At 41.2% G+C, this 72,089-nt stretch overlaps 3 protein-coding genes and 1 pseudogene across 8 annotated transcripts in view; all 4 read left to right on the top strand.

Moving 5' to 3' along the window:
- The first annotated feature begins 398 nt into the window (after window positions 1-398).
- Window positions 399-13,290, top strand: LOC133137563 (splicing factor U2AF 65 kDa subunit-like; annotated as a pseudogene).
- Window positions 13,291-16,123: 2,833 nt separating this feature from the next.
- Window positions 16,124-32,989, top strand: LOC133137479 (CCR4-NOT transcription complex subunit 3-like). Of its 5 annotated transcripts, none has more exons than XM_061255781.1 (18): window positions 16,124-16,275; window positions 19,307-19,437; window positions 20,310-20,377; window positions 20,575-20,649; window positions 20,800-20,889; window positions 21,975-22,103; window positions 22,914-23,009; window positions 23,872-24,091; window positions 24,391-24,524; window positions 24,634-24,690; window positions 24,841-25,798; window positions 26,287-26,389; window positions 28,109-28,250; window positions 28,646-28,745; window positions 29,036-29,234; window positions 30,756-30,888; window positions 31,099-31,224; window positions 31,611-32,989. In XM_061255781.1, the coding sequence occupies exons 2-18, from the start codon at window positions 19,413-19,415 to the stop codon at window positions 31,707-31,709; spliced, it is 2,754 nt and encodes a 917-aa protein (XP_061111765.1). In that variant the 5' UTR covers window positions 16,124-16,275; window positions 19,307-19,412; the 3' UTR covers window positions 31,710-32,989. The 5 variants fall into 5 exon arrangements, with proteins under 5 accessions (XP_061111765.1, XP_061111764.1, XP_061111767.1 ...); XM_061255780.1 differs by having other exon boundaries at window positions 19,377-19,437; XM_061255783.1 differs by having other exon boundaries at window positions 16,126-16,222; window positions 19,377-19,437.
- A 13,878-nt stretch (window positions 32,990-46,867) lies between these two features.
- Window positions 46,868-66,640, top strand: LOC133137564 (protein shisa-7-like). Its single transcript, XM_061255897.1, has 6 exons — window positions 46,868-47,717; window positions 49,556-49,704; window positions 50,181-50,360; window positions 50,790-51,560; window positions 66,157-66,221; window positions 66,518-66,640. Exons 1-6 carry the CDS (start codon window positions 47,026-47,028, stop codon window positions 66,638-66,640), a joined length of 1,980 nt encoding a protein of 659 aa, XP_061111881.1. The 5' UTR covers window positions 46,868-47,025.
- Window positions 61,056-72,089, top strand: part of LOC133137768 (uncharacterized) — an 11,764-nt gene continuing 730 nt past the window's right edge. Inside the window, exons 1-3 of one of the 2 annotated variants that reach the window (XM_061256103.1) lie at window positions 61,056-61,947; window positions 66,157-66,232; window positions 67,300-72,089. The exon at window positions 67,300-72,089 is cut by the window's right edge and continues 730 nt beyond it. In XM_061256103.1, coding sequence (XP_061112087.1) covers window positions 67,837-72,089 — 4,253 coding nt within the window. In that variant the 5' untranslated portion in view covers window positions 61,056-61,947; window positions 66,157-66,232; window positions 67,300-67,836. The remainder of the gene's footprint in view (window positions 61,948-66,156; window positions 66,233-67,299) is intronic. The other variant, XM_061256101.1, reaches the window with a different exon arrangement.

The raw sequence follows: 72,089 nt of genomic DNA on the forward strand, positions 1-72,089 counted from the left end.
CTGATGCGTACTCAACACACCTCAGAGCCTCAGTATCATTCGTAACACTAATTTACTGCACATTAGATACAGGGCCAGAATGATAACATCTGAGCAGAAATTCTAGTTAATTTCCAGTTAACAGCTTTTCAGATTTAATTTAACGACAGATTTATCCAATCGTAATTTCTTTGCCCACGTTTTCCTAATAGTTTAGCTGGGTTTGTTTTCAGTTGATGGATGTGTGGTGTTGGCTGGCTGGTTAGCATGCTAGCTAGCTAGCTAATACCTAAATTACCTAGTCTACATTTAGACTAATATGTCTTCAAACTATTTTATAAACTGGCTACTTACTGGCAACACCCCTCCACGACGACCGCCCATTCATCCACTAGTGAATGGATAGTTCATCCACTAAAATGTCGGATTTTGATGAATTCAAGAGGCAGTTGACCGAAAACAAGCTAGGTAACATAGGTGATTGCATTTACCAATTGTGCTTATTACCAACTAAGCTATATTAGTTGATTAGTTGAGTATATTTGAATCATATTACTAATCTAGGTTTGTTACAAAAAATAACCCTGGATTGCATTGGATAACTGTAAGTAATTTCTGTGTAGTTAACGCTGTACGGTGTATTTTAATTATAGATTAAGTTACTTAGCTAGTCTTAACAAATTGTCTTGCAACGTTGTTTAGCCAGCTAGCTAGGTAGCTAACGGATGGGGTCACTGCAGTGGCATAACAAAAGCATAACGTTCGTTAGCTCGATATTTAGGTTGCTAGTTGGTGCTGAAATGACTAGCCTGCCTAATTAATAACGTTAGCTAGTTGCCGTTATTTTCATGTTGATTTGCATCTGTTCACAACGTTGCCTGTTTATAGGGCCGAATTTACGATGAGAAGTGGAATGACACCGTCAAAATTTTGTTCAAAAATTACATGCAATGAATACCTCGAGGTGTAAAATGTTTTTTTAAATAAATAAATTTGGGATACAGCTTCTACAGATCTTGTACAAGCTGTTTGAGTCGTAATCAAGTTCAGTTGTTGATTGTAGAATATACTATATACAGTCCCCTCTGAAAGTATTGGAACAGCAAGGTCAATTTCTTTATTTTTGCTATACACTGAAGACATTTTTTATTTATTTGTCAAAGGATGTACATGAGATGACAGATCCAAATTTTATTTAATGGTAATTTTATCTAGATTTGTTAAACAACTTAGAACATACAACCTTTTGTATTAAACCACCCAATTTTTAGGTGTTTTCTGTGGCCCAGATGTGATTGGTTAAACAATAAATAGTTCTGAATGTTGACTATTGGTTTTAGCCTTGTGTGTTGCCTGTGAAGACAAAACACATTTGTGTTAGAAAAGATATACCTATATGAAGACCAGAGAACTGTTTGGATGTTGGGAGAAAAGCAAGCCCCAAAACATCAGACAGTGACATTTCAAACAATCTCCACAGGGTAGGGGTGAAGGTATCTCAATTAATCGTTCGAAGAAGACTTAGAGTAGCAATATAGAGGCTATGCTACAAGATGCAAACCACTCATCAGTCGTAAGAATCGGAAGGAGAGATTACAATTTGCAAAGAAATAGAGAGATGAGCCACAAAAGTTCTGGAACAAAGTTTTATGGACTGATGAGACCAAGATTAATATCTACCAAAGTGATGGAAAGGCCACAGTGTAGAGGAAGAAGGCATCGGTTCATGATCCAAACTAATTGGGAGAAACTTCATGCAGCAAGACAATGCCCCAAAATACACTTTCATCAAAAAGTGGAAGGTTTTAGGCTGGAAGGTTTATCACCAGACCTTAACCCTATTGAGTATGCAATTTACCTCCTGAAGAGGAGATTGAAGGGAAAGGCCCCCCCGAAAACAAACAACTGAAAGAGGCTGCAGTAAAAGCCTGGAAAAGCATCACAAAAGAAGATGGCTACCTTTTGGTGATGGGTCGAAGGATTGATGCAGTTATTGCAAGCAAGGGATATGCTACCAAATATTAAGTGTTATTTACTTTCATTTACAAATACTCTCTGTTCCAATACTTTTGCACGCCTAAAAATTGGGTGGTCTGACACCAAAGGTGCTATGTTCTAAGTAGTTTAACACATGTAGGTGTAAATACCAGGACATAAAAGCTGAAATTCTGAACGCTTGTCTGGTGTTCATGTTTTTATTACAACTTACATTGTTTTGGTTGCAGTTGTGTTGAGCTCACTCTGTCTCCCTCCCTCTGTTCCGCTCAGTTGAAGAGGCCACCCAGGCAATGGCCTTCGATGGAATCATCTTCCAGGGCCAGAGCCTGAAGATCCGCCATCCTCATGACTACCAGCCACTACCGTGCATGAGTGAAAACCCCAGTGACTTTGTGTGTATGTCAGTGTTGCAAAATATGTTAAAATCTACCTGCATTTTGTATCTACTGTCTTTGACACACTTCTCCTTGTTTCCCCCATGTTTCCACACAGCTCTCAGAGAAAGGTTTGTTTATGCACTTGTAAAGACAAGCAATTGTACAGCCAATTGACAGTCAAAATATGTATACTTTATTCACCATTTTGTAACTGGATTAATATTTAAGAAATGTGACTTAGCAAGTTAATGAATAGCATTTTATATTCCTTGAATACATGGATACCCACTCACTAATTGATTGGCTGAGGAAGGGTTTGTCAGTATATTGAGTGGGTGGGAGAGTGATTTTTCTGCTCCACTTGAATTACAAAACTGCAATGTACTCTTATTAGACAAGATGTAATTCTACTTCCTTTGAAAACTGCACATTTTCACATAAGCCTAGAATATTCAGGAAAATTCTGCATTACAGAATTACTAGAATGTTCTGTGACAAAATCCCAGATGGGGACTTGCTTTCATACCTCAAAGCAAAGTACTTGGCCTGATTTGCTTTACTAATTTTTCAGCTGTTTAAACGTTTGTGTGAAGGCTGTGTAATTTGCCCTAGATGTTGGTATTAGCTATGTAGTTCTGTAGTAATGGTAATCCAAATGTGAAATATTCCCTCAGTATTTAGCTCAGCATTATAGTTACATGTCTGTGTGTGCTGTCTGTGTGTGCTGCATTACTCCTTTCTCTCACTCCCTTTGTGTAGGTGTGGTGTCCACAGTGGTGCCAGACTCAAACCCACAAGCTCTTCATTGGTGGCCAGTCTAGTTATCTCAGTGATAACCAGGTCAGTCCCAGGATATCATTTTGTTTGGCAAATGCACTGTAAAAACATGAATCAGTTGGATTTTTAATTGTCTTTCTGTTTTTGATTGTCCTCCATGGTCATCTTAATCTCAGATTGCTGTTAGACCGTAAAACAACACAGCCCTGCTGAGTTTAATGAACTCTTACCTGGTTGCTGGCTCCATGCCCAAATTGGCCAAATCGATTTTGAGGTCAGGTCTGTCGAGGGATATATTCTCAAAATAATTTTATTTAATTAGTGTGTCAAAGAAGAAATTGTCTTTCTTAATTCTGTGATTTATTTTAATGGGTTTACAGTGTAGACGAAGACTGCAGGGAAGACTGTGGGTTTGTGTCGCAGGATGGACTTCAGTAATGAGGTTGGAGGCAAAGGTGCCCGAAGTGAGTGACTGGACACTTCAGATCTGCACATTAATAGGCAAACCTAACAAAACAAAAAGGTAAAGATGTATTTCAGTCTGCTGTCTTCCGTCAGCCATATGTCTAGAGTCACAAGTAACAATATGCATGGGCACAAGGCTGTTTAATACAGATTTCAGGATTGGGGTCAGTTCAGTTTAAATTGAAGCCATGGGACAATTCACCTTCAGATCCTCACAAGTTTGATCATCCAATTTGAATGCTTAAATTTATGAATTTTAATTACTACTATTTGAATTGGAATTGAATTGGCATTATGAATGCTTCATTCTAATTTTTAATTGACTTGGAGTTTAATGATTAACTTTCAGTGTCTTGTATGGAATTCTCAGTATCTGTTATGTAAGAACTGCATTTGAAAATGTTCAGTTCATAGAAAGCGCTACTGGTATTTTTGATTAATTGTTCTTTTAGCGTTATGCAGATACTCTGCATAAATCTGATTGATGTCTGCATGCATTAGCTTTGACCAGATATCAGCCTGACATAAAAATGTGTGATGTAATACAAACCATCCCCTATATCACTATAAATGCAATGGATTTCAAAATGTTTTGCCCTAGAATTAATGGATGGATTGACTGAAAGGGCACAATTTCAGCAAGAAGTTAAGAAATTGTGATTCAGGATTGGGTAAATTTAGGTAATAGCCTACATTGAATTGTGACTTGAATTGCAGTTCAATTCCTCAACTGATTAAATGGAATTGACTCGTAAATTGAATTTAATTAGTGAATATGTGTAGGAGAAATATTGAACTGGAATTGATTTTGTCGAATCTATAGACATTTTGAATTGAGATTGGATAAATTGAAAAATAATTTAGCTAATTGTTTTGGAAAATTAACTGAATTGATAGGGTAAGGAATTGTAATTGAGTTACTGGAGTTGGACCCAGCCCTGATAGAGTTATGTACATAAATGTTGCCACAACATTTTACATTAAAGGTAAAAATAGGAACCACATGTAAATGCTTTTAAACTGTGTGAATTATTATATTACATGATCTACATTCCTGTTAGTACGCAAGGTCATGTTAATGTGTTTCTACTCATTCCTTCATGTCTTTCCTGTTCCAGGTGAAAGAACTGCTCACATCCTTTGGTCCTCTGAAAGCTTTTAATCTTGTAAAAGACTGCGCCACGGAGCTCTCTAAAGGATACGTCTTCTGTGAATATGTTGATTTGAACGATCAGGTAATTAATGCTTTGGTGGTATTATACCAAGTTGTCCTATTATATTCTACCCTGCACTCTATAGAGACAACCTTTATAACTGCCTCATGTTTTTTGTGCCTCGATATAAAGTAATTCAGAAACCGGATACCCATTTTATGAGCTTGAGGATTACTCATACATACAGACACACTATCTGCTATACAGGAAAATATGACTGAGGCATACTTTTCCTGTATTTTCATTTGACATTTGCATTTTAGTAATTTAGCTGATGCTTTAAATCCAAAGCGACTTAAAAGTGCAAGTTCCTCAAGTGAAAAGTGCATCAAATCCATAAATGGCAAAACACACATGTAGAGCACTCAATGCTTTTAATGCTGAAGAAAAATTTGCTTCCATCTGACAGTTCAGAGATTGGATTCTTGGAAGAGAGGGGTACATTTTGAAATCAATCTGGCATTGAAAGGAGCACACACTTGACTGTGCCAGCCAGTGCCAACTGCGGCCTGTAGCTCCATAGGGCAATGTGCTATCAGCAACCTAGTGGCCCCTGCTGGTCGAGCGCCCGTGTGCTGCATGTGAAAGCTGCATATGAATGGTCTTCCTCCGACTCCGCTCTGTGCAAGCTGAGCTGTAGTATGCGGTGTGAAAAGAAGTAGATGGCGACAACACATGTTTCGGAGAACTGTGGATGTCTACTCTCTCCCAAATTGGCAGCGGGGCTCGCCGAATGAAGTGGTTAAGGTACATGAATGGGACCCGCAAGGTCAGTGGTTTGATTCCCGGTGTAGCCGCTGTAAGATCCGCTCAGCCGTTGGGCTTGAGCAAGGCCCTTAACCCTGCATTGCTCCAGGGGAGGATTGTCTCCTGCTTAGTCTAATCAAGTGTTTGTTGCTTTGGATAAAAGGATCAGCCAAATTACATGTAATGTAATGTCTCTGTTTGAAGATGATTGGCCCGTCCAAATTCTGGTGGGTAACTGGATGTCCAGCCCTACGCTGGGCACCAAAAAAAGGACACCTGGGTATGTGATTACATTATTGTTGTTGCTTTGTCTTTGCATGTTATGTGACATACTTCAGTCCTTTACCAACAAGATGTTGGTAGCCTTTTTGTCAACCCACGTGTCACAATTATTCCCATTGCACCACCCAGTCGTCTGTGTTGATAATTACCAATAATTAAGTGGTTGATGATTGACAGCAGTTAGACTTTCCTGGTGATGGTTGACAGCAATGCAGAGGCTACATGTAGAATTCAGTCTGATTATTTAGGACCTCATATTTTAGAATTAATACTATAAATAAAAAGTGTTAGTAATAAAATATTATGCAGGAGAAGTTAGTGTTGCACAATACACCTATACTGGAAAAGTATTGCAATACCTAGCCGTTAAGAACGGTCCAATAATTTTATTAGTATCGATACTTTTAGAACAATAGTGCCTGGATGCGACCGGAGCTGTGTATGTGTGTGTGTGCACGCTTTGCGTAGTGGACTTGTCAACAGTGTCAGCTGAACACGCACCACGGCATTTTCAACTCGCCGTGCAACATTTGAGAGCGAGATTGAGAAGCCAGTACAAGTTCACTTGCAGACCATCCCAGTTTTATGGACAAAACAGACGCAAGCAGTGAGATATTTGGCATTATTTCTGTTAAAGGGCCGACGGACACCCAAAATCCAATCTGCAAAAGATGTTTCAAACTGATGCAGATAAATGGAGGCAACACATCCAACCTAGCAAAACATATTGCCGACCTGTTTAAAGAATGACAGGTTTGCGAATGTGATAAATAGGCTACTGTAATCAGTTGTTTGACAATTTCACTGTCATTGATCCCCGGTTGGCGAAAATATCCATATGAAGAGATGCATCTTACTTGCTTTGGATCAAAAATCCTGCCAGCCTTAAGAAGCTCTACAGCCGGTTGGCAGAAATACATCTGACATTCTTTGACCGTGGAATGACTGTTGGTGGCAGACAGGGTGGTTTGAGTATCTCAGAAACTGCTGGGTCTCCTGGGATTTTCATGCACACTAGAGTTTGCAAAGAATGGTGCAAAAATCAAAAGAAATCCAGTGAACAGCAGTTCTGCCGACAGAAACGCCTTGTTAATGAGAGACGTCAGAGGAGAATCGCCCACACTGGGGGAAGGGGGCGGGTGACAACGGGGGCGAACCTTTTTCATGGTGTATAACTTTTTTTCCTTGAAGAACAAACAACATAAAACATAGGATAGCAACAATTGGATTTCCTCAAGATCACAGACATGCTCGGTTGTTTTGATCTGTATTTTTTCTTTTCTTTTTCTTTTTGTCTTTCATTCATTTCAATCTGTGGCACAAAGTTGTACAATTATTTACCATTTATTTCATGCTTGCTTAAAATATACATGTTATTTGAAATGGTCCATTTTTTCCAATGGATTATATATTCCATCCATGTTCATGTTTCTTCCTTTCACTCTCTCTTTTCCGTCAACCTAAAAAAATCCTCCTCACCCCCACATTTTGATTGACATGCAATAACATTCCCTGTGTACGGTTTGGTTCCCTGTTGCAGGCCATTGCTGGGCTCAAGTGGATGCAGCTGGGTGGCAAGAAGCTCCTGGTGCAGAGGGCCAGCTTGGGAGCAAAGAACACTGCTCTGGTAAGTGGGGGGGGGGGGGGGGGGGCTAGAAATGCAGAAAGGGGGCAGTCAGGAATGCTGCTCAGTGCCAGCAATGTCTGTGGTGATTGAAGGGGCCAGGAGTGTGGGGGGGCGGGGAGGCAAGGCAACAATGGTAATGTAAAGAGAGAAGGCCCCTTATGTTTCAGCTAGAGGGGAGCCCCTTACAATCTCCTTTTATAATTTATTTTTGCCAATATAGTTTAGTTTTTTTCTTTGTCTGAATATAAATACATTTTTCCTCAAGTTGAGTAATGGGAGATCCCAAGCCAGTGGCGGCATAAACGTGATCATAAAATGTCTCTAAATCTGTAATTCTATCAGGCGAATCTATATTTATCTATATAGCTATATGATCTATATAACCTTTCCTCCAATAGTTACAGATACCTTGGTGTCCCATGGGTATTGTAGTTCAGAAGAGCAGTGTACAACAGCACCCCTTTTTCTGAACACAAGCTTGAAAATGTCATACCAAAAAATAAAATGTTTACTGTTCTTGAACCCTTTTGACTACATACATAATCCTGGTCACTTCTAAAAGGGAACCATTGGGGGTTTGTATTTCCAAGAGTCAGAATTACTCAATGTGACAGATGCTCAAAACAGTGGAAGTGGAAGCTTTTTCTCTCACCAAAATAAATGTTTTGTTTGAGTGGATATCAATGCTTGTGGCTGTGCTTGGTGTGCTTCGAACACAATGGAGCCACAGCCAGAGCGCTGAACAAATTCACTTTCAAATTTGATGACCATGTCACCATAAATGAGCATTCTCCATTGGTTTTTCTAAGCTATGTCTAGGCGGTTTTCCAAAAATGCCATTTGGAGCCTCCAAAAGGACACATGGAAACGATATTATATTATGAGTTTGATGAGGTGTAATATATATATATATATATTGTCTTTGGTATTGTGAGTTGGCTGCTAGAGTGTTGCTTCATGGTTGCTTCATGGTTGCTTGGTGGTTGCTATGGTGTTGCTAGGTTTTTGCTAGGTGTTGCTAGGTGGTTGTTAGGGTGTTGCTAGGGTGTTGCTAGGGATTTGCTAGGGAGTTGCTAGGTGATTGCTTGGGTGTTACTAGGTGGTTGCTAAGATGCTGCTTGGTAGTTGCTAAGCTGTTGCTAGGTGTTTGCTTTAGTGTTGCTAGGTTATTCCTTATGTGCTGGGTGGTTGCTACAGTGTTACTTGTTTGTTGCTAACGTGTTGCTAGGCGGTTGCTTGATGTTTGCTAGGTTGTTGTTAGGTGCTGCCCGGAGGTTGCTAAACTGTTGCTCGGTGGTCTTTTGGGTGTTGCTAGTTTATTGCTAGGTGGTTGCTAAGGTGTTGCTTGGTGTTTGCTAGATGATTGCTAAGGGGTTGCTAGGTTGGTATTTGGTGGTTGCCAGGGTGTTTCTAGGTGGTTGGTAAGGTGCTGTTTGATTGTTGCTAGGTGGTTCCTAAAGTGTTGCTAGGTGGTTGGTAGGGTGTTGCTAGGTGGTTGTTAGGTGGTTGCTTGGATGTTGTTAGTTTGTTGCTAGGTGGTTGCTAAGGTGTTGCTTATTGTTTGCTAGATGATTGCTAAGGAGTTTCTAGGTTGTTACTTGGTGGTTGCCAGGGTGTTGTTAGGTGGTTGCTAAGGTGTTGCGAGGTGGTTGCTAGGTGATTTCCTAGGTGTTTCTAGGTGGTGGCTTGGGTGTTGCGAGGTGGATGTTGTTAGGTGGTTGCTAAAGTCTTGCTAGGTGGTTGGTAGGGTGTTGCTATGGCATTGCTAGGTGGTTGTTTGATGGTTGCTCAGGTGGTTGCTAGGGTGTTGCTCGGGTATTTATAAGGTGTTGCTATAGTGTTGCTAAGGTGTTGCTAGCTGGTTGCTAGGGTATTGCTAAGGCGACAGACCGAAGGTGCGATTGAACTGTTAACCCTCCAACTGCTCTTACCTCCTGAGTCAATGTATGAGTCTGTATATGTTGCTAGGATATTGGAAAACCTTCAATATCTCGCAAATTAATGGGAATATCAAAAAGCTGTGAACAAGCACACCATTCCGGATTATGCCCTTTTATGAAGTTTTCCAGTTGGTTTGGTGTCGATATCTTGAAAACTGTGGGACATTGGCGTAAAAAAATGGGAATAATAATAATAATAATAATAATAATAAATAAGGTCCTGGGTTTGAATCCCTGTTGGCTGGGTTTGGCTGTGCAGAGTTTGCATGTTCTCCCTGTGTCTGCGTGGGTTTCCTCTGGGTACTCTGGTTTCCACCCACAGTCCAAAGACATGCAAGTTAGGCTGATTGGAGAGTCTAAATTGCCCATAGGTATGAGTGTGTGAGTGAATGGTGTGTGTGCCCTGCGATGGACTGGCGACCTGTCCAGGGTGTCTTCCTGCCTTTCGCCCAATGTATACTAGGATAGGCTCCAGGCCCCCTGCGACCCTGATCAGGATAAGCACATTAGGATAATGAATGAATGAGTAGTGTGTTCAATCACGTCAATAAAAAACTTGACTTTTGAATAACAATAGTGTTGTGAAGCAACACATGACTGTTATTCTTTAGCTTTATGTGTGTGGCTGTCTGATACAAAAGGTGATATGCTCAAAGTTAACAAATCTAGATACAAATAACAAGAAATAAAACCTGAAATTCAGATCTGTCTCATGTATATCTTCCCACCTCAAACTCAATTGTCTTCACTGTATGGCAAAAATGAAGGAATTGCCCTTACCGTTCCAGTACATTTGGAGGGGTCTTTATCGATATTATTATGTTTGGTAACCATTTTATTGAAGCAATAACTCACTCCTCCGCTGTGTGTCAGGCTGAACAATGCCCCTTAGCTGTGATAAAATGTGTATATACCACTGCCTGTTATTGCTTAAGTAGATACTTGTTGAATGATGTGATGGGAAATGTGCAATGTGCTGTTGGAGGTGCTATGTACTTGGGGTGGAGTGTATGAGTGGATTTGCATGTGGAGTGTATGAAATAGGGTACCCTTTCTGGGAAAGATTTGAGTATCCCTGTTAAGTAAACAATGAACTTGTAAGCAATGTTTCTCTGAATAAGCACATTTTTGGAATTATATTATGGATTTGGTTTGCTGGACCCTTGCTATGAAAAAAATAGGTTACCGCACAGATACCGCACAGGCTCTGTAGCCATGCCAACCCCTCCCCACACAGAAAATGGCACCACACCCACTACCACCCAAACACATTTTAGAAGAAGAAATGCAGGCAGAGGAGCAATGAGTCTGAAAATGTACGCAACAACAGATATTGCCAGTGCATCACAGATGTGAGCTTGGTTGCAGCATAGTATGCCTGTAAATTCAAAGCAAAAAACATGTTCTGTCTTTCCATGATGGACCAAATTATGCAATTAAATGCACCATCATATCAATGTATTTTACTTGCATGCTAGAATGTTAGAAGTTAGAACTGAACCATCTAATACTGTTGTAGCCATCACTACTGGTAATTGAAACAATGGAGTTCTAAAGAACCTACTCTTCAAAGGGATAAAGGGACCTGTAACCTCTCTTCAATACCCGTCACCTCTCTCCCTCCGTCCCCTTTACCCATTCAGACGGGTATAAACCAGACCCCGCTGACGCTGCAGGTCCCGGGGCTGATGAACAGTTCTGTGGTGCGGATGGGCGGCCTGCCCAGCGAGGTGCTCTGCCTCATGAACACGTTGACGCCCGAGGAGCTGCTCCATGATGAGGGGTATGAGGAGATTGTGGGAGGACGTGTGGGAGGAGTGCAGCAAGTATGGCCAGGTGACGAGCATCGAGGTTCCCCGTCCCATTGATGAGTTGGAGGTCCCCCGGCACTGGCAAGGTGAGGCTCTGTTTGCTGCTGCTTTTCCAACTGTCCCAAATTCCCAATCCAGGCAGTCCCCATACTTCAGCTTCAAGGAAGCGTCATTGAAGGCCCCACAGTGGATTTATCCATATAAATAAACAGTGAAGAGGTTCTCCCACTACGAACAAGCAGCCATCTTTTCTGACATTTGAACCAGACCTCTTATGCCACTGAAATCCTGCCAAGGTTGGAGTATATTTGAGTACCCTTGCCAAGCTGCCACTATAACTTCATTGAACGTAACCACTTCATTCTACTCACTATATTCACAGGACCCAAGTGTTCCGTTTTGTTTTTCTGTTGCTATTTTTTGGCTGCAAATGACCCCTACTCTTACTCTCTTCCCTCCAGATCGTTGTGGAATTTATGTCAGTGTTTGACTCCCAGAAGGTCATGCAAGGGCTGACAGGAAGTTTGTCAACAGGGTTGTGGTCACCAAGTACTGCGACCCCGACGCCTACCACCGACGAGACTTCTGGTAGATTCAGAACGAAGGGAGGGAGGAGGGTGGGGATTGGGCTGCTGGCCAGAAATGCAAGAGAAGAGAACTCGTGGAGATGGTCTAGGGATGGAGACAGGAAGGGAGAGCTTGAGGAGCAATCTTTATTTTTGTAAAAATAGATGTGGAGAAGGGGTGGGAAACGTTTTTCACGAGTGACGTCATTTTCCACCCCGTCATTGTCCGAATTGCTCCAAGTCGTCTTGTTTGTTTGTGCTGCGTTTGTGTTGATTTGTTGTTGTAGTGCCGTTATGTTTATTTAGATATGTTGCATTTTATCATTTGCCATGACGTCATCTTCCACCCCAGTATGCTCCGAATCGGCCCAAAGTAGTGTCATTCATTTGTGCTGGGTTTGTGCTAATTTGTGCTGTGACAATTATTGTTTGTGTCGGTATTCTTTTTGAGATAGCAGCCTAAACCTTTTAACTTGTGAATAATCATCCAGCCTCTCAGCTAGGTCTACCTACCTCCGAGTCTGCATATCATTTGTGCTGCGTAGCTATTATCATCTGGCAGCATTCATATAAGCCAGAACTACACAGATTCTGCACAAATTAGCTAATCATTATATTATGGTTTCCTTTTTTTCCTATCACAAACCTTTTAAAATGTTCTGAAGATCAGCTTGCTTGTGCACAATCTCTGAATATCTGGTTTATATGAACATGCCTTCAAAATGTCTGAACCCATGGTGGTATGAATTTAATTATGCATCAAAGGTTGTTAGCGAGGAAGCAGTTAAAGCTGCAAGCTACCTGAGCTAATGCTGAGCAACCTAAAATAGCTAGTTTGCTGGTTAGCGTTTTGGAAGTGTTTAATGAAAATGATATAGATGATTAACCTCAATTAATCATATGATTATAATAAATAGTCGTACAATATTGATATGATAGTCAATTTTGTTTCATTCCAGTATCTCCGATTGTGGTGACATACTTTTTTTTTTTTTTATGTAAGGTGCGTGTGTGTACGCGCCCACGCGTGTGTACATATGTGCACTTTAATGCACGCTTAAATAATGCATGTGTGTGCAATATGCAATATTTTTGCATATTGATAATCATGTACTACTCTTGCACTTAAGTCAACCTAGCCTTTGCATATTTATCATCCTGTCTAAGATACTTTCAATAGTCATTCAATTATTCACAATTTTTAAGTCGTTCACAGATATGGTAACTGAGTCAGTAGAGAAGGTAAGAAGAGCTATCCTCACTGTTCAACCAGTACAACCACCTGATTTCATTAGCCTCGTTTTCTTTACCTCGAGCTCTCTTTGGCCCTACTTAGCTGTAGCTTTTCTGTCATACAACAAACCCTTTCAGTTATTATAATCAGGGAGTCTTCGAAGACCGAGCGGATCGAAAAGAGATGTTGAACACAGAATTTGTGTTCAGATCTAGCTGATTACTCAGGGGAGGCAGTAATCTCCTGTACAGCAAATCTCCAGGATGAAGTGGACTAGGCAATCGAAATTAATAAATAAAATATATAAATATATATATATATATATATATATATATATATATATATATATATATATATATATATATATATATATATATATATTTTACACTGAAAGGAGCACTTACTTGTTCTTAGTGTTTGGACAATGATGGGGTGGAAAATGAAGTAACACTTCATTTCTAAAGTGTTCTTTCAACGGCACAAATGAGCACAGACATAGAACAAACTAGCGAGACTACTTTGGAGCGATTTGGAGTGACTTGGGGTAGAAAGTTACGTCATAGCTCATAAAATATAATGTGAAATATATCAAAAGCCAAATTATGATTTTTATTCCACAAATCGGCATAAATGCAGCAAAAATGAAGACAATATTTGTATTCATTTTCTGATCACATGGGGTGGAAACTTCACAGAGGTCTCCTGGTGGTGGCCAGTTTCGTTCTGTAGCTGCACGACCATAACATCATAAACTTCACCATGGAACTGCATCCATCATCCTCTACTGTAAACTGATCAGTTAATTTGAGGTGAAAGTTTTGCTTTAGTCTATGTCAATGCCAAAACATTTGATGTACACCCCAAATAACGGCCTGTCCGTTCCCCCACACTATGATGACTGAAAGATGTATTTATCACATTTTATTTTACTTTCTCTAAGAGTCTTCTGTAATTTGGAAGAATTTTTCATCTGGCTCAGATCTCTAAATGTATACCACCCCACATATTTTCATAGAATCTGGTTATTTTCTTTTAAAATAACTGACCAGCTCCTTTCCTACAGAATGTGAGAGTTTACACTTCACGCAAGTACAGTCTTCTCTGTATTTATTGTGAAATTGATTCAGGTATTTAAATATATAAAGCAGAGCTGCCCAACCCTGTTCCTGGAGATCAGGATTTCATTTCAACCCTAATTTGGCAAACCTGATTCTGCTTATAAGCAGCTCAGTAAAATCTGTAAAAGAAATGTAGGTGTGCTTTGTTGGGGTTGGAGAGAAAACATGTCCAAAGATGTCCAGGAACAGGGTTGGGCAGCCCTGATCTAAAGGGTCTTGTCTGACTATCAGTTTGTGCTGAATTGGCTTTCATTTTTGTGCACCAAGATAATTAAGTACTTGGTTGGTAAAATAAGGGTTTGTGGAAAAAGCTGTGAACTGTGAGGAAAAAAATAATTATTGAAATGACAAAAGACCATACATTGTGTGTTGGACTGCTCTGTATGGAACAAGGGTGCAACTATGTCCACAGTTATTTTATTTCTGACAAGGACCAGAAATTGTCAATGTTAGACTGTATTTTTTAGATTTATTTATTTGGTGTACAAAGTCAAATTTAGTAATCAGGTTTTAATCTTTAGCTTTTTAACTTATGTTGCTCTTTTAAAAACAAAAAAGCTTTTTGTTGATGAACATCTGGTTTATTTATTTATTTATTTTCTCACTCCTGTTTTGTACACATTTCATGCTTACACAGAAGGGGTAAACGCGTATGCTGATTTCATGGAATGGACATTGCAGTACACATGCCAAATCAATGTTGAAAATGTGCATCTTCAGCTTAATTGGTGACTGAGTTGGTTTGTCCCTGTCTTTTATTAGTTCTTGATATTGTGTGTTTAGTCTTCAAAATTCAGGAAATGACTTTCTCCCTGTGTTGTACTCTCATTAAAACGGATTTGAGATGTGATGTATATCATTGTTTATCCCGCTCTTTTGTCCTTTTTTGATCTTATTGTAAATATACTTTCTCCCAATTACAACTTTTTCTATAATGTCCTTAAGCACTAGGTGTTTTCTATATACAATACAATAAGCTGTCAATACAAATTCTCTGTACGCTTCACATGTTTGTATGCGAGGTGCAGTAAAACATGGTTTAATTGAGGATGTTTTCAGCTCTGGTTTTCCCTACAGTTTTTGCATCCAGGAAGTTCCATTGACACATAACAGTCAGCTAGGATGATTTGTACAGCCATATTTTTATTTATTTATTTAAATGTTAGTTAACAGGTTACACCAGGACTGGGATATGCTTAGTGAACAGTAGTTGTTCTATTGTAGCCTCATTACACCATCACTGCAGTATATGCCACTTGGCTTTCCTGCAGACTCATTGCATTGTGGCAATATTCTGAACGACCCATCCTCATATTGCACACACATCTTAAGATGGTTGTATGTACATAAATAGAGCTACGACAATTTCATTCTAATGCAGCCTAACTTTGTATCTCAATCAATAAAATTTGAGTCTGGAATTATTTATTTTTCTCTTTGTATTCCCAGCTGTTGTGAGATCATGGCCCACCATTGAGAGAGTGACTTGTACTCTTTCCAGGTAAGAAGCTGCTGGTTGGGATCATTTGGGATGTTCCTCTCAACCTTCATGATAATCCTGGCGCATTGGTCCTGTAATCTAATTTAAAATTAAGCGATTGGCTTTCATCTGATGTTTAATTGTATTGGCTATATTCTGGATTAGCCTTCTTGCGTTATCATGTTATAATGCAGTGTGCAGATTTGTGAAGATCCTCTGTCAGATTTTATTATCTTTATATCCAAAATCACTTGACTAATTCAGATGCTAAATTAATGTTTACGTGTCTGCCATTTAACCTGACGTCATGGACGCTCGTAAAACTGACATATCACCGCAACCTTTTGCTTTCCATTTTGAGCCAATCGCAAGGAATAGTGAGCGGAAGTAGTAATATACTGCACCCTGAACGACAGAAAATCTTGACCAACGATAGTTCAAATATGTGATTAAAGGTCCAATGGCTCGCCGCCGAGGCGGGGAGGTTGGTCATCTGCGTAACAGGGGAGGTGGTGTTCCTGGTGGCCATCTTGGATTCACTGAGTGATTGTTTGGCATAAAGAAATAATAAAAATAAAAATAAAGCTTGAAGGCTTAGGATATTAAGGTAGGCTAAAATATAAAAGGGTAAAGAGGCGAAGCGATATCGAGGAAAATCAGGTAGCTAATCATATTTTACTTCTGGAGAACAACATTGATTTGTGTAGGTTGTCACAGCTAGCTATCCTTTACCCATTTTAAGTAGCTAGCTAGCTAGCCAGCCAGCCAGCAAATACAATATAAAAACATTTGCCAGCCCAGCTAGCTAGATAATTCTCCAGCGTTGCTGGACAGGTTGTTGTGAGATGCTCAACGTTCATTTAAAAAATATTTTTATTTGCTGAACGTCTCAAAACACGCATTATATTTATGCTAGCTTGTTAGCTAGGTAAGATCCGGGTAGTTTTGACATTCGCTAAGCCAGTAGCCAGTTAACACCAGCTAGCTTACGATATGTGCTTTTGTGTTGTATTTTACTAGCCAACGAGACTGTCGATATTTTGTTATCTAACGTGTGTTAACTTTTATGTAAGGCGCATGTTGCATTATCAAAAGCATCTGCAACATTGCGACGTAGACACGACTTCAAAGCATAGGACTTGTGATTACACCTCATTCTTATGGAAACGAACAGATAAAGTTACTTGCTCGTTATTTAGCTAGCGAGCTAGTCTGTAGCTGGCTACTCTAGCCAGTTAACTGAACTAATCGCACGAGTTCTGTTTTTGATTTGACTGATTATGAAAGTTCAGTCCGAGTGTTCGAGTAAGCTAGAACAAACGATGGTCATTTCACATCTGTGGTGCACTCCTGTTGCAATGTGCACGCTACCTATCGGAACGCTTTCCCATCGCGTGGAAGTAACGGGCCTCATTTGTAGTTGTAGCAAGCTGGGTCTAGCCACGCTGTAATGTAACAATGTTGCGCTTTACGAATGTTGCCAGTATCCGCGGGTTTTCCCATGGTTCTAGTTCAGTTTTTTCATTGTGTTTCAATGAATGATACTATCGTGTCATTCTTTAATATAAGATTTTAATGACACGTTAGTATTCATTTCTCACTGCCAGTGAATTTCAACCTGGTTGTCGGGGATGAACACGATATAAAAATGATAATTCTGTAATTTTCTTTCTCCCGTCAGTACAGTTTATTGAAATTGAATGCAAGGTTGCAGTGCTCTCTTGGTGGCAGTCCATGTGAAAGTAATGATCAAGTTGAGCATATCCCTTCCGGATACATAAACCTGATGTTTTGGGGAAAACTGAATGCCGTAATACATTTTCAAAGAAACTTAAAAGGTGTTTCTTTGTGTTTGTTACAGATTGTGAAAAGCAGTGTTCTTATGAAGCTTTGCCTAGTTCACAATGGGAATTTAAGGGGGCGGCTGCAGTTAGCTTTGTAACTATTACTATAGTAAATAAAGGCATTCGTAAAAGTTATTCCCAAAATGTTTAAACCATTCAGGCATGGTGCCTTCACCCAGTAGTTCTGCTGCCAGTCTTTGTCTACCATGGTTTTAAAATGTCATCACACGTTAGCAGTGGGCTGTCAGTGCTTCTGTGTTAATTATGCATATTAATTGGTTTCTGACTCATGGTCCCAATTCTGATGTGAAAAATATTTTTCAAATTGGTGTTGAAATTTTTATACATTTCTAAATGTGCAGATGTTTTATTTTCCAGTGCTACTTGATTTGAAATGGAGTTGTTTCACTAACCCACATGACCCCTGAAAGTTAAAATGATTGGTTCAGTAATTTCTTTGAGTGAGGACTAAATCGATGGTTCCTGTTGGTTCAGTTGTATTCATGTATTGTGTTTTAAAGCAAGAACACGGGTTCCAAGTACTTTGTAAAGCAGCTTGTGTGAATGTTATGTCTCCAGAGGTTGTACATACATGCATTTTTTTTATAGTAGCCTAATTATTTACAATTGTAATTATAAATGGCAGTTTCATATTGTACAGGTGCTTCTTAACTTTTCACTTCAAGTGGCACAAGCTATTCACTCCCAATTTTGATCTAGTAAGCCGTGGCACAGTTCTTTAATGCAATGATGCCAGAATACATGTCCAGTGGGAAATGATTACAACCAGAAATTACAACTTTTTTGAAGAATTGTGGTGTACACAGTCTTGTATAACCTCTGGTGTGGAGACATCTGCTGCTTTGAAGTTCCTTGAAACTAATTTTCTTGCTTTAAAGGGCAATGTCTTAATGCCCCCACACCTATCATTGTAAAGCCCACTGGTTGTCAGAAACGTACATAAATATCTGAAACATTCATCAAAAAAAGAACTGTGTGGGCCATACCCTACAATTGAAATAAGACCAAAAACCCCATGAAGTGACCTATCCTGTTAAGGCTGATGTTGATGCCGTTTTCATACATGACACTTCAGGGATTCAGAGTTATGGGTGAAATATGATAGAAATGTGAACCCCGAATAAAACGCTTGTCTTCACTGATAGATGGCACTCCTCCATTATGGATGGCCCTTAATGTCACGCGTACCCATACATTAAGAGATGGATATCTCAAGCTTTTCACTGCCAATAGCTGGATTCTGCCCACATTTATGCAAATCCAGCATTATCATTCTAGCAGTGATTTCAATTACCTCTGCTTTACTCATAAATGTATATTCCAGTGGGCTTTTTGAGAGGAGCTAAATCAATGAAACCTCTGTCCTAATGCATTGGTAGGTAAGGGGAATCTTAAAAATTAGTTGTAATATGTCTGGGTTCCTTTCAGTCTGCCCTGGCTAGTTTGCCTGTGAGATACATTTGCTTTAAAACATTGCTGCCTGTGTTTATTGCTCATCATCCATAGTGAATTTAGGCATATATATTATAATTACTGCTATTACATTACATCCTCCCATGCAAGTGAACTATTCAATCCTGAATTCCCACATTTTAAAATGATTATAGTGCTTTCTGTTTGCTTATTCAAGTCATATTAGTCACACTTAGTCAAATGATTTCTGAAAATTTCCCTTAGGTTTATGAAGGTCCCTTTTAGGTTAGTTGAATATGATTATCCAATTAGTTATGCATATCCTCATCTCTCTAAGTGAAATGTGATAATGATGTCATCTAGTCAGCCAGTGTTCCACTAACATAAGCATTTCCTCTCTTTCTCTGATCTAGGAGTTCAAATGTACCATTTATTTACTTGTCGATGAGTGCTATTCAGGAATCGGCCCTTATTTCCTTACAGTGAGAGACGGTATGAAGAAAGCATCCTAGTCAAGCCATGGCTGATAAAAGAAAACTACAAGGTATGTTTCCCTGCTTTTTCCTCAAACATTCACATTTTTCTTGGATAAATTAGGGTCCAGTCCAGTCTTTCTAACTTGCAGCACACAGACTGTCATTGCCTAAAATGACGTAATTTGGCAAGAATGGACATGTGGATTCGAGAGCATTGCAGCCATCTAAAATGGCAAAAAAAGGATTTAGATGCTTCTCACAAAACACTTACCTTCCAGTGTTCATCCATTTGAGTTTAAGTGGTTGGTACTACTGCTCATGTAAAAGTGGGTCATATTGAATACTCTTGATTCGTTGTCTACTTCTGGCAAGCTGGTGCAGCAAACAGATGCCCTCATGAAAGCATTTATGGTAGGAAGCAGTGCATTGCCCTTTGCCTTCTATATTACCTTACTGTTACAATATTTTTACTGTCTTATGGTATTCAGTAGTTTTATGGCACCATTTCCCAGGCCCACACATATGGAGTGAAGCATGCAAACTGCATGGCTTTGGCTACAGTTCCTCTTGTTTTGAGCTCTGCCAATTCTTGGTCCAATTTTAAGCGTGTGAAAAATTCATTTATTTAACCCTGTTTTGCATTTCCTGAATGCAACACATGGGATGGGAATAGGCTAGACATCTAATGTGGAAGAGCTCTTAGTTTGTTCAAACAAGGCTTTATCTGTGCAGTGCAGTGTCGGTCCAGGGCACTGAACAGGTGAACAAGGTACAAGCCTTAATTCAATATATGCTTTTTAAAATGTGTGGGTTTTAAAACAAAACAAATTTATACACGAGTGCTTTTCTGAGACCACCAGATGGGGACTCGCATGTCCCGTTGTTTTTGCCACTGTTTTAAGTGCATCGATATGAACACCCCTTCCTCTCCCTTCAATAGGTGAAATAGATCGATGTTTGAAAAAAGTAGCAGAGGGTGTGGAACAGTTTGAAGACATTTGGCAAAAGGTGAGAATTATTGGGAAGCAAGTTAATATTGTGTTTTTTAGTGTTTGCACATTTAACAAAAATCACAGGATACTGAAATAAAGGTCATTCTGAATGGATTAGAGAAAGCATGCTGATATTTTTTTTACATCATATTCCCAGTATATTTCCATAGAAAATGTTTCTATAATGGCCATTTGCCTTTGTTCATTCTGCAGCTTCATAATGCCGCCAATGCAAACCAGAAGGAAAAATATGAGGCAGACCTCAAAAAAGAAATTAAGAAATTACAGGTGGGAGCCATGAACATTGAAACATTTCCCTGGTAGACTTTGTAGATTAATTCATCTCAAACTGGAATTCAACATTTAAGATCTTTCAGTGCCCGATTGAGCTTTTGTATGTAGTGAAATGATGCAACTTTCAACCCCTTCCCCCCCCAGCGTCTTCGAGACCAGATAAAGACATGGGTGGCCTCCAATGAGATCAAAGACAAAAGGCAGCTAGTTGAGAATCGCAAACTCATAGAAACGGTAAGAGAGGAACGCACACACTTCAACATTTATTTTATAATAATATTTTATTCATAAACCATTTTGACCAACCAACTGTTTGAAGTACACAAGCCTTCCTGTTGACTAGTAGTTTAGCAGATAAGATTAACATGTATGTAATTCAGAAAAAAATGCTACTTTTCATCTTCTGCTGTTTTTAGAAAACGTTTTGCGTTTTGTATAGTACATACCCATCTCTTACCAAAAATTCATTGTTTGTCCAGTTAAGTCCACACCATTTCATCACCCAGAGCAAGAAATCAAACAGATTATTACTTGTAAATATTAATTAATGATTGTAGCCAAATAATTAAGACTGGGTGTTTGTCACAGAAAATATTGACAAAATAATTTATTAGATTAACCAATATCACATGCGAAGCAGTGGAACGGGATGGGAACGTTGCGAAAAGAGCCGATCTGGGGAAAGGTTTTTGTTTTAGCCCAATACTATAACACCTGATTCAGCTAATTAACTAATCAAGGTCTCAATCAAGACCTTGATAAGTAGAACCAGGTGTCTTGAGTGCTGGGCAAAAACAAAAACCTGGACCCACATCACCCCTGCATTACATGATTGGCTTTTTACCAATTTATAGATTTCTTTTGTAATTGTTTAGTTGTAATAATCAGGTGTCCACAATTTCTGCAATTAGGTCCCCAGTGGATTTCACTTGTCATTCTGCAATTTAATCAACCGCAAAATGTGACCTGTTTGTAAAGGATTTGGTAATTAAAGAAAATGTGAGCATTCATTGTTCTAGTTTATTAAAAGTTCCAGAATGTGAATGTGAGCATTTTTTGTTCACTTTATGCACTTTGAGTATAAATTGTCCCTCAACAGAAATGGAAACTATCTAAGATCATTAAACAGCTCGTTACCATTCAGGGGCTGCAGTTGTGGTTGGACAAAAAACAGCATGCACAGGGTAGCTCCAGGGCAGACTTCTAGAAGCCCTGCATTGAACTGATGGCTACCTTTTGTGCATCGGCAGTTTTTGAAATATCTGTGGACCAATCTGTGGATTCTTGTATTAATAATATTGACTAAACTCTTTCTGAAGCAAATGGAGCGGTTCAAAATAGTGGAGCGGGAGACCAAGACCAAGGCTTACTCTAAGGAGGGGCTGGGCCTGGCACAGAAGGTTGACCCAGCTCAAAGGGAAAAGGAGGAGGTGGGCCAGTGGTTGACGGTGAGTGCCCTGGACTTGCATTGCTAGGGTACTTCCTGAGGAGAAGCGTCTCATCATTAGGTGTGAACATACAGTATGACTAGAGTTGTTATCGCTGTGTGATTTCTTCAGCACACCCACGCACGTCTTTGCTTTAATGTAACATTTAGAGAGAGAAAATGTTTAAAACATTTGCCAAGAATTTTGCTGTAATGACTAATTCCACGTATGACTAAGTCTTTTGTATTGGGTATTAAAAGGTTCTCACTCAGACTTCCTAATGAAAATTTTTAGAAGCTTACTTGAGACCCTTTTATTTATTTATTTATTTAGAAGTGCGGTGTCTTATTTTGCTTGCAGATGACATTGCATTTCAAGGCATTCATTATGCCCTGTATAAATTGCATCTTATGTTGTTATTGTAACTCAGTAGTCCCCTAACTGTCCATGTGCCATGCCATTGTGATAATGTTTTACTGTAGATAACTTGCAGGTTGCCAGAGGCAATTAGCATGAATTCAGTCGCATCCATGCTGCAAACGCATATAAAGCTGTCTATTCACTTGGTTTTCATACTGAGCCTACCCAGTCCTTGAATAATATTGGCAACTCTTTCCAACTAATGTGGATGTTACTGATAAAATAACAGATGAGACTGAGAAGTCATCGCTGGCCAGTTGCCACAGCCTTGCTTCACACGCTTGCCAGAGTAAAAGTTTTTTTGGAGCAGATTTCTGAGCAACTGATTTGAACTTGAAGTAATTTGCAGACATTGCTGTGACTGTGTGATGTGTTGATTCTGATCCATCCATTTTCCCCTCTCTCCCTCAGAATACGATAGACACACTAAACATGCAGGTGGACCAGTTTGAAAGTGAAGTGGAGTCTTTGTCTGTCCAAACTCGGAAAAAGAAAGGCGACAAAGAGGTCAGTTTCCCTTTTATTTCAAATTCACCTCATTTGCGCAATAGCTGGCTGTCTCTAAATTGTTTAAGTATTAAACATTTTTCTTTTTCCAAGCCACCTGTCGTCTTGGTCTCATTCCTGTCTTTTTGTCTCACCACGATGGCCTCCATCAGTGCAGAAAAGTATACACTCTCCTCCATGGTGTATGCTTCCAGCTGCTGCTTCACGCTCCACTGCTATAAGGAATACACTTCATGTGCAGCTATACTGCCGGCCCTTAATCAGTCAGACCATCTTGAGCAAGGAGGTGCTCAGTTGAGCATTGAGACAGTTGCTTTGACACCCCTGGGAGGGGAGATGCGGCAGTTGGAGTACCGTAATTCGCTACTTGAAGGGAGCGCAAGCACACCTACACAAATAAACAAACACCCTTTGCCCTTCCACCTCACAGGTTCCGTGCAAAAATGATAAACCAACACAAGTCGAAACGAAGACAAAAGGAAAGCAAAACCCGGGGGGAGCTTTTCAGCTTGATGCTGGTCTCAGCTCACTATTCAGTTTCCAGCTTCACTGCTTTTCAGTGGCCTTTCCTTTCACTTTGTCTTTGGTGCTTCAATAAACAAACTCCAAAACTGACTCACTCTCTTGCCGTGTGCTCCCAGTCTCAGCCCAGCACTGTGCAGAGGACCATTGAGCACCTGAGTTGATTAGTTAAGACAATCCAGGTGCGTGTGCTCGCACTACCAGTCGGCGTGGCTGAGACAGAACTGCTTCTCTACCACACAAGTGTTTAAGCAGTCCCGGTCTCTTGATACCTGCACAACCATAACCACATTGTCCCACGATTCCCAGAATGCTTATGGTCTCTTATTCCCCTCCACAGAAACAGGACCGGATAGAGGAGCTGAAGCACTTCATTGAAAAGCACAGGTACCACATCCGCATGCTGGAGACCATCCTGCGCATGCTGGACAACGACTCGGTGCAGGTGGAGTCGATCCGAAAGATCAAGGACGACGTGGAGTACTACCTCGACTCTTCACAGGACCCGGACTTTGAGGAGAACGAGTTCCTGTACGACGATCTGGACCTTGAGGATATCCGTAAGTACTTGAATGATTTCACAGTCTTGGTGCGTCTGAACCCATCTGTTGCTATTGCCAACTGTCACAATAATATGATAAGCTATGATAAGGAGTGTTACAGACATATTTTAGTATTGAATTGGAAGAAGGAGGTTGCATTGATATAATTGTATACCGACAGATCAAATGCATGTACTTGGTTGTACGCAGAGCTGTATGCTGGCTCTGAGTGAAGCCGTTGAGCAGATTGTGCTCCGCCTCCATCTTGTAACGCCGCGCTCTTGGATTGGTTGAGCTTCTCGTCTGTGTATCTCCAGCTCAAGCCCTGGTGGCAACGTCTCCGCCTGGCCACTCTCACATGGAGGATGAGATCTTCCACCACTCCAGCAGTACCCCCACCTCCACCACCTCCTCCTCCCCAATACCCCCCTCACCTGCCACTTGCACTACGGTAAGCATTTTCACACTGTATAAGAATGAGGTTTTACGTGTTGTCATCACTTCTTTGTGCTTTTGTCACTTCTTTGTGCTTGTGCTCATATTTATTTATTTTTTTCCAGGAGAACTCGGAGGATGATAAGAAGAGGGGGCGTTCTACAGACAGTGAAGTCAGTCAGGTGAGTAGAGCGCCTGTCCATTACACTTTGTTACATTGCCTTGGCCAATAAATGCTGTAGTATGCTTGCATTTGTTAGTACAAATTGTACTGCTATGTTCTATGCTGACACCATCTACTTGCATCTGAGCAGTAATGCCTTCTCTTTCAGTCACCTGTAAAGAATGGAAATCCCTCCTCTTCGTTATCTTCCTCATCCTCCTCGTCGTCCTCCTCTTCCTCATCCTCTTCTGGAGCCTCTTCATCCTCTCTGGTCTCCATGGCTACCATTGCGGGGGGCGGTGGAGCCATCACAGGGGGCAACAGTCTCTTGGGTAGCATGGGGGGCCTCCTCCCAAACTCTGGCAGCTACAGCACGGTGACCCAACAGCCGCAGCAATCGCAGCAGCAGAACCAGCAGCAGCACCCGCCCCAGGCGAAACACTCTCCCTCCAACAGCAACCCCAGCCCCTCCAACCTCCTCTTGCTGCCCGCCTCCACAGCCTCTTCGCCCCCCAACACCAGCACGCCTGGCCCCCTGGCCACAAACTCCCAACCTCAGGGCACCTCGGGCCCGACGTCCACCTCCGCCCTGGGGCTGGGGCTGGGCCTCGGCCTGGGAAAAGGCGGGGTGACGGGGGCCAGCAGCGCCAACCAGATGTCGGGCCTGGGCCTGTCGGGGATGCCGGCATCCCTCAACACCATGGCGGGGCTCCTGTCGAGCTCCACGCCCGCGCCTTACGCCCAGGCGGCGGCCTCGGGGGCCGTGGGCAGTGGGCTGGGAGGGCCCATCGGGGGCAGCGCTGGCAGCGGCAGCTCGTCAGGGGTCGGCGGCGGGAACAGCAGCAACGGGGGCGGGGTGTCGGCAGGCCTGCTGGGCTCCGGCAGCGGGGTGGGTGTGGGGGTCGGCGGGGGGATTCTGGGACTCGGCTCCGGACAGACGGCCATCCAGGGGCCCCCTCAGATGGCCCTCAGTCCTGTCAGCGGATTGGCTCCTGGCAGCGCCGTCGGAGTTATCGGGGGTAACGGAGGTGGTTCGGGGGCAGGCGGAGGCGGAGGAATTGGTGCGGGAGGAGGAAGCGGTGCACTCGCAAGGCCCCCCAGTGGACAAAAGCAGAATGGCAATACCAGTGAGTATAGAGCAAGGGTGCCCTATCGTGTGCTGAGAGTATGCCGCATTTCAATCCAACGAATCACCACACCAGCTGACTTCACTAATTAGTTCCCTGCTCTCTGGTTGAATGTGTGTTAATGAAATAGTGAAATCAGCTGGTGTAGTGATTGGTTTGAATGAACCTGCATATTCTTGGCCCTCCACAGCTCATGATTGGGCACCCCTGGTATAGAGTGTCTCCTACCTGACTACCTCTGTGTGTTTGACATTGTTTAGTGTGCTTACTGTATGTAATCTGTACTTGTCTATTTGTCAGATTATGATTGTTTCTGGATTGTGGTTTGCATGACACTCTTTTTGTCTGCCTGTATTCATGTAGAAGCTGTACAGTAACTGAACAGCCTATATGTGTGCTGTTTGTTGTGTGGTTCTTGACTATACTTTGCCCCTAACCTGCTCGTTTATATGTATTCTTCTAAAACCTTTCCTCACATTGTCCCACAGGTTACAGTGCTGTAGTTGCAGACAGTACACCAGACTCTGCCCTCAGTAGTGCCAGCCAATCACAAAGCCAACCCTCTTCCTTAGGACCCACGTCCAATCCACCGTGAGTTATTTATTTCTTGTATCCATGTGGCTGCATAAGCAATTGTTTCATACTTGTAACAAATAACCCTTCTAAGTTACATTTTAAAATCCATCATGTTGAGCTGTGATGATGGGTACAATTATTAGGGAGGTTAAGCAGGTTTTAAATAAAGATAAAGATGAAAATTTTGAGTTAATAGAAAGTAGATGGACATTATGTGATACAGCTGGGTCTGTAGGCTTAAAACAAATCCAGGACAATTGAATAGTAAATTCTCGTGATTAGCATAATGGAAAAGAATGTTTTTAATTTTCTGAGCACTTGTACAATCACTAAGTACTACCTGACTTTGTGATAAGGTTACAGAATTAAACCGTTCATGTGGTATGGTATTTATTAACATGAAGTTTTATTTACTGTCCTTCTGAATTTACCGCCAATTAATCCTGAGACCCAAGCCTTTCATAATAACCACTACAGGGCTGTCAATTGACCAACCGTCTGATGTTATACATACTGTTCACTCAGATAAAATCATCAGGAACCAACATAAACTGTGGCTTTAAATGGGACAAGACCGTCAAATGCAAACCCTTAAGCCTATAAATCCTGAAAATGTAAGCATCTGCCTTGGAATGGCAGTTTATTCCTGTATACATGCCATGCTATTTGGTCTATATTGGTAAATGCTCAGTGATGCTCAAATGCATGGACTATATACTGTAGATATATTGAAATAAAATGTGTTGTCAAGATATTTCTGCAATATCCGGGCAAATATTAAAATTATTTCCATAGTTTTAAGCACACTTCTGTGAAATATGCATTAAATTAAAAAATTATATTATATTCCAAGAGGTAAAATGCCATTGGATGTTCTGCAAGTTGAGTGCAAAGACAGGTCTCAAGAATTCTTCAGAAATTCGAGGCTACCGTTTGATCGTATGTCAAGGGGCCGATACTGTCGGTGGGTGACGATCATTAAGAGAGGTGGAAAACATGCAGTAGAGTCTTGCACGACAAGCTAAAAAGTCTGTCCCTGGAATATAAATCCAGTCAGAACACCTCTTGTTACATTCAGGCAGTGTTATAAGTTTGCTTTTAAATTCACTGCCTGATGAATAGATTTTTATATTCTTGCGAACAATATGTTGCTTGGCTCATTAGTTTCTATTGATCATTGGACAAGAACCTTATTATGCTTCCTGGATATGTCACTTCAATGTGCGTCAGACCGTCACGACATTGGTTCGGGTGAAGAAAAAAATGAAGGCCATTACATCAGAGAAAATGAATTAATTTTATTCCTTTTTAATGCAAAAAGTAGTTTCAGTTTACATCAAAGGGCCGAAAAAAGGGAAGTTTATAGTTTTTTTTTTACTAAGAAAACCACAAACGGTCCACCTGATCATCTAAAAATGGTGTTTATACACAGAGTAAAAAATAGTTTGTGATGGTTTCAATGATGGTTGTGTCTAGTGTTATGAATGTTAAGTGTTGAGTGGGCAGGAATCTCTACAAAATACCAGAACTTTCTCTTAGGAAAAGTCCTCTATTTCTTGAAGTGTATATAGCAACATTAATATGGAATATGCTTGCACTTTTTTAGGTCATGGGCTATCCGATACAACAAGGCCGCTGCGTGGTGTTTATAATGTAATGCTGTCTAATGGTGTTGTGCTCTTGTTTGTGTGCATGAGAAATGAACAGAAATGTTGTTTTTTGTTCCTCTCGCAGTAAGGACAGCGGCTGCAGCCTCCTGAGCTCGATGACTCTGGCCCCCAGCTCGCCGTCGCCGTCCTACAGCGAGAGCAAGCCGGCGGGCGGGAGCCTGCTGAACGGGCCGCACTCCTACAGCCAGGCGTCTGAGGGCATGAAGGTGAGCAGCACCACGGAGGTGAGAGCCGCGTTTCCCACGCGCGCCTCTGCCGCGTTCCTTCCCGTCCAAAGCCGTAATTAACACCTGCACATCGCCCGCCGCGGCCGCCTCGGATCTGTTCTTCTGAAGGTTACGGTATAAAAAGCCTCCCACACAGAATAATTATCCCGCCTCTTAGCGCCGATGACTAGCTGGAGAGCCTGAGATGAGGGAGGCCGAGCGGAGAAGGTGCCGCGGTTCAACAGCCGGAAAAAGAGGGAGGCTTTTCCTCGGCGAATCTGAACACGAGCGAACGCGCCTCCATTTTAACTCTGCTGCAGCAGCAGCCTGCGCATTAATGATGTTAACTGCTGCAGCAGCCAGTGAAGTGACCTCCCTGTACCCCCCCCACACAGGCTCCAGAGCCCCTCAGCTCTCTGAAGTCCATGGCAGAGAGAGCAGCCCTTGGCTCGGGGCTGGATGGAGAGATGCCATCCCTGCACCTGGCAGACAGAGGTGAGCGTGAGCACCAACACCCCCCCCCACACTGTAACTGTGTTCAGCCACGTCGCGTGTCTGAGAACATGACGCTGAACTGGATCCTCCTAGCCTGTGCCCATTTGTATGGAGTGTAACCGATGGCCACAAGAGACGATGGCAAATGCCTGAGAGAACTTTCACATTATTATGAGTTGTCAGGCGTTGCTTGCCCAGATTTGTCCTGAACGTATGCCCAGGGTTTAGTCGTAGGTGGTTCGGGAGGAATTGCTCACTGACTGGTGTTTGGCTGGCTTCCTGTGCCCCAGACATCTTCTCCGGGACGACGGCCCCACCGGGGCCTCCCACGGCGCCCCAGCCCTCGCTGTCTGAGGTCAGCATCCCCCCGTCGCTGGGTGTGTGCCCCCTCGGGCCTGTCCCGCTCTCCAAAGACCAGATGTACCAGCAGGCCATGCAGGAGTCGGCCTGGACGCACATGCCCCACCCCTCCGACTCGGAGAGGATCAGGTACAGCGGGGCGGTGCCGTGGACGTGTCGAGCTGTGCTGCATGTCTGTGCTGCTTTTTCATAGGCTCGTCTGGGCTGTCTTATCGTATGAGCCCTTTCTGTTCTTTGGGGAGATGATGTTTTGTTCTGGAGAGTCCTAATTTAATTATTTGGAACTCCTCAGAGTTAAAGATGCAGCACCGTTAAGACCCAGCACTCCAAATATTGCCTGTCAAAGGCATTATATTGTCAGGTGCAAAATTTTGTGAACAGTGTTGCATAAAGTACATGAAATCAACAACTTGTGCTCAATTCAATCTTTTTATTTGATTTGTTTTCCTTTTTTTTTTTCTCCCAATTTTGGTGGCCAATTGTAACCTGTTTATTTAAATCGCCCATGAACACTCAGTGAGCACTTTATTATGGATTTTTTTTCTTTTTTAGACTTACTGATCTTCTGCTACTGTAGCCTATCCACTTAGGGGTTTGACACGTTGTGTGTTCAGAGATGCTCTTCTGCATACAGTTTTAATGTATGGTTATTTGCATTACTGTCACCTTCCTGTCAGCTTTGACCAGTCTGGACCTTCTCCTATGACCTCTCTCATTAACATGTTTTTGCCCACAGAACTGCTGCTCGCTGGATGCGTTTTGTTTTCCCCACGATTCTCTAGAATCCCAGTAGATCAGCAGTTTCAGAGATGCTCAAACCACCCTTAGCACCAACACTCCGCGGTCAAAATCACTTGGATCACATTTCTTCCCCATTCTGACATTGGTCTGACAAACAGCTGAACCTCTTGCTGCATGCTCTTATGCATTCAGTTGCTTGCTTATGATTGGCTGATTTTAAATATTTGCATTTACAAGGTCTACCTAATGTGAAGTGGTCACTCTGTGTATATTGAGGAAACAGTGCTCCAGCTCTGCCCCCACAGTGGCCAAAAACAGATTGACACGCCTTTTTCAAGCCGCATGGTCTCGAGCTCCGGACCGTGATTCCGGGACAATCGGAGGCGCTCGTACACAGCAAACCTCCCCGCCGAGTCCCTTCCCCCACCCTCAGAGTGGCAGCCCAATTTTGCTGCTCCCTCACGTGGCCAGCCATACTCGGATCATAACCGCGTCGAACGAAACGCACCGTGGCGCTTCGTGCACCATATAAATTTGCAGAACTAACATTACGACAATTACACAAACAAAATAACGAGCCTCTAAAGTGCTCTAAAGTTTCCTGCACACACAAAATGGTGTTTTTTATTTAATGATCTGCACAGCACACCGCAAGCCACAATAGCCCAAAAATAGCCCAGCACAACCCAACTTCCCACAGGATTTTCTTAGTCAGCTTCCGTTGTTTTCAAACTTTTTTGCACCTGTCTGAAAAGCAGTCATTTTAACCTTCATATAATCCAGTGTTTTTTTTTTTTTTTTTTTTGTCAGCATCCTGCTTCTCTTCATTGCTTTAAGCGTAAAGTCAAAATGAATGCGATGTAATGTGTGGACCTTAATGGCTTTGGCTCTGTTCTCATCTCCTCGCAGGCAGTACTTGATGAGGAACCCGTGCCCCACCTTGCCTTTTCACCACCAGGTGCCCCCTCCTCACTCTGACTCCGTGGAGTTCTACCAGCGGCTATCCACAGAGACTCTCTTCTTCATTTTCTACTATCTGGAGGTAAGCCAATCTGCCCTGTTTGTGTGTGTGTGTGTGTGTGTGTGTGTGTGTTTGTGTGTGTGTTTGTGTGTGTGTTTGTGTGTGTGTGTGTGTGTGTGTGTGTGTGTGTGTGTGTGTGTGTGTGTGTGTGTGTGTGTGGGATGGGACTCGCCTGAGGTCTGGGGTGGCTGCGGTTTGAGGGAACCCATCTCTCCCTCATTTCTTTTGCAGGGCACCAAGGCACAATATCTCGCGGCCAAGGCACTGAAGAAGCAATCATGGCGATTCCACACCAAGTACATGATGTGGTTTCAGAGACACGAGGAGCCCAAAACCATCACTGATGAGTTTGAACAGGTACACCCCCTCCCCTGTAAAGCCGTGATTAAATAATTATGGTAATAATGGACAATTCTGGATTGCCACCAGCATTCATTGGAGGTACACCAGCCAGTTATCTGAAGATTTTTTATTAATTATTTTATTTTATTTTCTTTATCCCAAGAGTCTTGAAGGATATTTCCTTGAGGAATGTGGGTGAAGGTCTCCCGTGAAAGCAGCAGTGTCATACTGCCTTTAACTCGCCACTCTTTTTGCATGTTTACGTTGAAGTTCCTATGCTAACGTTTTTACAGGTAATGGAAATTATTGCAAAGGTACTGGTGAAAGCTCTGATGTATGATGTATAGATTTGAGTGGCCACTTTTCTGATGTAGTCGTCTGATGAGCGCATTCTCTTACAGGGGACATACATTTACTTTGACTATGAGAAGTGGGGCCAGAGGAAAAAGGAAGGATTCACATTTGAGTACAGGTACCTTGAAGACCGAGACCTCCAGTGACTGACCGTTGGGGTGCGAGATGGAGAGATGGAGAAAAAGCAGGGTGTACTACTGTTGACATTCCTGGATTGAATTTCAACACAGTGGGATGAGACTGATGCAAAGATGACTCTTCATGTCTGTTTGTGCAAATGCATTTGGGTCACCTTCCTTGCCCTGGAGAAAAAGCCTACATCCCCCTACTGCGCCCCCCCTCCCACACACACCCGTCATTTATTTGACTGATGCTTTTAAATCACCTTGCTGAACTGAAGGTGTTTGGCCAAATGTTTATTTGATTACAGGTTATTTGTTTTCCTTTCAACATTTTAAATCACGACTCACTCGAGAACCAAAGAAAATGAGCGGACCCCCAGTAACCCTTAAGGAATGGGGTCGGGCAAAATGAGCCAGAGGGAAATTGTCAGACCGTACCAGGGCGTGGGGGAAGGGGGTCAGGGTTGAAGGTCAGGGGCCTGAACATTTCACCATTTCACAGCAGTTTGTGCTGCTGCCTGTTTTCCCCAAAGTGCAGCCAAGTGTGTTCCAGCCCACCCTCCTCGCACTTGTCGCTTTTGCAACGGGAGCGATCGTATGAACCCCGTAACCCCGGCACCTGCTTCAGGAGCCGTCTCTTCCTTCGCCAAACCTGCCACGGATCAAACTGCTGTGCGACGACGGTCCTCTCTCCATCCTCTACGAAATCATCCATCGGTTGGCTGTGGGCCGTGGCAAATCCCACCACCACCACGGACACCCAGACCTTGTCCGCGTAGTACATGTTTACAAGAGAAAAACGAAAGCCAAAAGTGAGACAAGCTAATCAGTTACACCAACGAAGCAACAAAGCTTTTTATCAATTTGATAAATTTATATAAATTCATAAATCATTCACGATTGCACTTCCAAGCTTGGGAGAAGACAAAATAAATCTTTTAGATTAACTTGTATATATCTATATTTTGTGGGCGGGATGGAAGGCCATTGTGTCAAAAAATGTGTGATTTGGAATTTGTACAGCATAACATAAATTAGGAAGACATGAGCTTCTCTTCCTCCCCAGCTTTGTAGTGCAGAAATAGAACTGACTCAAATGAAAAGCACATCATGCGATTCAAGTGCTTTTATTCCCCTCGATTTCCATTGCCGTGTTTCCATTTCATAATTATTTTTTAAACCTCTTTCAGTTTTGGAGTGCAACTATGAATGATTTTGTTTTCCATGCACGTAAATTTATCGACGTTGAAAGCATTTCAAAGAAATTGAGAAGTAAAAAAAATAAATGAATGGTAAATTTTTAATTCATTTTGGGGGACTGGCAGGGAGAGGGGGGGGGGGTTCTACTTTGAAGACCACAAAGCAGCATTTATATTGAGTCCTGTTTTAATGTTTGACTTGTTTACTTTGGGCTATAGAAGGGACGTGAAGGGTCACTGAGAGATGAAATGTGAATTTCTCCCAAAAAAACTGTTGTATAGACTTTTTCATCCTTTATTTTTTGTTGTCATCTGGACAGCATGGTAAATAACACGTAAAAGTGGAGCAAATAAGACATAACAGTGAAATAAAGGATTGTAAAATATTAATAAAACAATTACTTTTCAGAAAGGTGTAGGCTGATTTTCATGTGCAAGTCGTCACTGAGTAGTGAGTGTTGAATTTCTCCAGGTAATTATTTTTATACATCTATCAATCATATATATATATATATAATCAAAAGTGTTGCGTTCCCTTCTTGGGTCCAATGTCAGAGGTGTACTTGTAGACTGATGAAAGTAATGTTGCTTTTATAAATTGTATCTTTTAAAAAATGTCCCTGAAAAAAACAAGGTTAAAGCTAAAAGAAAATGTAGCAGTATGTGGCAAGTCTGGGTGAAACTTTTCCAGCCACAGATTGCCCACACCAGAACAGTGTGTATTGCTTGTGACCTGACAGAAGGGAACTCAACCATTTCTGCCAGGAGACTATTCCCATCCCCCCGGCAATGGCAAAACACAGGGGAAAGGCAAGCCAAATGATGTATTCAAATGCATATATCCAACAGTTGTCTTTGGACAAGGGCATCCGATCTGATTTAAATGCAGCTAAAGCCATGTATTTTCCCTGCATATCAGTGTTCAAAATGCTCCTGCCGTAGCTTTCTAATCCTGTGAAGGAAATCTAATTTTGTGTCGTGACAGGAATTCTGTGCTTATATTCTCTGATAATGGACACAGATGATTAGATTAACACCCCCACGCATCTGCACAGTGCCTGTACCCAGCATTGCCTTTCAGTGCTTTGAATCTTGTGCATACTGTAACTGCAGTTTGATGGTCATGTTATTTCACAAAATCCAAAGATGGGAGACTATCTATCATTGGATTCAAATTGTTGTATACTAGATGTGGGAGGAAACTCGCACTGTGCAGTCTAGGAAGTTTAGATGAGATTGTAGTTTATTATCCACTGACAGAAATTTGTTTTGCCGCCAGTGCCAAAAACAACATCCACTAGGTTAAAGAAAAAATAGTGCCTACATATAAATCCATCATCCATATACTCCTATACAACACCTAAGCATATTCCTGAGTATATATATGTTGTATACAAATGCTAGAAATATACATATTACACAATCTGTCAAATCCAGTATAATTACATTCCAAAACTTTTCATTTCCTAATCGACATAAACCACAATTAACCATGGCAATCCCCATCCAAATGATAGGGGATGAATGGGCTCCAGGGTGAACTGGTGTCTGGTGCATACACCCACCTTCCCTTGCAGTACTGTACATACAGATGTAATGTGTGTTGTTTCTGTGCATGTCAGTGTGTGTTTGTACATATGTATGTGGGGGGTCGTCTACTTGAATCCAGTGATGGTTTAGCATCCTCAGAGAGAGTGAGACAAAATTGTTCCTGTATTTGTTTTTATTACACTCCAGCACCCTAAAATGCCTTACAGAAGGCAGGAGCTAATACTCCTTTTGAAGGAGATGAGAATAATTAATAATGCCTTCTATTTACATAGCACTTCACATTCACACAACTCTTAAGAATCTTACAGTAATGAGGGGGAAACTTGCCTCAACCACTTCCAATGTGTAGCATCACCCACCATTTTCCAGCAGATCACTCACCCCATATCAGCAGAAATGGAGTGTGAAATGACTATTTACAGTTAATTAATCTGGGGGATAATTAGTTGGCATGAATTTAGAGAGAATTTACCCAGAACACCAGGATACCGCCCTACTCTTAGCTATAAGTGTTCGATCTTTGATGGCCACTGGAAGGTAGGACCTTCGTTTAATATCTACATCCTAGGTCTCTCCTCCAGTACCCAAGCCCATACCTGCTTAGCATCAGCAGGAGCAGGATAAATGGTGGCCATGTCCAAAACAGTTTCCTAACTACTATGTCCTCAAAATATGTACTATCTACTAAACATTCTGCTTACTTATATTTGTGGTCCTGATGTACCGTCCATGTACTGTACTTTAATATACATACAGTACTTCTGGGGTTTTGTTGGCTGTTTGTGAGCAGACTTTTCAGGAAGTAAACCATACTTTTAGGGAGGTCAAGCAGAGCATGAGGTGGGCCCATCTTTGGGTCCAATCACAGTGAAATAGATCATAGAGGATGGGCGGGCGTCTTATGAAGGGCGGGCGTCTTACGGAAAATAGCATGGGGATATATCGCGCTGTCTGAATTATGTTTCGTAGGCACTAGATATTTTGAGGACACAGTAGGCTTTGGGCACGCCGGCACTTAAAGGAAATTCAAGGAAAAACCAGAATAAATAAGTGAGTGGAGAGACAATGAATGCAGAGACTTCCATACAAGTGTACTGCATGATACTATTAAGCAGTTAACATCCCCTCATGCTCTGTGGCATGTATACAAATGCCCAGCCCAGCTGACCTTGATTGTGAATCAAGTGACTTTGAAAGAATTAATTATTGTGGGCATGTACAACAGGAGCTTCAGTTACAAAGACTGTTCAACTGGCTAGTGTTTCAATTGGAACAGTGATTAAAGTGACATCGGCATTCAGATCTAGGCGAATGACATCAGTAAACAGGGTTGGAAATTCAGGTTCAGTGCACATTCGATGACTGTGATGTTTATGTGTGTTATATTAGGAAGAGCAACTCTTCTTCAGGTGACTGAAAATGTCAATGATCTGATCAGACTGTGTCAGCCAGAACAGCCTGTCCACGACTGCATATTATGGTATAGCATAAACCGCTCATTACAAGGATAAATGCACATTTCAGAGTTCAGTGGTACAAAAACCATAGGCTCTGGTCTACAGAGATGTGGAAAACCTGATATGGTCAGATGAGTCATCCTTCACTATATGCTCGACAATGTGGGGCGTACACCAAGAGAATGGTATAAGCCAGAATGGTATAAGCCAGGTGGCTGTTATGCTGTGGGAGCAATTTTTCTGCCGTGGTGTGGGTATGAAATGAAAATGATGTGAATCATATGCTATGGCCTTCGCAGTCACCAGATCTCAACCCAATTGAACACCTCTGGGAGATTCTGAACCGATGTGTTATACATTCCAATAATCAAAAAAAACAATGAGAGAATATCTTTTGGAATAATGGTGTTGCTTCCCTCTAATAGAGTACCAGCGACTTGTAGAACCCAGGTGCATTGAAGCTGTTGAGGCATGCCGATCCTCCGGAGTAAGGTTTGATTTGTCATTGACCACTGTCTGCAGAAGACTTTATGAACAGAAATACTGAGGCTACACTGCAAAATACAAACCACTGGTTAGCCGCAAAAACAGGATGGCCAGGTTACAGCTTGCCAGGAAGTACTTAAAAGAGCAAACAGTTCTGGAAAAAGGTATTTTAGACAGATGAGATAAAGATTAACTTATATCAGAGTGATGGCAAGAGAAAAGAATGGAGAGGAGCAAATGCCCAAAATCCAAAGCATACCACCTCATATGTGTAACACGGTGGTGGCGGTGTTATGACCCCCATGTATAGCTGCTGAAGGTACTACCTCACTTATCTTCATTGATGATATACCACAATCAGCCACAACATTAAAACCACTGACAGGTGAAGTGAATAACATCGATCATCTTGTTACAATGGCACCTGTCAAGGGGTGCGATATACTAGGCAGCAAGTGAACCCTCAGTTCTTGAAGTTCATGTATTGGGAGCAGGAAAAATGGGCAAGTGTAAGGATCTGAGCGACTTTGACAAGGGCCAAATTGTGATGGGTAGACACAGAGTCAGAGCATCTCCAAAACGGCAGGTCTTGTGAGGTGTTCCCAGTATGCAGTGGTTAGTACCTACCAAAAGTGGCCCAAGGAGAACCATGGAACCCGTGACAGGCGCCCAAGGCTCATTGATGCGCATGAGGAGCAAAGGCAAGCCCATCTGGTCCAATCCCACAGAGGAGCTACTGTAGCAACAAATTGACTATGATAGAAAGGTGTCAGAACACATCGCAGCTTGCTGGGTATGGGGCCGTGTAGCCACAGACTGGTCAGAGTGCCCATGCTGACTCCTGTCCACCGCTGAAAGCACCTACAATGGGCACATAATCACGTTTTCTTTTACATCATGTGGATGGCCACGTGCATGTGCATCATTTACCTGGGGAAGAGATGGCACCAGGATGCACTATGGGAAGAAGGCAAGCCGGTGGAGGCAGTGTGATGCTCTGGTAAATGTTCTGCTGGAAAAGCTTGGGTCCTGGCATTCATGTGGATGTTACTTTGACACATACCACCTACCTAAACATTGTTGCAGACCAAGTACATTCCTTCATGGCAACGGTATTCCCTGATGGCAGTGGCCTCTGCCATCAGGATAATGCGCCGTGCCACATTGCAAAAATTGTTCAGGAATGGTTTGAGGAACATGACAAAGAGTTCAAGGTGTTGACCTGGCCTCCAATTTCCCCAGATCTCAATCCGATCAAGCCTCTGTGGGATACGCTGGATAAACAAGTCTGATCAATGGAGGCCCCACTTCGCAACTTACAGGACTTAAAGACCGCCTTGGTGCCAGATACCACAGGACACCTTCAGAGGTCTTGTGAAGTCCATGCCTCGATGGGTCAGAGCTGTTTTGGCAGCACAAGGGGGACCTACACAATATTAGGCAGGTGGTTTTAATGTTGTGGCTGATTTGTGTAACTGCTGATGGTAGTAGCTAAATTAATTCTGAAGTGACATCTATAGACATATCCAATCTGCTCAAATTCAATGGAATGCCTCAAAACACAAAAATACATTATTTTAACCCAATTGAGCATTGCTGTCATATGCTGAAGAGAAAACTTTTGGGGACTAACCCCCAAAACAAGCATGAGCTAAAGATGGCTTCTATAGAGTACAAATGGCAAGGCCACGCCCTCTGGGTCATAAGAAAATGTTCCCATTCAAAAATCCCATTTACTTTTTTTTAAATCACTTAATATAAGAACTGTGTTCCAAAAATAAAAAAACTTGAGTCCAGACATTTTACCCAGATGGTTACCAAGCATAAACTAATGCCGGAAAAGTACTAATTTATCCAAAGAGGCCGAAAATACAAGCCCGCCTTCAAATCTCCTACAATTTGCATGCTTTGAAATTGAATTGAAATTATGTTTCCTCAAAGCACAGACTGTATAAAATATAACAAAATATCATAAGGATACAGAGCCACCTCCCTGACATGCCCAGACTTTTTATGTTTGGAATTATATTATAAGCGATTTAAAAAAGGTCAATGGGATTTTTGAATGGGAAAATTTCATTTTGACCGAGGGGGTGTGGTTTTGACGTCAGACTTCAATACTCAATACAGGCCTGGCAGAGCACCCAGCAAATGGTGATGTCCATGAATCGCAGACTTCAAGCAGTCATTGCATGCAAAGGATATGCAAAGAAATACTAAACATGACTACTTTCATTTACATAACATTGCTGTGTCGCAAACATTATGCTACCCTGAAATGGGGAGACTAACAATTCATAACTGACAATGTGCACTTTTACCACATTATTTTTAAAATTACAAATCTCAAATTGAGGCAAATAAATAAATGATGGGTCTTTGTCCCAAACATTATGGTGGGCACTGTAGGTTATTGCTAAAGATGTCCTCAGATGTGGTGTCAAGATCAAGCCATCAGAACTTTGCTTTGCTTTGCTTTTTTCCCCTGGAATTAAATGTTTTGCATAACAACCAATTTAATTATCTGGCTCAGTTACAGCTGCTTAAATTTTGAATCCGTTTTTAGTAAATGGGAATCCAAATTACAATTGAGAAGATTTCGATTCAAGACCAGATATAAACCTGAGTGAAAGCATGTAGGAGTGTATCTTTATGTATAGACTGTGGACCAATCAGTCAGTGGTAATTTGTTCCTGAAACCAATGACACAACAGAAACTTTGAATTGAACAAACAAAATATCTCACCGGTTGGCCAGTCCAATAGACTAATGGAATCACGCGCAAGGAGCAGTACAGGCCAATCAATGGACGAGTAGTACGTGAAGCAGACTGAATATGCAGCATTGCATTGTAGATAAGCGAGCACATTGCGATATTGAGCAACTAGCGAGGCTGCGTGATAAACACAGATTATTTTAATTCTTACAGAATCGTGCGTTTTACGAAATAATGAAATGTGCAATATCATGAAATTGTTGCTCCTGGAATACTATTAAACTATTGAATCGATAATTTATTGAATACATTGCAAAGTAAATTATTTAATGTATTATGATAATGAGACATTGTAGTACCGAACGACAGTATAGAAACGTCCAGTTAAATGTACTGTATTTTATATTTAAGTTAAAGGTTTGTAGTAGTTTTATTTTCAAAGCGGAAACAGGCAGTCTTCTACTTTTTGTGATCGCCGGCTAGGTTTAATATCACAGCGCTAGATATTCGGCTGAGACGAAAGCTAAACACCGCTGTTAAAACTGATGAATGAAAGCCATAAATAATTTGTCCTTTTCCTGTACTATTCTGCAGCACATAATGTCTACATTTTTCAAAAACCCGATAGAAACCGCGTGTGGACCCTAAAACGTTTTTTGCGCGCCTGGACATTGGCATCTTTTCACCTTTCATAAATACGATTTCAGCGAACGGTTATATTTGTAAATGAATAGCTTGCTACTGAAAGACACTGACCCTCATCAGGAAGTTAACTTCTCTTCTTGGGAATACCAAAGTGAACCTGTAGGTAAGACCTTCATTTTTTATTCTGCGCTTTGGTGGTTTAGCAGGCTTATACGCTTATTTTTGTCGTTGTGGTACGTTTTTGATTTCTCATTTACTCTTGACACCCTGCAAAGGAAGATTGAAGTAACTGAATTAACTAATACAGACTCATTCAAATGACTTGCGTTTACATGGACACAGCGTGTGAGCAGTCGTACATATGCTTATCTAAACATACCTGACATAGAACTGCACGAGTATGTAGCCTACTGAGCTGAAGTGCGTATACAGTGACAGTTACAAACACGCATATAATAATAATAATAATAATAATAATAATAATAATACATTGTATGATTATCAAGCATGTACGTTGCTGTACCGCTCCTAATCTCACATTATGGTTGATTCTCCCATTTTCTTTTTTTTTTATGGTGTATTGCCATCGTTGTATAATCACACGTCTTGCACAAACAAGTCTGCAAACAAGACAATTTGGCAAACATTTGTTCACTTGATACACTACTTGATAAGCTTATTACTACAACGGTATACAATTACTCACTATAGCTCACTGTTAAACACATATTTCACCGAGGTAATACAGTATGACAGTGCTTTACAGACATTGATTCACACTGACACTTGTGTGTATAAACTGACACAAATTTCTACTGTGGTACACTGGCACACTGAATAATGGGGGAAGTGACAGACTGATACAGTTTTGCATCACAGATGCCCCCCCTCCCACCTCTCTTTTTTGTCTTTCTGTACATCTCCCTGTTTTTTCCCTTGGAAGAAGGCATTCGATAAAATACATGCTTTTATTTTAACACGGCACCACAGTGCACTTCATCGATTTTGCTGATTTTGTTGCCAAAGATGTGTTATTAGTATGCTTACACATATCCCCCGTATTTATTGTAGTCGCTGTTCTTAAACTGCCACAATAAGTGGAGTAAAATGAGAGTAGAATGAAGAAAGGAGAGATGCAGTAATGCATACAGAATAACCGCAAAGAGAAAAAGTCTGCTGATGAGAAGTGTAATAAAGAGCAGGTGAGCTGAGATCAGAATGAAATGTGCAACATTTCAACAGAGAACCATTTAAATCTGACAGTGCTTTTTGAGGAAAAAATGAAAGATGGAGAGAGAAGATGTGGAGAATGTGGCTTTCTCAATACTGCAGTGCTATTCTGAGAGAGGTGCTTCAACCCACGCACTGACACAGAGCGAGAGAGAGTGAGAGAGAGTGAAAGAGAGAGAGTGAGTGAGTGAGTGAGAGTAAGAAGGAAGGAAAATGGGCTGTGTGTTGTGCAAACAATGACTGAATGATTGGACACTCTTTTTAAACCCCTGTGCACAAGGATTCCCCAGCAGACATATGCAGATGTACTCAGTTATAGAACAATTTGGACATGTATTCACCAATTCTGAAAATGTGTCTATATAAGAGTGTTTATATAACAATGTACCAACAACCATTTTTTCAAAAATGGTTGATTCCTACCATTCTGCCACAGTTGCCTGTCATAGTTTTACTCTTTACAGCTGTGCTGATTCTGTATCATCTGCCTCAATCTGCAATTGTTTCCATCTCTTGCCAAATATCTTCTTTCAAAGAAAATTGACTTTTTTGCTTGCTTTCAGCTGAAGCATCTTTATTTTGGTTTTTATTATCTTTCCTGTTACCTTTCATATGTTCAGCCCATATTTTTGTTATTCAGGTCCTCCTTTTTGTTGTGCCATGTGACTCTTTATGGGTTGACCGATTACCATTAATCCACTAATGGACTTTAAACTATGGACTGGAAAAATAATGGATTCTGATTTTTTTGCTAATGTCCAATAACTGCACAGCTGGAAAAATTTTAATGCACAGTTGGAAGAAGATGAGTCCAGAAAGAATGCCCTCAAAACAATTTGAAATCAATGCATGAACACAGATGTGCCAGCAGCGGTTTCTGTGGAAAATTCTGGAGTTTCTGAAGCCAGCTGTAACAAATATAAACATACAATACCAGCTCCTCGCTGAATATGCTTGCTACACTGCTTAACTATACTGTACCAACTGTAATGCTAGCTAGGCTGCAAGAGCTATTGGGTGTTTTGTTTGGTTTTTATAGGTTAAAAGGCTAGTGTAAAATGTATCTTTAAACACTCTGGCTGTTGTGTTTCTATGTTTCATTTTAGCCATTTGCTTACTTGGAAAATAAACATTCCAGATCATCCATCATACAGTGCAGTCTATTTATTTGGACAGTTGGCGCAATATCTGTTTTGAAATGAAACGATAAATGTGAGGTTAAAGTGCAGATTGTCCCCTTTAATTTGAGGAGACCATACAACCATATCAGTTGATGCAGGTAGGAATCATATCCCTTTTATATATAGCCCCCCCCCCATGTTAGGTGACCAAAAGTAATGCGTATTGTTCAGCCTATGTCTTTTCTTATTTCTCGGCCTCATGATGGCTTCTTTGACTGTCATTGGCACAACTCTTGGCTTCATGTTGACAAACGCCAATAACAGACTGTAATTGAAAGCCTAGAATCAAGACTAGTTTCTGAACGCTTTCTTATACCTGCACTACGGAAGCAATTGAATACACCTGACTATTCAGAAGCAGCTGAGAAGCCTACCTTCCAATTACTTTTGGTCCCATAAAATAAGGGTGGGGACTTTATAAAAAGGGATCACACATCACCCGATATGGATGTAAATACCCTCAAATTCAAGTACTTTATTATGTTCATTACCCTCACATTCATTGTTTCATTTCAAATCCAGTGGGCTGGACCGCAGAGCCAAAAGATCAGAAATTGTACCAACTGTCCAAGTAAATATGCACTGCACTGTATGTACAGGAATTCGTAAAATATGATCAGGACTCATGTTTCAGAAAGTGCTTTTTTGGGGCTGTCTAGTGGTGCATCCTGCTAAAGCGCATGAACAGAGATGAAGACAGTCTGGTGATTGCATTTTTCACATGTGAATAAAACATTTTAAAATGTGAACTACAGTTTTCACATGTGAAAATGAAACGTGACTGGATTTGGCATGGGTTACCCTTTTCCCATGTGTACATACTTTTTTTGTATGGTTTGTCATGCTCAAGACACTACTGTGTCAATGGGGTGCCTCCAGGTCGCTAGTGCCAGCTGTGCAGTGCTCCAGTGTAGTACATGTGCAGCTTAGTGACGGGTTGCAGGTGGTAACGAGGGTAATGCAGAGATGGGAGGAACCTACAAATACAATCAGCATTTCCAAGCTAAATCCTCCTTTAATGTTAAGATTTTATGACCGCTTTTATGTTTGGGGAATTGAGCCCAACTGTTTAAATAAACACACAATTATTGTAATAGAAATGGTTGTATATTTTGTTAATTTTATACAGTTACAGAGGGTCAAAAGAACCCCACACAACACATTTGTATGCAAAGTTGGCACAGGACTTTTTATTGCATGTTTACTATTTAATCCCACCAAATTAGAAAAATTGTACAGTATCAATATGAAACAAGGCTAACTGATTTTTAAGGGATGTCAAACACTAAATGGGGTCAAATTAACTCCAAACATAATAGGAGGGTTAAGAAAAGAAAACATAGCCTTGGGTAGATGGATAAACTACTTAGTGGTCATCTCACAGGCAGCATCACGCTAATGTGTAGCAGTGGGTTATTTCCATACAGAAACAGCATAGCTCGCAGTAGTTCATCCACAGTTTATAGGTGGTGTTCGGAGGTTTCTTGAAGTGGTCTAGATGTTAGAGGTATGCACAAACTGTGCTACCTATATCTACTCTGCCCACAAAGTTAACTGTATTTGTTTGTATTTGTATTTAGGGGGGGTCAACTAGGAGGGGGTTATCTGTGCACTACAAATTACCATTGTTTCATTTTTTATTGTATTTTTTTGAACCAGTAATGTTTTATGTCACACATTTATCTTGATAAGATGAATGTCATGGAATGTACTTGGATAGGGTACTGCAGAGATGGGATGGATCTACAAGCTTTTACATTTACATGACAATGTCTTCCTGTGTTGTGGTAATTTTGTAGTTCTGAATGTTTTCAGTAGGTTATCTCAATTGTTGAATGGTTCATCTAATTTTATTTCCTAGGATCAAGAAATCTTTTGTTCCAGTGAGGATCTTGAGTCGATTAAGAAGATTACAACGAAGGAAATCAATAGGCATTACTGAAAAGAGAAATACTCTGCCAAGAACCTCAGGCAACTGTGGGGGGTTACTATTGGGATACAACACATTTTGTAATGAAGATACAGCCCAATTCAGATTGATTCTACTTTCCCCACAGACTGTTTTTGCTTACAGGAGAATTCTTACAGCAATTTTTCAGGCTTGACAATCAACCCAATTTTTCATTGAATACTTTTACCAGTTTATTTTCAATCAAGGGAAACCAGGAACCAGGCTTTCAAAAAATACCTAATTTCATATTCCAAAAATTATAATAACCATATAAATCATTTAACTCTATCACTATCACTAAAGTTGCTTAAAACAGTCATACTCTACTTATGGGGCCTTTGTCTTACAAGTCGGTGGAAAGACAGTAATTTAAATGTAATATTTGCCGCAAAAGGCCATTAACAAATTTGTAATGGAATGGCTGCTTCTAAACATTTTCTACTTCCAGATTAGTATAATCATGATTGGTATTTTGTAGAAGCAGACATCCACTTGTGATTGCTTGCATTTATTTTTAAATAATTAAAAATATATATTTATATTAGCTGACATAACTTGTGCATTGCATCACAAACTACATTATTTTCTGAGCACAGCTCATATCCTCTAACTATTGATCCAGGCAACAGTACATTTTAGTGTTGATCCAATCTCCTTTTTTCCTGTTATTGTGCTTATATTTGTGTCTTTTCAACAATCCCTAGACTAGTAATGCCCTTATGCCTCACAATATCAAACCTCTTTTTCTGAATTGAAATCACTTGCATCACTTCTCTCGATACAAATGAAACTTGCAACTTGGAGATTTTCTACTCTCTAGTTTTCTAACCAAAACTCCATACTGTCAATGAAAATTTAATGCAAAAAATATATAATAAGAATAAAATTGTAAACCACTTTCCAATTGCACATGTAAATAGTTTCTCACACCTAATATATAATATAAATCTACAACATAGTTGTGGTGATTTATAAGTCTGTCAACTTTGTCAGCCCCACAAAAAGCAATGGTCCATATTCTTTGAAGTAATATGGTTTTGAAGAAAATAAGTCCCTTCACGTTGTCTTCAATTCCTATTTTAGTTTATTTTGATATTGCAGATAGGGACCTGAACTATACAGTTCACTGTGTAGATAGAGGGTGGTATTGTTTCCCTGAATAGTGAGACAATATGTATTCTTTCATATGTACTATGGTAATTAATTAATCCACACATTTTCATGCCTGTCCCCTGGACAGAGGATCCCTGTTCTGCAAGAACTGGAACTAATTCTGTCTTTCTTCTATTCTGTTGCACCAAGTTGAATCCAGAGTAGATGCACTACCTTAGGGGATTCAAACAGACACAAATCACTTAATCTCATCAACCCAATCGTCCCTCTCTTTTGCTCTCATTTTCTCCCAATTGTGTTTACCTTTCTTCTTTTCCTCATATTTCTGCCCACATTTGGAAATATAATTTGTTTTTCACTTGTTCTCTTGCTGTCCCTTTGTCTGCCTGCATTAGTCTTACCCTGCTGTCTGTTCTGCCTAATCAAAAATAACTTTTAAGCATGTTGTACGAACAGGTAATTGTGTTGTCAGGTCTGTTCCAAATGTATTCTGCTCTGTAATTATATTTATGTACTTGTTTTGGTTGACTTTCGTGGCCTGTATTTTGTGAGACGTCTCTAGTTTTACTTTGAATTGTTATTTGTTTAACCTCTTTTAAATGTTTATTCAAGTATAAACCCACTGCAGACCTAAATGTATTGATGGTAGTTTAATGTATCTTTTCTCTGCAAATAAAAAAGTAAATGACAAGCAATCACCAAAACATAGTAATGTATGGTCAAAGCTACAGATACATATGTGAATGGTAAATATTCTGCCTGGTATTACTACCAGCCCACTGAGAAAAGGACAAAAGCAGTTAAAAAGCTATAATCATAGTCATTTTTACAAATCATTAGAGTTAAGATATACAATGACTATATATAGATATACAATCTACAATTCTGTTAGTGTGTGTTCAGGTTTTTTTAGTAAGGCTGAAAAGTTAGGTTTTTGCTGAAAAACATTGACAGAGTATTTGTTGACAGAGATATATCAGAATATTAATGTTTGCATTAAACATAAACATATACATCCCTTAAAAACATGTTTTAGTATTGAATGGTTTTATTTTTCAAAGCATTGAAGACCTATAAAAACTTTTTTCCAAAGAGGGCAATTTTGGTGACATTGTTGTTATACTTTGTCTACAATGCACTGCACAAACAATATATAGGTGTTCTATAAGGGGTTTATGTTTATTTGTTAAAATTATAAAATACTGCAAACATTTAGTGTTGAATATATATTGTAATTATCTTCTCAAGATGTTTATATTCCCATTTTCCTTTGTGCACTTTCTGTTAGAACTTATTAACAACTTTTCACTTGTACAGCTGTAAGTCAAAACAAGTATAACAACTATAAGTATAAGTATAACAACTCAAGAACAATTTCCATTTACAACCCATTACAGACACAAAATATTTCTCGTTTAATCTTAGAAAAAAAAGTCTAAATTAGACCATTAAACTAAATTAAGTTTATACGAGGTGTTTTTGGGGTTTATAGACAAACTAAAAACAGTGTTCGGTTTACACTATATTGAACAAGTGAGAGACTGAAAATTAGACCTTGACAATACATTGATGAAACTGAACAACCGACTGGAAAAAAAAACTTAAAAAAACATTTTGAAATTAAATACAATCACAGCAGGATTTTTTTTCCCCTTCTTGTGTGGATACATTTTCCAGTTTGATTCTTCTGAAGAGGATTGGTCAGATTTTTTTTTACAGCTGCCTGCTGCAGCTCAGTCTCGGTACTTTGGACAATATAACTGAGCAGACGTAAGTGCACTTCACTGAACTGGCAACAGTTCTTTACAGAAATGAAGCCCATCGTCTCTCACAGAGCGCTGTCACTCTTCCTTATCCCCTTCTTCATGTTTCCCTCTGGGTCTGCCACAATGGCAATCCCAGCTGAGCACCGCACGGCCAATGGAAGCCGGGGAGGCATCAGCTTGCTCATGCTGACTGGCCACAGCAGCAAGCGAACGACACCGACCCTGTCCCGGACAAAAACGGCAATAAAGAGAGTTGAAGCCCTTCCGAAACCCTTGTCACAGATCATGCTTCCCAGAAATGTGACTAGAAATGCCCTCAGGCCCCCGCTTGGTGCTGCCCAGGTAGAGCCGGCGCCAAAACACATTGTGGACGTAGATATCTGCAGGGGTTACTATGACGTGATGGGGCATTATGACCTCACCTTCAACTGCACAAAAGGCACTTTCATATACTGCTGCGGGACCTGTCACTACCGTTTCTGCTGCCAGCACAGAAGCAACCGCTTGGACCAGGACGCCTGCAACAACTACCACTCCCCGCACTGGGCCAACACCCAACCTCCGGGGATATATCCAACAGGCAACTCCTTGGACCCAGACTTTGACCCTCTCAAAGGACACCGCAGCAACACAGCATTTGTGATCGGGGGAGTTATCTCCTTCACCCTGGTGGTGGCAGTGGGCATCAAGGTGGCCTTCCACAAGGTTTCACGTCGCCCCAGAAATGCTGAGGACAGGTGACTACCATGTTAAATTGATTTATGTCATACTTGAGCAACTTAGTTGTGAGTACTGTTTTCGCACATTGAAATTGCTAACTATCTTCAGTGACACTACTGCACTTGTAGATGTAGATTTTAATGTTTTATAATGTTGGGTGGTCAAAAGAATTATGGCCAATTTAATTTGGTTCTTTTGGCCCTGCTGATGAGTACTTCTGCACATTATATCCTGCACAAAATATATCCTGTATGATGTCCAGTGTATTTTAAAAAGATGCCAAATACCCACCATCCCCCAAGGGTTTCTGTATATGAAGCCCTCATAGGGAGTCCAAGAAGAGGATTTTTACCAGATATGCTTAATATAGAGTACAAGGGGCATGCTGAATTAGGAAAGACCCAGAACAACTAGTTAAAGCAAACTGCTGCAAGGCTGAGCTTTATAATCTGTCTGAACATTATGTGCATTCAGCGCTTGAGGAATTATTTCACAATTTCTTCAACGGCCATTACACAGCATTTGAGTTTGTGGATTTTATCCCCTATTGGACAATTATTAAATTGCTGTAAATACATACGTGCACACGCACGCGCGCACACACACACACATACACACACACACGCACACACACATATCACACACTGTATATATGAATTCTGCCATATTCAATCATTTCCATCATTAGTTTAGCGCCAGAGGACTTATGATTCATGAAATAAATTACAATAGATTCAAAAACAGACAAAATATATTATAATTATGTATACTGTAATGCTTGTCCATGACAAATGTCAGCATTCATTTAATTTGGATTGTTCCAGTCCAATACTGGTAATGCTACCCTTGTCCCCTTATGATTAGAGGTGTTGATTTGGGATAGACCTAACCCTAATTCCTTGAGAACCACAGATTCTGCTTAAAGTGATAGTTCTCTTCCGGGGTTTTTTGCAATGACAATATATTATTTAGGTTTTAGTGTATGTTTTCAGTTACTTGCATTGAACACATTTATTTCACAATTATAAACATAAATACTCATTTTTAATATCATGCCATTGCTTTAGATATCAGACTGGGTTTGCCATAGGAAATGGTTCAAACTAAATGTTTTTTATTTTTTATCTTATTTTAGTAATAATTGAACAATATGCTCAAACAACTTTTAATAAATTTTAGTGATTATTTGTCTCACATTTGGACATTTGTGCAGAGCTATGCTCATGCAGTTGAATGCAGACAAGCACACACTCTGAAGCACATTATATTGCCAGCTGCATCTTTTCACACCACAACACCACAAGCCAAGTTTGCACAGACATGAATTGGAAGAAGACACTTCATGTACAGCTTACGCAAGCAGACCATGGGCTTCCGATCAACCATTGGGGGTTGCTAGAGAGTGATGTGACTTGGAACCCAGGTGACAGAACCCTCCTTAGCCATTCGCCATTTATCTATTGGCCTACCAGCTAGTCAGCACTGGTATGGTTAGGATTCAATCCTGGACCATGGGGATCTAATCATGTACCAAATATGTCTTAACAGGATGAGCCAACCAGCAACCCAGAAACTTCTTGAAGTAACAATAGCCTAAAAATATCCTTCACTGCACACAGAAACTGTCTTGGATGATTGAAAACATACACTAAAACTGAAGTCAATACACAAAATACAATACACAAAAATATATCTAGACAATGAATCATTCCATTTCGTGATCAATTAATTATTTTGACATTACAGAGACCTCAGCTGGTCTCTTCAGGCTGAAGTGGTTAATGAATATTTTAATGTTAAATGAGCCCAGGACAAGAATTGGATACCTAAGTACTTTCCTCTTTATTCTCTCTAGAGCTCTGGTAGATATCCTACGCCATCAGTCCAGCCCAGTTCAGCCAGAGGAAAGGAACAACATCACGGCCGTTGGCACTGGGGGAACTGAAGGGACCACTGACCCAAAAGGCCTTTACACCCCCGTCCATCAGAGCAAAGACAATCGCAGTGAGTGGCTACATAGTCATGGAAGGAGATTCATAAGCAAATAAGATGCACCCCTGTTTTATTCACATGTTTGATTCCAGCCCAATAATTAAACACTGTTTCAGTTGCTAGACAGAAGCATTTTAGTTAATATATTCATAAAACATTTCTGGCATTATGGTCTTGCTGTGAAGAAAAAATGATGGTACGATAGGTTCACTACTCAATCACGCTCTTGTCCATCCACCAAATATAAAATGTTTGAACAACAGCTGAGTATATGGGTGCATCTGGTTACAATAATGTGCTCATTGCAGCATTTTCATTGCATTTTATCTTGTGCATCTCTACTCATTTGCATGCAGTTTGTTTGTTGTGACTCCAGTCAGTGCTCTAGTGTGTCCCAGCACATTCAAGCACCGTGTTATAATGCACTTGACAACGTGTCAAACCTTTCAGCGCTGTGGGCGGTTTAAACGTGTTCACTACCCTTTCAGTGCGCATGAATAATGCCCAGCTGGCTTCTTCTGGGACACTGATCTCCACCAAACACAAGAAGATGGCTAGCCAACAGCCTTCCTTCTATCACTCTTTCCACAACCTGGCACAGCTGCCCCCTTCCTATGAGGCTGCCACTAACTCTGAGATCAGCAGATACAGCTCCCTGAAGAGGCTGGGTAAGAAAGGGGCAGGTAGAAGGGGCTGTAGAAAGGAATATTTGGGATTTAAACAAATGTGGACAGTCAGCCAGGTGTTCAAGTAGCTATTTTGCATGCATGTTAGCTGTTTACTCAGAGATTTTAGGTAACTGGGTTAAGTTGAGTCGACAACCTTGTTCCAGGAGAGTTGTAGGGTCTTTTTATTTCCACGTTCAATTGAAAGAAACTATGTAATCGATTGCTTTAATTTATCAGTAGTACTGAGTAACAAAATATAGCAGGTCATGAGATTCTGCATTGAGGTGAAGCATGGGGCAGAGTCCATGCAATGTGCCAAGACTTGTGTTGTAGGGCATCAGCTTATGTGATCGTCACTGACTGCGTCTGTTACCATCCTAAACTCACACATTTTCTCTCGCACTTTTCCTCAAAACATTCAAAAAACAGAAAAGGCCCAACTAGGGGATTACTCGGGCTACTGCACTTCCAAACGAAGGCCCAAGAATGCCCCTCCTTCATTTCATTCTTCCCAGCACCACCTTCCCTGGGGTGGGGACTATACCATGGGGACCATGGGGACCAAGGGGACCCTCCCTCAACGTGGCACGCGACCAGCATCCGCATTACCCTCAACCCATTATCCCTTAAAAGCCCAACATAATGCAAAGTATGACACGCTGTCCAAGCCCCCACGAAGAGTGAGGTCCCAAGACCAGCTGCTTACAATGGGCGATGGAAATACGTTATCCCGACTATCCAAAAACCAGCAGCAACAGTATTACAAAGCCATGGCAGCTGCTAAGAAGCCAAACTCTCAAAACATCCGGAAGTCACAAGAAAGGATTCTTGTGTCCCCTGATCAGCTAGGGGAAAGGGCAGGAGGTGAGGCAGGGGTGGGAGATTATAGAGGGCTGGTGCAAACTCTGCCTCGACTTCCACAGCACAAAAAATCACAGTCCCAACAAAACGTCAATGCCTCCACGCTCGATCGCCACCAAATGATCAAGATGAACTCCCACCCAACCTCTGGAAAGGAGCAGGAGAGGAATGTGCCTGTGCCAAGCCAGGGGGGTGGACCTCCAATGTGGATGGACTCACCTGGGGGAGGAACAGGAACATTAACGGGTCAGAATGCCAAGAGGTTAGCCTTTGCAACCAAGCGGCAAAACAATATTGAGCAGTTCATCCCTGGTGTTGGTGCTCCAGGAGGAGGGGGGGGTAGGGGAGCAGGGGGAAGAGGAAGGGCAACAGGGGGAGGGGGAGGGGGAAGGGGAGTAGGGGGTGGGGGAGGAGGAAGGGGAGCAGGGGGAGGGACTCAAACATTGAGGACAGTCAGAACGAATGAAGTGACTGTGTGATAGGGTGGGAGGAGAGGGATAAATGACAGGATGAAAGGGAGGATAAGGTAGAGGGAAATGTGCTATGGGTTTTAAAGGGGAAGAGAGAAAAGACATTAAAAGAGAAGGCATGGAGCTGTAGGGTGGCAAGATCAACAAAGAGATGTGGACTTGGGTGGAGGTTGCCATAATAACAGGAGAAGTCTGAGTGGAGTCTTGTACGACCTCATCAATTCTGAGGAAATGGTAACTACCTCCTCAGTCTTACTTGTTAGCTTGCTAGATATTACATTTTTACTTCTACCTCTACAAATGAATTTTCTTGCTAATTTCCCAGCTTCCCAGATAATTTCCCCATCCCCTCCTTTAAGTAAACAAACATAAATCAGTAGTGTTGCAAATTGAACAATGTATAGCTAAAGTAACTGACTAGTCAACTATATATACAGGAATTTTGAGATATGGTCCAAAGGCTGCCAATTTCTTAATGGTGTAGTTAAGGTTAGATCATTGTATTTGCTCTAAAGTATGCTACTCAATAGACAGCTTCAAAATGTAGTCAGGATATCTTGATACATTGTAAGCTAACTTACGCAAAATGTTGCACAGTGGTGTGTGTGTTTGTGTGTTCATCCATCCATTTGAAAATTAATGGACAGCAACTATTTCATACAAATATGGTAATTAAATAGAAGACATTATTCTGCTAAATGTTAAAGTCCTGTGGCTTATTTTGCATTATGGAGCCAATTTTGAAGAAGAGATGGAGAGGAAGAGAAGAAGTGAACAAGATCTACAGCAATGGATGGAAATGATAAAATTAGGTATCAATTGAAGATTTTCTTGATTTTGTTTGTGTTCTTCATGTTGTTAATAAATGTGCTAGAAGTGAAAAACAATTTAGAAACAAGGGAAGGTAAGAAAGCAACAGGGACATTTTCTGTAATATGAGTACAGGAAAGGTAAAGAGTGCATAAATAAAAGATAGTTTAATGAACACCACCCATTTGACCCAGATCACTTTGTTCTGGGGAATCACTGGCATAGAGGGAAACTCATGGAGTGTCCCACTTAGGTGCCAGCTAACAGATGTTCTCTGTTGCATAATGACTGGACAGAATTGTGTTTCATTTGTACTGGAGGTACTTTTATTGATCAAAAAGCCATTAAAAACACTGAACAGGTCAGAAGGCAGCATTTGGAACATGATGGAAACATCACTTCAAAAGAAGGGAGTAGACTAGATTGAAAGCTTTTAGGCCCAGTCATGTTTCAAGGAAACAGATGTCAGCCTTTGTGTTCTCTTATTGTCTGATCGAAAATATATATATATATTTGTTTTCATTTGGACCAACCAAATTCTGCGGTCATGGCTAGACCTGCTGGCTATGAATGGTGTGGAAATGTCACAGAAAAGCTTTCCAGTTACTGACTTCTCAGGATGAGATAATTACTTTTTATACTGGTAATGCTGTGGTTATCCGACTGCATTGTTGCATGTAAATTGGGATACAAATATAATGGTAACAATTCAATGGCATTGCAGTCTTATATATGAATTTCATTTAAATGCCATTGAAGTGATGCTCACCAACAAATGCACATAATTGAGGATACAGTCAAGCACAACTTAATAAGCAGGAAAATGATGTATACAAATAGTTGCACACTGGATGATGCATCGCACAGACTTTTGACTGTTCCACCTTTGGAGCTACGACATAAAGATCTGGGCATTAAACAAAGCCATTGAGCCTGAACAATGCACCCCGACAATCGGCTTTTACTTTGGAAATGGTGGGAATGAGGAATGGCACCTTATAAAGCATATGCCAATGCATACGAACTTGCAAGGAAAAACAAAAGTGTGTCCAACATCTGTCAACCATTATTGTGGGCTTTAATGAATACGTTCATCAAGGAATTTTGCAACAACAGAAGGGACAGGATGACTGTGCCTGGAAGGTCAACCTACTCTTACAAGCTATAGTTAGCTTCACATACTCGCCATATATTTGGAGAAACATCTTGGATGATAACAAAAAAGGGCTACTCTAAATACCATGTAGGCTTTGTGTCTACAGCGTCTGTTCTCTCTGAAACTTACGATTAATGTTATGTCAGATACTGGCGTGCAATACTATAAATTGAACATACATTTCTGGTGCACAGCTCCAGAATAAATTGAGGCTGCTTAGATGTCAAGGGTGTTGAAAGTACAAGCACCATGTGTATTATTACCAAAACCAAGCCAGACATATTTATGACTGAGCCATATGGATATGACATTTTATTCTGTGAATTACATTTTACATGTTATCTCCTTTTTATTACTTTCTATAACCATGTTTGAGTAACTGCTGTCTGTAACTGCTGAAAGCTTCTGTGAAAGTGAAGAGTGGCTTTAAAGTGAAATGTTGCTATCTAGCCTACGTTCCATTGAAATGTTCAGCTATTTTCTGTTTGTATTCATTATTTCTTTAGGTTGTAAATTGTGTTTGTGCCTCCATAGTTATGCAGGAGGTCGGTTGCAGAATGCTATATTTAGGAGATGGTGACCATGTAAGGACAGGCCTGAACCTCCTCTTATATTCATTTTGCATATTGTCAGGTTAAAGGTTGTGCCAGTGTTCTATTGTATTTCTACCATCTGGCACTTATTTTTTGCAATGAAAGTCGTTGCTGCTATGTTGAGAATTTTTACATTTAGAATATTGCTAGTTTTGTACTTTGGTATACTTGTGTTGTCTTTGTACTTTAGTATAATGGAGGTAAATTTTTTAAGGTACAAAGTGTGTTTTTTTAACCTTTATGTGTGCATTAGAGGAATTGAGGACTGAGTCCCATTTTCCCATACTCAAGCCATCCCCAAATCCAGACTCATCAACTGTGCGATAATACAGGAATGTAACCACTGTGGTGGGCAAGGGACTGCAGCACATCTGCAGGCTTTTCCCCTTGACTGAGCTATGATAATTGAATGATTGATAAAATGTAAACTGATTTTTCTGACAGATAATGCTTGTACATTATACAATGTTAATGTTTGTGCTTGTGAGTGTAATTACTGTAGAATATTATGAATTACTGTTAGTCTCTTGATTGTCCCATTTATATTTTATTCTTGGTGGGTTTTAAAACTTTTCCTGGTTTTTGAATATTTGAATTTCTTATTAATTCTTAAAAAAAGATCTAAACAATGAATAGATTTCAAAAAAAAAATTCACAGCCAGTGGTGATGATGTCATAGTGCTGACTTGTGATGTCTTGGTGTATATGTGTCTGTGCACATGTCATATAAATGACTGTTACAGTAATATTAAATCTTGCACAATCTGAGTTTTGAATCTTAAGATTGAGTTCCCAAGGTTTCAAAGAATATCTTTCAAAGAATAATTTAATACTCTGAATTCCTTCCACATTGGGACCAAAACAACTAATGGGTCATCTGAATTCACAGTAAACATTTACATTTGAGGACAAATACAACTCTTGCTACACTCATATGGAATATGGCTTCACACATGTGTAACTGCTGGTGAACCCTAATTGAAACACTGTGAATGTGTATGGTTTCTCACCACAGTGACATTTATTATGTCTATGAAGCCTGCTTGGGTTAGAGTTTCACCTTACTCTGAGCAAGATTATGGATCCTGCCCTGAGTGGATTTGCTGAAAGTCACAGAGGGCAAATGTACAGTTTCTCTCCTATATGAACCATATGTCTCAACACCTGTCTGAACTCTGATGAGATTTTAAGCTTGATGGTTGAGTGAAAAGCTTTCCACAGTAGAAACAGAGAATGAATATGATGTTTTACCAGTATGGGCTCTGGTGTGTTTTTAGGCCTGACAACAGACTGAAAGTCTTCCCACACAATGTGCAGGAATAAGGCTTCAGATTTGTGTTAAGCCCCTCACAACATTGTGTGGGTGAGCTGAGAAATACAGACAAGCCATTCCCACTGTCTGACTTTGCTGTAAACACAAATCCATACATATTTAACTCCTCAGCACCTGCAGCACCTTCTGTGTAGTCAGTAGCCTTGCGACCCATGGCAGATCGTAATGCAGCTGCACAATACAAGCCACCAGTCCAGCCTCCACACAGCCTAAAAAATACATAGCAGCCCTGAGGAGAAATCAAAATTCTACTACAAATTAATCACAAAGCACAAATATGGACACACAAATAGAGAACATTTGTAAAAGATCAGACAGAAAGTGGCCATACCATTACCGAATGGCTGGAGCTAAGCAGGTGTGGGCTTGGTTAGTACTTGGATGGGAAACTTTCTAGGAACATTAAGTTGTTGGTGGGCCTGTAGGGGGTGATCTTCCCTCTGGTCAAATTATCCCCAATGCCCCAGTGCAGTGATGGGGACACTGTGCTGTAGGAGATGATGTCGTTCAGTACGGGGTTCCCTGCTGTCCTGACTAAATTCCAAACATGGCTCACTCAATCTGCCACCTAATCATCCCCTGGTTTCATTGGCAAAAAAAATTGTTCCACTTTCGCTGTTGTGTGGTGACCATTCTGGTGCAAAATGGCTGCCGTTGCATCACCCAAGTGGGTGCTACACATTGGTGGTCAGGTGAGTTTCCCCCCCACCAGTGAACAGCACTTTGAGTCACTGGCAGGTGAGAAAAGCACTATATAAATGCAAGGAATTATTGTTATTATATAAACACCCCAGATTGCCTGTATGCTGTCTTGTATATAATACATATATTTGGCTGCAAGCTTTTTTCTGTATTTACGATCTTCAACGGTCTTTAGTTGTTCCTGCAGGCCACTGCCGCCCACGTTTGTTTCAATGTTCTCTGCCTTGATAGAAATCAATCCAGAATCCTGAGTTTGGATACGACTGAAAATAATATTCTAAATTGTTCCAACAATTTAATAAGCCTGAACGTACATAATATCATATTTATTATGCTTTTATCATCCTTGCTTAAAGAAAGAGTTATCTAGATGGAAACTCCTTCTTTAGACAAAATGTGACCCTGGTAGTGGCAATTAGGAATTGTTCTTTTCCACAAAATGGTTACCAGCTTCATGGTAGGTACACTAAAGTCCAGATAACCGATTCAGCTCAGAATATTCTATGGTGAAAGTGTATGAAATGTTCACATTGTGTCTGTAACATAACATGTTCACAAGCTGTTGACTCACACTGCAAATATTCACATACCCCACACCCATTCAACAATAAACTTAGCTCCATATTAAAACGCAATATGCCTATATATAAGCCATTGCAAGAGTCGCAGATTCCCAGCAATTAATGAACGATCAACAAAAAGTGTATTTTACAGCTAAATATGATTCATTTTAGAATAATGTATATAGCGTATAGTTAGTATTTGAATTCAGTGGAGAATTTGTTCACGTTCATCAGATCAAGAGCTGCCCGGGTCCTGGAATGGAGGATTAAATTAAGGCTACCTGCCCCGCTGACCTCCCATCATCCGAGATATGCTTTCAAAAAGTTTGCTCTCAAAATGATTGAACAAAAAGAACAATTTGTATTACCCTCCAGCAGCAGAATATACATAATCAATGGTAGTGGGAATTCAACCAAGCAGTGTTGAAGGATTCCTTGACCTTGCTAACTTTTCTAGTACAGAGCAACATTAGCATGGTATTCATTATGAACTTACATTTGTTCTGAAGAAAACTAAAATTGTTTTGAAAAAATTGCAAACTGCAATACTTTGTGGAATTTTACAAATATTCTTCTGTGTGGCTCAAGAAAAAATTGGCCCCTGGAGGGTAATTTGTTCAGTGTGCAAAAAATCTTTGTATTCATAAATACTGTCCAAAATAATATTATTTTGCCATGGTAAATTCTTTGGAATTTGAATGGACTCCATCTATTCAAGTAATTTTTTGGCAGCAGAGGCTTAATAAACTGCAATACCTCCAGTGGCCACTGGTGTTGGGAGCTTCTGGTGGAATGTCAATCCCAAATCCACAGGTGTCAAACTCCAGTCCTGGAGAGTCTGCTGGTTTTTGGGATGTTCTCAACACCTGTGGTTCATTAAAGTCATTGACTGGCTAAACAATCCACACACCATGTTCTCAAGGCCTTCATTGACAGCTGATTGGAAGGAAACCCCAAAAACCTGCAGATGCTGCAGCCCCCTGGGAATTCAGTTTGACACCCCTGCCCTAGTCCATTGATTCCAGCCCTGACATTCTACCTCTCAGACCGACAAAGCTCCCGCCCCTTCCTCTCTAATTTATTGAACCAGGGATACATACTTTGAAATGTTAATTTAGTAAAACAGAAACCACTGTTGATGTAAAAAATTACACCATACCTTTTTGAATTGTTTAGGACAGTTTATTTGAAGATAAATAGCACTCTTATGGAGGAGCAGTTTACGTTCACATAGACTACATAGAGTAATGATAAGCTCTTTCATATTGTCGTAGCCATAACCCTCCAATAAGCAGAGCACCACAATAACTGAAACATCCACTCAATGAGCACCTTATTAGGTAGACCTGTACACCAGCTTGTTATTGCAAATATTTAATCATGTGGCAGCAACTAAATGCATAAAAGCATGCAGACATGGTCAAGAGGTTCAGCTGTTTTTCAGACCAAACGTCAGAATGGGGGAATAAATGTGAGTTGTCTAGAGAATGGTGCAAAAAAACAAAAAACATCCAGTGAGCAGCAGTTCTGCAGGCAAAAATACCTTGTTAATGAGAGAGATCAGAAGAGAAGGGCCAGACTGGTGAAAGCTGAGAGGAAGGTGACAGTAACGCAAATAACCACATTACAACAGTGATATGCAGAAGAGCATCTCCGAACAGACAACGCGTCAAACTTCTTAAGTGGTTAGGCTACAGCAGCAGAAGACCAATACGTAAAAAAGAACAATAATAAGTAATAAATACCCAATGAAGTGCTTACTGACTGTATATGAGGTTTACAGATACAGCCTAACGTAGACTCATCGTGATCCAAACAGTTTGCTCACGCTGTTCTGAACAGTGCAACTTCATGACTAAAAACTTCCAGATCATCTTTGCTTTTTGTGTGTGTAAATTCTAATTACTTACTTATATAGTCACATCAGCAATCGATTTCATCATACCTGCTAAAGAGAGACTACGAACCGGACAAGCTAATACGGCTCGGCAAAAGTGTTCCTTTTAAAATTGTTAACCCACATACACACGTCGTTTTATATAGACGGTATCGGTTTTTAATTAAGGTTAAGATTAAGCAGATATAGATTAAATAGAGATTTTACTGCATAACAGAGTGCACAACTGTAGTATAGGCTAGTTGTGCTTCAGGTGCTGTTCGGAACATCGTGAGCCAGATATTTGTAGTTGTCTCTATATGTATTGGTCCAATTAACATGAATCCAAGTGTTTTAGTGTCTGTGATAGTCAATAAGCAACCATAATCATAAACCACATTCCTCATTGAATATACGTTAGCCTAGCTACCTAAATGCTAAACCATCATCGAGTCTAACAATAAGCCAACTTAAATGATAATGGTTACGTTTCACAATGTGCCATATATTAATAGTTCAACGTTACCTTTTATCGGACAGAATAGTTAGCCTACATCTTTGCAACGAACGTTACACTTGCGGCTATAGCATATCCTGTGAAATTATCGATGTGCTTACTCGGGCTCTATACAAAAGCAACATAACATACAAAATATGATTTATAGGCTATCTATAAATCTACATTCACGCAGAAATATTTGTTTTTGTTAGAGCACATTACAGAAGGCACAGCATCTGCAGTGGAAACCATTCTCACTCTCACCAGAAGTGCCACTGCGAGTGAAACGGGAGACGATTTGATTGGAGGGTTGAGAATACCTTTGGTGAAGCCTCTCAGTGTCCGCCATTTTGAAGGGCACGGTTGGCGCAATGCTGTGGAGCAGCGAAGATGTAATAAAATGGCCTCAAATGGGTAATCCTCACAATTGGGTATTTTTATCCACAATTTTAGCAGAAACATTGAACTTTAAATCGCACTATCGACAGCTGTTTAAATCGCTACATTTGGTCGTTCTTATTTATTACTGGCTACAAATAAGTGTAATTTTGGAGAAATTCTGATAAGAGAACAAAGTGAATTAGCTGCGAAAATAGAAATATATTAACACAGTAACTGTGACACTCAGTAGGCACTGTGTTTTAAGAATAACACACTCGCGCGCACACAGACACACAGATTAATTTACTTTTTCGATTTGTTTTGTGTATGTGCGTATATATAATAACTACGTATTTGTTATCAGCATCATTATCATCACTACTATTTTATACTAGTCTACCTTATTTCTTATGATTTTCCATTATTATTTCTAATTCCCCTATCATAGAAAAGTTATTGTTTTCATGTGTGCTTGATGTTAATTTATTTCTTGTTATTTATATTGCTCAGTGTTAAATGCGAGAGAGCGTGAGAGAAAGAGCAAATACCTTCATGTTGAGAATTCAGTAAGAAGTGCATCGAACTACAAAACTTGAACAAAGTTACTTCTTATAATTTGAGGTACATGCTCATTTGGCAGGTTTACCCAAGTTTACCAAAATCGAATTCAATTTCAGGGTTCCTATTTTTACAGATTTAGATGCAACTCTGATAGAAAATGCGACAAAACACGCACACAAATGTGTACGTGTATACTCACAGTACCGAGTAAAATAAAAAAGAATGTATGCTGAATGAAGGTTGAGCTAACACACACAAACACCCCTTAGCATGGTATATGCCTAAACAATGAAAAAGCATATCAAATAGATGGTACACATTTCAAAACAAGGCCACCAGTGGTGAAGTTGTACACTGAATATTTTAGAACAGTGGTCTCAAGTCAGTGCCATGCAGGGCCGTATGTGCGCTGTTTTTTCATTCCAACCTCAGATCTTGATTATATAAGTAATTCAAATATTTGTTGAATTAAGTTAAAGTGGAACGCGTTAGGCTATTTGCGTTGTCTAAATAACAACTGTTGTTTACAGCAGACAAATGCATATGACTGAATGAGTAATTGGAATCAATTAAGGCAGCATTAACTGGTTGGAATGAAAACCACACGCGGCTATTCGTGGCCACGAGGATATTGTTTTAGAATGTGCGCATTCTGAACATCGCATTGGATAGAAATGGTATCCTGACAAATAGGCTTCTTTAAAAGATGAAGTAGGCATCGACAGAATAAAACGCTCCCTAAATATTAGAAAAACTCAATGTACATATTTGCTATTGGATTAAGTGACATGATTTATAAAGTCATGAGGTATGGAATTTTGTTGGACACTGGAGAAAAAAATAATCACATAACCCGGAACCAGTTACAATCCGGAAATGACTGAAATCAAGCGAACACATTCGAAGACGGGGGCACCTAAATTTTCACGGGGAAGGCAAAATATTGAGCCGACACAAATTATAAAAAATAAAAATAAACAAAAACACCGCCAACAATAACTAGGAGAGTTATACAACTTATATTCGCGTCGATAACGATAGGAAAAAAACAACAAAGCATAGGTCACTTTTGCGTGCTAACGTTAGCTCAATCCAGCGGGTTTTGTTTGTTATGCTAACCAGCTAGCTAACGGTTCGGAAACGGTGCAGACGGGCGGATGGGGAGGCCATCGAATAATGTTGATTAGTTAGTTAGCGTATTGGGGTTTTGCTTGTATTTTTTTTTTTTTAAAGCTTTTCCCCACCCATCGATTCTCAAGAGCGGGCTTTTGCTAAGGAGAGCATGCTATGTTGCTAATTAGTTGTTTAAGTTAAACCTATTTAACGATGGCCTACGTAACTCGCTGTATTAGCTAACTAATGTTAGCTATATAACAACAAATAATGATAGATAACTAGAGAGTCGTGGAGGCTACTCGTTAATCTTTGCCGTTTGCACGATAACCTAGGCTAATTTGCGATGTAACATAGTCCAACGTTAGCCCTCCTTTGTTCCAGAGCAGCACAAAACCATAGTTGCAAGCTATCAATGTTCACAAGCTGCAGTAAGTAAATTGATGCAGAATACCACGTCGCTGACCTCACATTGTCTGCTTTTCATATAGTCTAGCTATAATTAGCTCGTGTAGAAATATTAGATAGCATGTTTGTTATCGAGAGATGTGATTACACGAAATCAGTCTCGCTCCCTATCCCTTGCTCCCTAATCACTCCGATGACATTCAAATATGTAACGCTCGATTACATCAGTTTTGGTTTGCTGACATCCATCCACACCAACAGGTAAGATATTGGCTAATGCGGTATAAAATGATTCTTTTCGCAATGAGATCGTACAAGTCAGTTTGTAGCGAGCGAACTATTTCTAATTTTATGAGCTTGTTCGCTAACTCTGTTGGCTAACGTAACGTTCATATGTTCATCCTGGTAACTTATGTTATGGATAGCTAGCTAGGCTAAATCGTTTTATGATTTAAAATCCTGGCCGCTGTAAATGGGCAACATTGTTAATTTAGCTAGCTAGTTAGCTGACCATCGGTGGAAGTATTGTATTTCCGGCCTAGCTAAGCATAATTTGCATTTGTTATTATTAAACTTGTTGAAAGTTTGAAGGGGTGTGTGAGGGGGAGGGGGGGGGGGGTTGAACAGTCAAACCGGCCTTCACCAAAACGACTCGAGTGAGTGATCGTGCGGCTTTTAAGTTAACTCATAGCCAAATATTATGCAGCTACAATACGATGAGGATGAGATTGAGCTAGGTAGGAATGTGATTTAACCTCAGCCTATTCGTAAGTTCGAATAAAAATAATGGCAATTTTATTAATGGTATGAACCTACATGTGAATTACAGTAGTTACCACCTGAATGCTTTGCATCAACTGTTTAATTGATTCAGTTCTCTCACATAAGTCAAACGGGACAGATTTAATTAGCAGCTCAGGATGCCATTAAAAAAAATATTGGCTGCCAACAAGTGGTATCTTCAAATATCGAATATCAATGTTTTCTGAAAGCACTTGGCCTGTAGACATGTGAAATATGAGGCATTTGTGAAAGATATGAGACCTGTGAACATTAAGCGTTTCAAATCTCAAAACACCACTCAACTCTTTGGGCAAAATATAGGACACACAAACCATAGTATTGTGCTCTGTGAAGTTCTCAACGGGCTGTTCTTCATTAAACTGCCAGCTCCTACCCATGATATGATATTTGTTGTCACCTGTTCCAGAGTTGCTTGTCTTTTTTGCCTTGAACGTCAAACCAAATAATGGAATGGACCTCATGGTCATGGAATATGCACTTTCAACCACAGTTGTCTGTTGTTGAGGATGTTGCAACCCTCAGACATTTTGTACACCACCATGAGCCTGCTGTGATGTTGAATGCTACAAGTGGCAATATGTAAGATTCTTGTTTTTGGTTGTTTTGCTGATATCTGCATTGGTATGTGGTATTGCACACAGCAGATCATGTGTACCCTTTCAAATATCACAGGCTTGGCTAGCTTTAAATGAGCCAGGCTGAAACGCATACAAAAGCCATTGTTTGTCTATACATACGAATATATACATGTGTATTGGCCCAAGTATCACCAAAATAATGCTGATGTTACTTTTCACTCCAAATACTTAAAAAAAATTATGAAACAATATTAAAACCATAGCATCCATTAGCCAAATGCTTACGTTGAACTCTATAAAAACACAATTTTTTAGACACTGCACCATTTTATTATTAGATTATTGGCATAACACTGTAATAAATCCTTTTCTACAACAAGCATAGCATATGTTAATGAAAGATAATCTGTTAATTTATGTCAGTAAATGTTCTCCTTTCAAACTCCTCCACCGATTGAAACAATATTTTCATTATTTTTACTGTTCTGCCGAAGATCACTTTCCGTTTTCGCAGCCTTGCCTTCAGATTGTTGCTTCGGTTTGCTTTGTTTAGTGGTCTGAGCCGAGGTTGAAGGATCCGGGGAGGATTTCAGAGACTTTGAATGTCAGACAGTCCATCCATCCATTATCTTTACCCGCTTATCCTGAACAGGGTCGCGGGGGGCTGGAGCCTATCCCAGCATACATTGGGCGAAAGGCAGGAATACACCCTGGACAGGTCACCAGTCCACACACACACCATTCACTCACACATTCATACCCATGGGCAATTTAGACTCACCAATCAGCCTAACCTGCATGTCTTTGGACTGTGGGAGGAAACCGGAGGAAACCCACGTGAACACAGGGAGAACATGGAAACTCCACACAGAGGGGCCACGGCCGACTGGGATTCGAACCCAGGACCTCCTTGCTGTGAGGCAGCAGTGCTACCCACTGCACCACCGTCAAACAATTCTTCACCCAACTCAAGTAGGCTAGTAGTTCACTACAAAGAAACAAAGGAGGGTGTTAGGCACTGTAATTTGCCCCATGCACCGAATGCCTGTACCACACATACCTCCCTGGTGACTAACCCCACTGGCACTGTTAAAGGAAACTTCTGGCATTCAGATCATTGTTACTTCATGTACTTATCAGACTATTAATAAATAGATCCAAGCAATAAGATCTTTTTTTCACCTTCATTTTTTTTGTTTCATTCACCACGAAAGTATGGCCTTATTCATTCATGAATTTCCTGGGCGTCACCCTATTTGCAATTTCACAAAGCATCTAGGGAGCATGATGTCACATGCTTGCTTGCCATACCTGCATTGCAGTGTCTTATTTGCAATCACATGCAAGACCGATACAGTTTGTAAAAATATACCAAAGTATATTGTGAAATGGCACATATTTTACCTCAGCAGCCTGAATATTCTACAAACAAACAAATGGAATGCAAGTTGGGTAGTGCTTCAGAAAGTGAATTAAACGCAACTCAAAATGTACAGTGAATGCAGATTGCTGCCATTGTGCTTCTTGTTTACCGATGTGAACAGCTGGTGTACTTAGCAACAGACATTGGACAGGTCGACCAAGGGAAACGACAGCAGTTGATGTCAGAACTGTGAAGAGAACCCCAAAAACCGCAGTCAGTGATATCACAAACAATCTCCACAGGGCAGAGTGAAGATTTCTCAATTCATCGTTCGAAGAAGACTTAAAGAGCAGCAGTACAGAGGCTATGCCACACGATGCAAACCACTCATCAGTAGTAAGAATAGGAAGGCAAGATTACACTTCGCCATGAAATACAGAAATGAGCCACAAAAGTTCTGAAACTGGAAGTCTAATGGACTGATGAGTCAGATTAACCTCTGTCAAAGTGATGGAAAGACAAAAGTGTGGATAAAGAAGGGATCTGCTCATGATCCAAAACGTACAAGCTCATCTGTGAAGCATGGTGGAGGGTAGTGTCATGGCTTGGGCTTGCATGGCTGGTTATGGTGTGAGCTCACTAATCTTTATTGATGATGTAACTCATGATGGTTGCAGCAGAATGAATTCAGAAGCCTACAAAAAACATCTGCTCTGCCAACTTACGGAGAAATGCGTCCAAACTAATTGGGAGAAACTATCATGCAGCAAGACAATGACCCAAACACAACTAAGGGCTTCATTAGGGAGAAAAGGTGGACGGTTTTAGACTGTCCGAGTCAATCACCAGACCTTAACCCTATTGAAAATGCATTTCACCTGCTGATGAGATTGAAGAGGACCCCCCCGCCCCCCAAACAATTTTCTATTTTTAAATGACACAATTGTTTTGGCTGGATAAATACTGGAATTCAAAGTTGCATGAGAGGGCAGCTAAAAGATTCGGTGGAACGTACACAAACAAGGCCATGAAATTAATGTGCAATTTTGTTGTAACGTATCATTAAGATTTTTAAAAAATTGATAAGTCTCTCTCACTGTGTGTGCATGAGTGTGCGAAAGAGATGTGTAATTGATGGATTTTCTAGCAATAGCCTATGAAAAAACAGCTGCGCTGATAGGAATTGCGCTGTATTGTAGGGAAGCAATGCGCACACCTATTCACATTTTAAAAAGTACTGTCAGTTCTGTGATGTTCAGATGTTCAGATTCAGCCTAATACTGGAAAAAATTTGAATGGAAATTGTCCACATACAACATATAGTCTAAGACTAAATTTAGCCTAATCTGTGTCTGTGCCACTCACATTTTTTGCTGTAAAGTATTGCTGTAAATTAATTGTTAAAACAGACAAATTGTTTGTTTCTTTATTCAATTGTGGGGAATAGTTTTTTCAAAATATAGGTCACTATGGCAATATGGCAACCAAATTGTCCATTTCGGCAACCAAAAGGCAATGCTTGGTTGGCAACCACTTTTGAAAGTTGGTGTCGAGCCCTGCTTAATGCTCATACAGATTGTATGACTTTTGACCATCACTCACCAAAACGAATATAATCAACTTGGAGATTAATAAAACATTTCCTACTCTTGAAAATACTGACTCAGATTATTGTTATTTCGGCTGTATGTTGATGATTTAATCATTTTCTCTACCCGTTCACAGCATCCAGTGACAACAGGAAACCAGGCAAGGACGAGACGAGAAACATTTCTTCAGTCAGATCACAGGTCAGTCACAGGTCAGTGGTGCTAAAGGTGCTATTTCTTTTAGCGAGTTCTTTGATATGCAAGCCTGTTCATTAAATTGTCCTTTTATTAATAGACCATGGTGCTTCAGGTCACTCTGTTGCTTGATTGCTATTGCCTGATTAAGCAAACTGGCCAACACCAGTTTAAAAAAAGTAAATGAAAATTGCCCCGCCAACGTGTTTCCCATCATAAATTGACACCAAGTCATTAAGGGCCTGTGTCCACTACGCTTCTTTTTACGAGTGCCAGCGCCTTTTAAAAATTATTTTCCATAGGGAGAAAGAGCATGCGGCCACATGCAGCCGCCTTTAGTGAAAGCGCTGCAGCTGGCATCTTTTCAAGAGCACTCCTACTTTTTTGTGCTGCCGCTTGGGCGCTTCAAGTTCAAAATAGTGTAACTTTTCAGAAAGGCATGGCGCTCGTCAGTGTCACTTCTCATGATCCGACCAATCACAGCTTAGCTGGTGCGGGACTTCAAAATACCCTAAAGGCCCTAAACGTGACCTGGCCGGCTTCGTAACATCGTTTCAAATACAATGGCAAGAATATGGAGGAGAAGCTTGTTTTAGCTGCGTCAGAGTATCTGTACTAGGGCAAGCATCCTTCGGTTTGTTGAACTCATGTTGAAAACGAAGGCCTAAATAAATAGAAACAAACAACAATGAGTGATATCTTCCCCAATGGACAGACGGCATAAGTTAGAATGTGTAGGTGAGATGTCATAGATACATATGCCACACGCACTGCTTTTTTTTCTCAGGGCATGGAAGTGTTTTATTTTCAGGCATCATCCCAGCGTTTCCCAGCGCTCTGCCAGCACATTTCTTCCAGAAAAGAAGCGTAGTGGAGACAGACCCTAAGGGTTTGAGGGACATTTTTATTTTCATTTGGTGCATTGATTTTGCCGATTTTACATTGTGTGCCCTCAAACCTGAAAAAACAAGATTTTAATCAGGAGCTCTACTGAACTAATGTTTACTGTAAGACAACTTACACTCAATACAATTATGTCCATCCAGTAGGAACATAATAACACTTATCTCCCTTTTCCCCTCAGTGTTTTCAGGAGGAAGAAACATGATAAGAGGCAAGGGAAAGAAAGGAAAGGAAAAGAACCCATGAACTTTATTCAGTAAAAACAGATTTTGACAGAGCAACATTGTCTGTGGTGGAAGTTTCTTGAGGGATTACAAATACAACAGTCAGATATGTCACATGGATTAAGGCCAATTGTCTGGATGCCATAAAAACGGACAAGAAGAAATTTGACTAAGCGATAGACTATAATGGAGGCATATGGCCAAAAAAAGTGAGAATCACAGAATATAGCCTATATGGTCAAACGGATACTTTCCATTGTCATTGAGCAAATTGAATCATTGAAGAACCACAAAACAAAATAGACATTGAACACTGCACAAAACAAATCCCAGTTTTTTATGGCCTGAACTCGGAAGATAAATTACTTAGGATTCAACAATAAGATAACATATTGTTTGTTTTTGTCTTCCACTCGAGAACAGAAAATTGATAAGGAGTTATATCCTAGAAAAAAGACACCTCCCTAAAAATCCTCCGCTGTGTCTCCTCTTGGATGGAGAGTGGGGGCGGCGGCCGATCATCAGCAGGAGGGGGGGACAGTAGCAGAGCTGCTGGGACAAGCGGCAGTGGTACTAATATCAGTAGCAGAGGAAGCAGTTCACGGAATAGTGGAGGTTCCAGCTCTGGTGCCTCAAGCCGAAGTTCATCTGTGAGTGGTGGGGGGATTATTGTTTCCACTTCTGGGGCTGGAGGAGGGGGGGCAGCACCACCTCCTACCAGTGAGTGGGAGATGTTCCAGTTTGGAAAATACTCGATGGACATTTTAGAGATGCTGAGTGGACATCAAGCCCACCAGTTTAAAGGTCTTGGATTGGAGAGACAACTGCAACATCAGCAGCATGCTCAACTTCAACACCAGCAACAGCTACAGCAGCAGCCACCACCTGGTGAAACATCAGGACCACTTCTATCTGGGCTTGGCCTAGGAGCATTGCAAGGATCTAGAAGCAATGCTTTTGCTGATTCCTCTTCAATTTTTGCCAAAATGAGTGTCCCATCCACGCTACCACAGCAAACTCAGTCCTCTTCTCAAAGTTCACGTAAATCTAGCAAAATAAGTGCAAGTAGTGGTAGCGCAGGTGGAAGTGGAGGTTCTGCAACAGGGTACCCACAATTCTTGCGCCCATTTCACCCAGCAGAGGCAGCTTTAGCTCAGGAGCAGCTACACCCTGGACTGGGACGCTTTGAGCACTTTTCATCAGGAAGCAGCAGTGGAGTGGTGACTTCACCACCACCACCACCTCCTTTACACCCAGGTCTTACTGTACCCCAAGCATCTCCTGGACAGCCATCATCCTCACCCTCCCCTTCAACCTCAGCTTCCACCTCGAATAACCCTAGCAGTAGCAATACTGTGGCTTCTCTTGGACAACAACTTGCTGGTGCTCAGTCAGAAGCACGGAGCCTGCACCAGCAGTTCAGTTGCATGCTGGCAGCCAATCAGTATTTTCTCTCTGGAGTGCCACCAAATGCCAGTTTGGAGCAGTTTTTGGTTCAACAAGGTACCCACAACCATCTTAGTTTGGGTCAAGGTGGAGATTCAAATTCAGGCCTTGCACCGCCTCCTCTCCATTCCTCTCACAGTCACGGACATCTTACTCCTCAACAACAGCAGCAACAATTGCCACCCCATGCCTTGTCCCACCCTCACCCTCACCATCCTCTTCACTCAGCGCCTCAACCACCCCCCTTGGGCAGTTTTGATTTTCAAGGTATTCCAGTTCTCTCTTCAAATCAGATAGCATCTTTGATGCAACAAGAAACTGGCTTGCCTCTTCCTCTACCACTCCATCTCTCTCTTCCTAAAGATGAGGGGAAAGACAGTGGAGGAAGTGGAGGTGGAAGGAGAAAGAAAGCTATGCTTGGCTACCTTCCACAGAGGAAATCTGACAACATTAGTAGTAGCAGTAACTGCCACAGTAGTGGAGATGCAAACCCTACCAGCAACTCTGGTGGACATAGCCTTGAAGGAACTTCAAGTCTTGTTGGCGGCAGTGGACGAGTTGGTATTGCAAGTCTAGGTGGAGACCCATCTCCCCTCCTTTCTTCAGCACAAACAGCCTCTTCCTCAACAGTCTCTTCCTCTTCTTCTACTGCTCCATCCTGTACCTCAGCCTCAGTCCTTGTCACAAATTGCTCACAACTCTCTAAAACTGAAAGTCAAGGCTCACTGGCACCCACTCCTACTCAGCCTGAACCAGAGCCTCTTTACCACTGTGGGGAGTGTGGCAAAACCTTCACTCATCTCTCCAGCCTCCGAAGGCACCTACGCAGTCATGGTTTGTCTACTGGTGGTGGAAGCACCAACCCCAATCCTAATCACAACCCCAGCCTCCCCCACTCCACTCAAGATTTAGCCTCTCAGTCCAACCATCATCACTCACAGCCTCAGCAAGATCCCTCTTTAGGCACCCAGCAACAACAGTCAAATCCTGCCCCGACTTCATCATCATCATGTCCCAGCCCGGAGAAGACCCACTGTTGTCCTGAATGTGGAAAAGGATTTAAGAAAAGGGGGCATCTTCTCCAGCATGGAGTCATTCACTCAGGGGCACGTCCCTTTGCCTGCCCAATCTGCCAGCGCTCTTTCAACCGCAGAGAATCGCTAACCCGGCATGAGAAGATTCACGAAGACAAGCCTTACCGCTGCCCGGCTTGTGGCCGCTGTTTTCGGGAGAGCACCTCTTTGCTCAACCATGCAGCCTCTGGAACATGTGGCAAACCAGGAAGGAGATCACGATCCAGGAAAAACAATAGTCACAGCTCTGGACCTGATGGACAGAAAATTCATAAGGTTGGGGCAGAAGGTGGAACAGGAATAGTAGCAGGTGGAAGTGGTGTAGGAGAGTACCAAGGGGCCCAACTTGGTGCAGGTGTGGCTTATGGAAAAGCTGAAGGTGGTGGAGTTGTCAGCTGTGTAATGGGAGTAAATGAAGAAGAAGAGGATGATAAGGCTTCACTGTCTTGTCAGGGTCTGTTTCAGCAGGGAAGAGGAGTGAATGCAAATGGTGGGAGTAAAACCGAAGGAAAGTATGGACATGATTTTTCAAGGAATTATCATCAAACACCTTATCGAGGTGATGACTACCGTGCAGAATATAAGCAGCACCGGTCACAATCAAACTCTTGTTATCCTAGTGATCCTCCTTGTGGAAATGGAATGGCAAGTCCAGCACTTAGGAAGGCTCCTTTAGCCCCTACACTGCATCCACATCCTCAGAGTCAAACTCAACAGCAACAGCAACCACATCTTCCCCTCTCTTCTCTTTTGGACGACTCCGAAGATGATGTTACCAGCTCTGTTGGCAGCGCAATGTCAGCTATTGCAGCAGCTGCTGCTGCCTCTTGCATGCCGGGTGAGCTTAACAATGGTGGAAGTCGAGGAGAGGAAAGGCGTGATATTATCGGGGGGTTGCTGGGTGGGCTTGGTTTTGGGTCAGTGGGCACCTCCTCTGGAGGACCTTCATCAACATCCGGTATGAATAAAACTTACAGAGGACAAGGTGGAAATGGGGAATCCATGGGTGGCACTGTAACAACACAAACCAATCAAAATCAACAACAGAATAACCAGCAGGCACCAAAAGTGAAACCCAAGCGGCCTCGTAAGCCCCGTCCAAAGAAGGAGCCTGGAACAGCAGGTGGAGCAAGTGGAGAAGTGAAACGTAGACGTCATACTCAGAGTGGAGCAGGAACTAGTGGAGAAGGTAGAGAACGACCATTTCTGTGTAGTGTATGTGGTCGTGGCTTCAGTCGACGTGAGACCCTTCGCAGACATGACCGTGTTCACACAGGGGAGAAGCCATACCATTGCGATGTTTGTGGCAAAGATTTCCGCGAAGCATTCCACCTTACAAAACATCGCACAGTTCATTCTGGGGAGAAAAACTACAAATGTGAATTATGTGGGAAGGAGTTTGGTTATGCCCAGAGCCTGAAGAGACATGGAAAACTACACCTGAAAGGGGAATTTGGTGATGCAGGCACAACAGCAGGAGTTGGTAGCAGCTCTGGGGCAATCCCTGGAGTGAGTGCCAACCAAGATGGTGAACAAGGAACTTCTGATTCTTACTATTATTCTCAGGATAAGACTCCAGGCTCTAACACCCAGCCCCCTCCAAGACTTTACACTTGTGCTATTTGCTGGAAGTCTTTCCGTCATCACTTTCACTTGACAGCCCATCAGCAAGCTGTCCATGAAGGTGGGGACAAACTTTTCTGCTGTGAGGTTTGTGGGAAGGCCTTTGCATATGCCAATAGCTTGACAAGACACAGACTTTCACAACATGGACTGTCTCGGACAGGGCAAACGCACCAGCCCGGAGGTGACCGTGCAGGTAGGGTTGGGGAAGGCCCTGGAGTAACTGGATCTCTGACCGAGAGTGGGCAAGCAACAAATTCCCTTCTTCAACTTGGGCCACCTGGTGTAGCCCAGGGGGGGCAACGTAGCGATGTCTCCCCAACACAGCATCCTCCTCATCCACAACCACAATCTGGGTATTCTCCTCTATTCTACCACCCTGAACCTGGTTCCACCCACTCATCTGCTTCCAGTGCCCCTCCTCACTCCCATCCCCTCCAGACACATTCCACTCAGTCTGCCCAATCTCATCACCAGCAACCTGCAGGAATAAAAGGGGCACCTGTATATCCAACTGGTCCAAGCAATGTCCTCAATCTTGCTTCCACTGCTATATACCAGCCACTGTCCCAACAGTACCCTCACTCCCAACAGCGGCCAGCTGA

This window comes from Conger conger, chromosome 9 (assembly GCF_963514075.1).
Source record: "Conger conger chromosome 9, fConCon1.1, whole genome shotgun sequence".
Taxonomy (NCBI): Eukaryota; Metazoa; Chordata; class Actinopteri; order Anguilliformes; family Congridae; genus Conger; species Conger conger.

Coding starts and splice junctions, on each gene's coding strand:
- LOC133137564 (XM_061255897.1), top strand. CDS start 47,026: ATGAAGCCCATCGTCTCTCACAGAGCGCTGTCACTCTTCCTTATCCCC. Junction 50,361..50,789: donor CAGCTCCCTGAAGAGGCTGG/GTAAGAAAGGGG, acceptor TTCAAAAAACAG/AAAAGGCCCAACTAGGGGAT. Junction 66,222..66,517: donor TTTCTTCAGTCAGATCACAG/GTCAGTCACAGG, acceptor TATTTTCCATAG/GGAGAAAGAGCATGCGGCCA.
- LOC133137479 (XM_061255781.1), top strand. CDS start 19,413: ATGGCTGATAAAAGAAAACTACAAG. Junction 25,799..26,286: donor AAAGCAGAATGGCAATACCA/GTGAGTATAGAG, acceptor ATTGTCCCACAG/GTTACAGTGCTGTAGTTGCA. Junction 31,225..31,610: donor TCACTGATGAGTTTGAACAG/GTACACCCCCTC, acceptor ATTCTCTTACAG/GGGACATACATTTACTTTGA.